A 72,089-nucleotide genomic window follows, 5' to 3' on the forward strand; every position below is an offset into this window, starting at 1 on the left:
TACTGATTCATCCATTCTGTTCTTTAAGAAGCTATTTGTCTTCTTTGAAACTTACTGTCAAAGGGCTCATAATTAGACATAGTACACAACTTGGACAATGATTGTAATAATGGTTCTAATAATGTGCATCATCTGCAAACAGCACATTTGTGTAACTCAATGACTCCTGCAATCATGCTGACTTGTGTAAACGCCAAAGATTTTTCTTTTGTAATGTCTTCAATAGATGCAAGAGGGTTGGTGCTTTGAAGAAATATAACCCATTTCAGGCGCTAATAGATGTCTGGATGTGTTGCTTTTCTAACAAGCTGTAAAACTGAGATCATCGCTTTTATTGCTTGGTGATATGAACAGTCCCACATCATTCATTACAAGCACATGGGGCTGGTACCAACTATTTGGTTAGTCTCCAACTGGGTCATTATAGCTTGCACATTTAACATTTCCTCATAGATTAATTAAAGTAGATTACCTCCATTAAACAGCTGGAAACGGTTGATGATCTCATGCCAAAAGTTGGTTGGTTAAGGGATGAAGTCTCAGTTGATACCCTAGATAGCTCAAGCTAAGAATTTCATTTAGAAATATGCCATTACTTAGCAAGGAATTTTAACAATCCTTTGTATTTCCTTGTTTTCATCCAATTGGAATGTTGATCCAGAGCACACAGTGACCAATAAGAATATCATGTCATTGTTTAAGCTCCTATTATACAAGAATATATATTTTCTTTTATGTACACTGAGAGCATATGCACCAAGACAAATTCCTTGTGTGTCCAATCACACTTGGCCAATAAAAATTCTATTCTATTCGATTCTATTCTATTCTATACAAGAATATAAATAGTTTTTACCATAAGGGGCGTGCATAAGAGCACCAGTGTGCCTACCGTTCCTGTCCTAATGTTCCCTTTGGTTGTATCCAATTCGTATGATTATTTCATGCTTATACTTATATATATTGTTGTGTTTGACAAATAAATAAATAAATAAATAAATAAATAAATAAATAAATAAATAAATAAATAAATAAATAAATAAATAAAATAATTCCCAGTATCATACAAGAGGGAAGCCAGAAAACAGGAGGAAAGGGCCATACTAACTATACTCTTAGTTCAAGGGGGGGGGGGAGAAGTAAGCATTATCATGTTGAAGTTACTATAGATTTACAAGGAAACTGCAGAAAGGATTTGAAGTCAGTTAGCAGCTATCAGTTGAAGTGAGTTACTATCTAATCCAGGCTCAAGGAGACTTATGACTCTCCAGATGTTGCTGAACTCTCCATAGCCTTAGCTAGAATGACCAAATGTGAGAGACACAACATCCAGAGGCCACAGATTCTGTATATATGTGATCTAAACCACTGCCATTGTCTCTGCCTGGGACAAAAAGCAGCAGAATGGAAATCCAATCTTTTTTTTTAATAAAATAAGAATATTCCTTGGAGGGGAAAAAAGAATTATTCCCCCCACTCAGTGTATCTCCCGTTACTTAAAGTATATCTGGAATTAAGCTAAAGGGAAATTGCTAAAAAGGAAAAGTTGCAGCTGGCAATTCTGTTGCTGAGTCTTTTCAAAATAATGATAGAATTACATATCTCATAGGACCACTGTTATTCCCATCATGATAAAAAACATCTACTTGTAAAAATTTGTTGGTTTAGCTACTATTGCTGCAAGAATAGCAGTAGGTGCATTTCACTGGAAAAACACTAATGTATTTCAGCATGTTGTCCGTCTGGGAGCAATATTTCAGGATACCTTGACATCATGCAATCTTTTTGTGACTCTAGTGTGGGAAACCAGAGGGTACATGAGTTTATCGAAAACAACTTTTGCCCCACCTAGAATGTGTGGCTTGCTTTTAAAAGGTTAACTTGAAATGTCTGCCTATACAGAATTTACTGTGGGTTTTTCTTACATAGCTCATTATTTCTTTCCCAGGCATCCAGGTGTCTGCCAATAAAATTCCATCTGCAAAGGACTCTGGTGGAAAAGAAGAAGATGGGAAAAAAAGATGGAAAGCTACAGGGCTGCTCTTCTCCAGCCTGATACTATCAAATGGATGGGGATTATCCTCTGCCCATTGGCTGAACAACCTAGAAATGATAATCTCAACATACTTGGAGAGAAAGGTTGAAGAACACTGATTTACTGGAGGTACAGCTGTCTGTGATATATATGCCATTTAGGGGAAGCTGAGAATCATTTCCCAGCCAGTTCTAGAAAGGAGAGTGTATAGATTTTCAGTTTTATCCTTTAGGGTGAATTTGACTTGACAAGTGAATGATCCAACACAGTCTTGTGTGCTTGCTGCAGTGAGTGTTATCTGTTCAAGCTAGTTCCTGGGATTATTTTTGTAGTAATGATGTGTGGTTTCTTATTTGGACTTCAGGAAAAGGATCTTTCAAAATATTACTGAATTACAATTCCCAGCCACTTCTACCATAGAGCATATTTATTTGTGTGTGTATGTGTTATTAAAGATTTTTATCAAGTTAAAAGATAAATACGAATCTGTCTGTCTGTCTGTCTGTCTGTCTATCCATCCATCTTTTATTTCTTTTACCACAGACCATATTGATAGGTCTCTGAATACTGAAATTTAGCGGCATCTAGATGGCTATTATACCACCACCATCCCGAGGTGGGTTTCAGCAGGTTCTGATCAGTTCTGGAAAACCAGTAGCGGAAATGTTGAGTAGTTTGGAGAACCGGTAGTAAAAATTCTGACTGGCCCCACCCCCATCTATTCTCTGCTTCCCAGGTCCCAGCTGATCGGGAGGAAATGGGGATTTTGCAGTAACCTTCCCCTGGATTGGGGAGGGAATGGAGATTTTACAGTATTCTTTCCTTGGAGTGGGGTGGGAATGGAGATTTTACAGTATCCTTCCCATGCCATGCCCACCAAGCCACGCCCATGAAGCCACACCCACCAAGCCATGCCACACCCACCAAGCCACACCCACAGAACCGGTAGTAAAAAAAATTTGAAACCCACCACCGCACCACCCCCATTGTTGTGTCTTGCCCACCCTCAGAGCAGCCGGGGCCTTCTTACCTGCTCCCGAACACTGAGGAATATATGCCTCCCGGTCCCAGTCCTGGCTCCATGCCCACAAAAACTGCAGAAGAAGGAGAATCTCCCTGCCCCAGCCCTGACTCCATGCCCAGGCAAACGGAGCAGCTAGACCCCTCCCCCTCCTCCACAGCATGTGAGCCTGAGGAGGGTTTATTACCAACAGCTGATTGGTGTGACTCTCGCATCAGAAGATTGGATAGGCGGAGGCAACAGAGGGAAGGGAGGGGCAGGCCTTAATGAGTGCTGAGTCATGGAGCCACACCCCATGGCCTATATAAAGGATCTACTTTCTGGCAGTCTCTGAGTCAGGCAAAAGTCGAACTTATCTTGCTGAAGTCACTTACTGGTCTCCTGCCTGCTCTGAGGACTTTGCTAGGACTTTGGGCAGAGCTGCAGAGGCAAGCCTGATTCGGATTTCCCTGACCCAGCTGTCAGCGGAGGAGTGGGACACGACACCCATACTTTTTCCATTTTCAGGAATATCACTGAAGAAATAAAGCAACAACCAAGCTAAATCTTTTAAAGGTAGACACTGAGGATTGTATGATGACTGAACATTCCTTCTTACAAAATTAGTTGTCAGAAAAAAGAATTAATTTTTTTATGCCTTCACCAGGCGTTTTAGTCTTTCACATGAGCTGCCACATGGGAGAAGAAAGAAGATACACAATAACAACAACAAACAACGAAGTGTGTGGGGGGACTGCTGAAAGCTCATAAAGTTAGCGTGGTATAGTGGATATAAAGTTAAATTACAGTCCTCAATGGTAACTGAGGAACTTTATGCCTCTCACTGCCTTTCAATCTAATCTACTTTATAGAATTGTTATGGGTGGAAATGGAGGAGGAATACAATTTATGTTACTTTGAGCTGTATGACAAACGATGTAAATGTAATAAATAAATGAATTAAAAGCATAAAAAGTTGGTATTTTATGGAATTCTGCTCATATTGACTTGTATCCTTTTTCATGACAACCAACTGACGTGGTTCTGACCACGTCATTGTCTCTAAGCAAAAGATAACTCATAGGTGTTAACTCTGAAATGGATCAGGCCTGTTGCAGCCACCTTTCCATTCCTAAGGTTGACACACAGTATGGGAGGGGAATGCAGACCAGACAAAACAACCTACTATCCCGTGGGAACAAAGATCATCCCAATAGGTGCTGGCCAGAGACTGGAAGAGGTTACCAAGGAGTCGCCAGAACACTTAATTGGACAGTCTGACCTGTGACAATGAGGGAGGGAGTTATCTATCCTTTAATTATACTGAAAATGCTGGAAATAGCCAGAGCTGGTTTCGTTTTCATTCGTGCCAAAATGATGTACTCAATAAAACAGTCCTTTTGAGAGAGTGAAAGTCTCGGAGTGCTGAGTTGGTTGGGTTCATTATTCGGAATCTTGACAATAGGATGCAACCAGTGACTATTTAATGGTCCAATCGATAAGACCATGTTTTACATATCAGAGCTGTCCTTAATCTGTTGCCATCAGGTCACTGCTACAACTCCCAAATTCTGGAATTGTAATTTTGCAGCTTATGATGACTTTTACAGCTGATCTAGTAAAATGCCCCACTGTACCAAGTCAGTATCATCACATTCCTTTCTGATGCAGTATCTTTTTATGTCGGATCATCAGATTGGATCAAAGCCTACTTAATTATTGTTCCAGGGAAAATATATCCTTGGCCTTTTCTCTTCAGAATTTACAATGACTCATCAGCCTTTCCTTACAAGAGTCCCATTTTTTCTGGGTCATAAATTTTCAAACACGAATCTATATTACTGAACAGAACAGTGCTCCTAACCCTTAGCGACAGATAGGAAGGAGAAAGCCAGCTCTGGGGGGAAGGGCGAGACTGATAATGCATTAACAGGAGAACGTATTTACTTACTCAGGTAGAACATGGCGGCTAAAAAACTGATACCTTGCTAACAGTTGTATTATGTTGCACTTGGGCAATGAACTGAAGTCTCTGAGACAAGTCAGTTAAGCAAATGTGATGCTACTGAGTGCTAAAACAACATTTCATCTGCTCAAGTAATTGCAGTCCAGCTAGGGAGAGGGATTGGAAGGATGTTGGGCTGCAAGCGATTAATACTTCACAGAATTCCAAGAGGTACAATATTAAAAGGAAGACAACTCTGAAATCTATCTGATACAAGAGGTGGGGGGGAGAGGAACAGAAACACAAATGAAAATCTAATGCCCTGTTTTCCTTTTGTTGGCTCCCCCATATAAGATTGCATGTATATTTGTATGTATGTATGTGTCTGTATATACATTCACACAAATTTACTGTATATACATTTCCCCCTTCCAGCAGGAAGGGACAGGAGGGGAGGAGAGGAAAAGACAAAAAAAAGTTTAGCTTTTTATTTACTTGGCTTCTTGGTCACACCAATTAATGAGACTCTGAGGGGCTAATAGTTTCTGATTACAGAAACAAGATTAAAATGCAGTAAATGGTATTAAAACAGTAGCCAAATAAGAACCAAGAACCAGCATTCTGCATTCACCACAGGAACAAGTAGTCACACACACATTTCCAAAGGTCCTACAAAATAGTGAGATGTTAATAGCCCTCCAAAATACAGTATTTACAAGGGTGGAACCTTCCTTAGTTCTGGGAACAAGCTGTTCCAGAGGAGAGGGGCCTCCATAAGAAGGCTCATAATAACGTTGAATCAGTATTAATTGAATTAATTAACTGGTTTAAATTGCCTGTAAAATGAGGTTTTGAAGTTTTGAAACAAATAATACCGAAATACTACAAAAATGCTATTCTCTTGTACACATGCATCCATACATATCTTGTTCTAGCAGAAACAGTAGAAAAGGAGTTGCATTGGAAAGGGAGGAAAGCGAAAGGATTGAAAAGAACCGGAAAGAAATGTGATGGGGGAGAAAAGGTTTCAGGACAGGAAAAAAATAGGAAAGTAACAGCATAGGAACAAAGGATAATAGCTAGTTCGCCTTTCCCACACTGAAAGTGTTGTAAAGCAAGAGAAGGGAAATATTGCTGGTGTTGCAATCAATATTGCAATCATAGTGCTAAAATCCATCAATAATCAGCAAACCATGTAAAATATAGTAGCAGACATTCCATACAGAAATATTACTTTTATATAAAATGTTATGTTTCTATTGCATTTCAGGCAAAACCAGAAGACCAGCTTGGATCGAAAAAAAGCAAGAAGGTTGGCACCAGGTAATAGATACATCCTAACAAAATATTTCCATAGAAGAAATGTCATCACTTGTGATTTCCAAGTACTGTATTTTTCAGAGTATAAGACGCGCCAGAATATAAGATGCAGCTTAGTTTTTGGGGAGGAAAATAGGGAAAAAAACTGGCTAGCGTCCTTAGTCTGGTCAGTTTCAGCACATTAGTTTGCTGGTTTTTATCCCCTGCTTGGGGATGAAAAACAGCTTCTAAAGCACAACTGATCTTTGGAATGAGAAGCAATGAGAAAAGCAGGCAAAGCACGGAGATCGCTGCCCTCACTAGCACCTCCTTAGGGCTGGGAAAAAACCTTCACAACTGAAAATAGGAGGGAGCAGGCAAAGCACTTCAGTCACTAGTGCCTCCTTAGGGCAAAAAAGAGCTTCGAAAAAGCTACATTTGGAGTATAAGACACACCCAAATTTTCAGCCTCTTTTAGGAGGGGAAAAATGTGTCTTATACTCCGAAAAATACGGTAGTCTTAGGCTAAGTTCTCTTCCAGCTTAACCCATAGCAGAACCATGACAACTGCCTACCACAAGGGATGACCTGTGGCAAAAAGTCTCCCAGAAAGATTTTAGAATCTAGACAGGCTTGTTTAGAAAGGAAGTTTCCTTCTTTCAAGTCAAGGCCACGTGTGGTCTTGGAGAGACATTACCAGCAGCTGCAGTGCAAAATATAGTGGGAGAGGTAAGGCAAAAGCTTAAATGTGATAGCACTTCCTTGACATTTACCATAAGGAATTAACCATAAGGAATTAAAGCGGAACTGATAACTATAAAGTTGTATCTTAAGTTTTTTTTTCTCCCTTGTGCCACATTAAAAATGACAATTTCGAGCAATTCCCAGAGATCTCTGGAGGGGCTGCCTCCAGGAACTGGAGCAGGTTCTGATAGGTTCTGGAGACCCGGTAGCGGAAATTTTGAGTAGTTCGGAGAACCGGCAAATACTACGTCTGGCTGGCCCCAGAGTGGAGTGGGAATGGGGATTCTGCAGTATCCTTCCCCTGCCACGTCCACCAAGCATGCCCACAGAACTGGTAGTAAAAAAAATGAATTTCACCACTGAACTGGAGTGTACAGGAATCACATATGGCTGATTTAGGTGCTCTGGTATTTGGAACAGTGTTTGGAGTAGAATGAAATGTGATGAATCAAAATTCAGAGAAGAAAAGGAGGAGACCACAAAGAAATTTTATGCGTGTTATACTGAATTCTGAAACACAGATACATGTAAAAAAAAATACTGTAAATGAAATCTGAGATGGAAAGCAGGAAGTAACTCTCTCTTTCCCATTAAGCTGATGACTTCTATCTTGATAAAGAGAAAAATTTAGATGATGGCTGAATACTTTCGGGAGATGTCTGGAAGTTAAGAAACAGATGTGTTGTTTTAAGTTTAAGGCTGATGTGATAGGTCATTCTCATCTTCCATTTCATGCTCCATCTCTTTCTCCTGAGTGGTCTAATAATAACCAAAGTTTCCACTCCAGAAAGCCTACCCATTTATCATTTTCTCTGTCACAATCTCCGTACAATTATTGTCAACCAGGGACTTGAAAATCGCTTGAAAAGTAAATCTAACGTAATACCAAAGTGCCAAAGCTTAAAGCACAGTGAGTAAGTGGACCAGATCACGGTGGATGTTCTAATACAGAACACACTCTGGATATTGCTGAATGAGATTGGTTCTCAAAGAAACAATTAATGTAATCAATTCCAGTTTGCATTTTCCCTTGTCTCCAAAATTGAGTCATTAATCTTTAGGTCTGCTCTGTTGTCATACAAAGAATTCAATTAAAAGAGTTCATAGGGATAAATAGATGGTTTGTTCCCTTCAAAGTGCAGGATAACAACAGAAAAGAAACTTGACTCTTCCTAAAAAACTAGTAGCCTAGAAATCATAAGGAGACAAGATGGTTTCCACATGTACATATTATTACCTACATTTTCTGCCCCTGTTGAAGCAAAAGAAATTGCCATTCTCTAGTGAGAGTATGTGAACTTCAGCTCCCAGAATCCTTAACTATACCATGTTGGCTGGGGAATTCTGGGATCCAGAAAGATTGGGGAAAGTTACTTAACATATATCAAGATTTGTGTTTTAACTGCATGGGGACATGTCCCAGCCTTCCTTAAAACCATTGGCGGAATTCAATTTTTTTTTACTACTGGTTCTGTGGGCGTGGCTTGGTGGGCGTAGTGTGGCTTGATGGGCATGGCTTGGTGGGCATGGCAGGGGAAGGATACTGCAAAATCTCCATTCCCACCCCACTCTGGGGCCAGCCAGAGGTGGTATTTGCCAGTTCTCCAAACTTCCCAAAATTTCTGCTACTAGTTCTCCAGAACCTGTCAGAACCTGCTGAATAGCACCCCTGCTTAAAAGCAAACATTTCCCTAGCACCAGAGAGTACATGTTTGTTCTGCCAGCTTTTCATTGGCCTGGTGGAATGGTGCCATCAACATCTTCAGCAGGGATCAGAGAGATCCAAGCAGTGTCACGGCATTGTAGTGCAACCCCCATCCATTTTCTCCATGGACGTGCCCCAAATGGGAAAGCTTGAAATGCAGTGTTGCAGCACAGGTAGTGTTTGACTTAAAACAGTTCATTTAGTGACTATTCCAAGTTACAACAGCACTGAAAAAACCTGTTGACCATTTTTCACACTTATGACCGTTGCAGCATCTCCATGGTAATGAGATTTATATTCGGATGCTTAATAACTGGTTCATATATATGATGGTGGCAATGTCCCAGGGCCTTGTGATCCTCTTTTGAGATCTTCTGACAGGTAAAATCAATAGGGAAGCCAGATTCATTTAACAAGAGTGTTACTAATGTAACTTAATATTCGCTTAATAAATGTGTCAAAAAAAGTCATATAAAATGGGACAAAATTCACTTAACAAATTTCTCATGTAAATTTTGGGCTCAATTATGGTTATAAGTTAAGGACTACCTGTATTGCTTTTGTCACCTGGGTACGTCACTGAGTAGCACATTATCAAGTTCTTTCTTGAGAAGTAAACGAGAAGGAAAAAGTGCAAGTTGTTCAATGTCAGCTTGTAAACTGCATGGGATTTAAACTTAGTTGCCTGTGCATTAATACCTCTCCGCTTCTACTACTAATACTACTACTGGCTCTCGTTCCAGTAGTATGCAAAGCAGGACTCCCTTAGCCTTTAGGGAGTTTTGCTCTTCTCTGTCTAATACTGTAAAGAGAGAACAATTAGTTATGCCCTCTAAAATATATATTTGATCTGTTGGCATAATTCCATAAGCTGGAGAATCCATTAAGGATTCTTTTTAACGTGGCTATTATACTTATGTAGTAACCATGTAACCAAAACCAAATCATTGCCTAGGGCCCAGTGAATTCAACTTTCAGGGATTGTTTTCTTTCTGGTTCTTTTGTTATTATTGTGATGTAATCAATCCCTAAAACATTTTTGTTTTAGGCTTAGTTCTGGTTTTGCATAGTCGGTTTTCAGCAAATGTGCTCAGGAAAGGGAGCTTGATTTCTAAATCATGTATTTAAGGCTTCTTTTCCTTTTTTTAAGGAAAATAGGAAAAGAAAAGCATAAGAACTGAACTTGGGTAGGGAAGAAAAAACATTTTAGCATGAGTTGCAAAGAGATTTAAATAATTGCACATTTATATTATCCAAATGACATGTTTCTTTCAACCCCCCTTAAACCAATGTGAGAACAGGAGGTTGGAAAGCACCTTCTAATCCCAACAAGTCATCACCCTGTTTGCTTTTGCCCAATATGCACAGTCTGCTGCAAAAAAAAAATCTGCTGTGTGAGCAAACATTAAGCAATGCTAGTGGTTGCAGCAGCTCAGCGGTTGCAGCAGCTCAGCTGCCCGCTCGTATTTTGGTACCACTGAATTTTTAGTGGTTGCAGCAGCTCAGCTGCCCGCTCGTATTTTGGTACCACTGAATTTTTAGTAAGTGGATGGGTAGAAAATAACTAATAACACATTGTTCTGAAATGAGAGGAAGGATGCCAGTTGTCTACAAAAGGGTTGAGTCATTAAACTTAGTCTAGGGACATATTTGTCTTGTTACTCTCTTTGGATATGTCTGCATTGTACCATTAAGGTGCTCCTTTTCTGTGCTTGTTCTGGCTGGACTTTGCACCTGTGTAAGAAACACAAGTTTGCCAACTGCTTACAACAGGAGTGTTAAATTTGATTTCATTGAGGGCTACATCAGGATTGTGTTTGACCTTGTGAGGCTATGGTTGGCATGGCCAGTTCAACATCACTCATGTCGGGGGTGCCTGTGGTAGCCCAAGTGCTCTGCTACCGAAAACAGGGTCCTGAGCTCGATTTTTGGCTGCGATGGTCTCCTGCAACCCTCTGTCAGCGAAAATGGAGCTTGTGAGAGCCTCACACGGCCCTCACGAGCTCTGTTTTTGTTGACAGAGGCACCGCTGGCTGGTCCTTTACTCTTTCCAGGGCCAGCCCCGTGGGCCAGATCTAAGCACCCTGTGGATCTAAGCACCCTGCGGATCTGGCCCCTAGGCCTTGAGTTTGACACCCCTGGCTTACAAGATATTTGGGAGAGATGTCAGGCTTACACTTCTCCTGTTGGACAATTCCCTGTGACTGTTGCTGTATCATTTTACCTTTCTGTTTTCATATTGTCTCAATTCCCTGTGACTGTCTCAATTCCTTGTGACTGTTGCTGTCATTTTATCTTTCTGTTTTCATATTGTCCCCATTTATCTGTACTTACTTTTGTTTATGTTTATACCTATACCTGCTATCTTGTACATGTTTGACAAATAAGCAAACAAATAAATTAAATAAATAAATATTCCTTCCCATGGCCAGGTTTTAATGGGCATATATGTGTGTGGCAAACACACCTAATATTCCTTCCTCATCCTATTGCCCCACAACAATAACCTTATGAGGTGAGTTGGGCTGAGAGAGAGTGACTGGGCCAGCTGTCAGGCCCAAGGCAAAACTAGAACTCATACCTTTTGGTTTCTATCCTGGTACCTTAACCACTAGACCAAATTGTGTATGCACACACACACACACACGAACACATACACACCCACCACGTATAAAGAATGGTTGCAGGAACTGGGTATGTGTAGCTTAATGAAAAGAAGGACTAGGGGAGACATGATAGCAGTGTTCCAATATCTCAGGGGCTGCCACAAAGAAGAGGGAGTCAAGCTATTCTTCTGTAGCACCTGAAGACAGGACAAGAAGCAATGGGTTGGAATTAATCAAGGAGAGAAGGAATCTAGAACCAATGAGAAATTTCCTGACAGAACAATTAATCAGTGGAACAATTTGCCTCCAGAAGTTGTAAATGCTCCAACACTGAAAGTTTTTAAGAAGAGATTGGACAACCATTTGTCTGAAATGTATCAAAAATCAGGTTCCATAAACAATTTATTATATAATTTATATTATGTACCATATAAAGAATGAGCTATAGGCTTCACTCAGGTTCTCCAAAAAAGGCGGGAAAATACTTAAAGCTCATTGGTTAAGCCATCTGGCAGCCATCTATAAAAGGGGACACTGTCAGACAAGCAAGTTGTTGGGTTGTACTGGTCTATTAATAAAGAGCTGTTGTTACTGAAAGAGCTGTGTCCGTCTCTTCCATCATTAAATCTAACAATTTACATTAAATGTTTGAATTGGTTGCTCTTTCCTTCTAAGCCTTCTTTACTCATTCGATGCAAGATCTTTGAATGTTCCTAAATGCAATAAGATTTAAACCTTTAGGAAAGTACAAGATGAAGCCTCTTCACAGCCAAGGATTCCCACTGAATGACTATTTTTCTGCCCAACATATATCCCAGGGCTGCTGTCTTGATGAAAGCATAGAAGGAAAGCAGTATACATTGACTTGAGTTTCTGGGTGGAAAATAAGTAAAAAAGTCTCTTCCAGGTGGATCCTTCACACCTGGGGACCACGGGGATACATTTATATAAAAGTTCAGAGCAGCAACATAGAAATAGTTTGATATTTTGTCTTCTTTCAGGCGGTTCATTGACTTACAAGTCTAGCTTTCAGTCATGGGACTTTCCACAATCTCCTTTCCAAGCACTAACACAGGGGTCTCCAACCTTGGCAACTTTAAGCCTGGAGGACTTCAACTCCCAGAATTCCCTAGTCAGCTTTGCGTTGAGTTGAAGTTCACCAGGATTAAAGTTGCCAAGGTTGGAGACCAACTGCACTAACAGATGCAAATCTCTTTAGCTGCTTGAGATCAGCCAAAGTTGGCTAACACAAGATGCAAGTTTAATAGACACCTACACAAATAAAATGCAGTGTTGGCATGCTTGATAATCCCTTCTTGGGACTGACAGATGCTGTAAGACAACTTCCAGTACAGAAGATGTATAATCATATCGGCATTTTCAGCCTGATAGTCCTGAAGGGATGTTAGTCAGAGCTGGAACCTGCTTGCTGCAAAGTCTCTTTCTTCCCTGCCTTGCCACACATGCTATGAACTTTCTTTTTACTTTGAATTCACTTTTGAAAGAAGTGCAGGTGGAATTTGTAGATCCATTTCTTACATTCTGAAACATCTGGAAAAGCAGGGCCATTCACCTAAGACTACCGTATTTTTCAGAGTATAAGATGCACTTTTTTCCCCAAAAAAAGAGGGTGAAAATCTGGGTGCGTTTTATACTCTGAATGTAGCCCTGCCCAGCTTCTCAAACGGAGGTTTCAGAGGCTGAAAAAAGCATCAGAAACGAATCTTCAGAAAAGAAGCCTCCAAACAGAGCTTCAGAGGCTTTTTTTTCTGAATCTGTTTCGGAGGCTTTCAGAGGCAGAAAATAAAGTTTTTTCTGGAATAGATTTTCAGAAGTTTCAGAGGCAGAAAAAAAAGCAAAAAAAAAAAAAAAAAAGCAAGGCACAGAACTCACAACCAAAAAACCTTGTTGCTAAATTTAACCTCTGGGAACAGCTGATTGGGAGTATTCTGGGAGGCCAATCCACCTGCCAATCAGCTTTTTTCGTATTCTCCTCCCCAAAAACTAAGGTGCGTCTTATACTCAGGTGTGCTTATACTCTGAAAAATATGGTATGTAATTCCCTTCACCTTAACTTTTCCTTTGATTTTTGTTGTTGTTGTTAGTTGCAAAGTCATGTCTGATCCATTGCAACCCCATGGACAATGTTCCTCCAGGCCTTCCTGTCCTCTACCATCCTCTGGAGTCCATTTAAGCTCACGCCGACTGCTTCAGTGACTCCAGCCAGCCACCTCATTCTCTGTTGTCCCCTTCTTCTTTTGCCCTCAATCTTTCTCAGCATTAGGCTCTTTTCCAGTGAGTCCTTCCTTCTCATTAGGTGGTCAAAGTATTTCAGTTTCCTCTTCAGGATCTGACCTTCTAAAGAGCAGTCAAAGTTGATCTCCTCTAGGACTGACCGGTTTGATCATCTTGCAGTCCAAGGGACTCGTAGGAGTCTTCTCAAACTGGGATTGGTGGCAAGGCAGGTAAAACAGGATACTTTTCTTTTTCTAATATATTTTTCAGTGTACATTCACACAGCCATGCAGTTAGGAATAGCCACATGGCTATGTTCCAGCAAAACCACATGTATACACTTGCAATAATCGGTCTTGTATGTTTGTTTATTTGTTAGAAAAAAAGCAACCTGAAATAACAAGCAAATGGGGGGCACTTGGTGGTGAATACAACAAATTTGTTGTAATCACTAATGGTTGCATTATTATTTTTTTTAAAGTCAGCAAAAACATGTATTCATTCGTGACATTGTTCTAAACAGACTGGGAGCAGCTGTATTGTGTAGCCTAGCCATTCTGGAATGAAAACATTCCAATGGGGACGTGTAACCTACTATCAGCCTAATTAGGCCAGCATTCCAAGCAATCATTTGGGGCATCCCTGGCATTGTTGGATTAGTGATGCAACATTGCCAGATGTGCTGGGCTGGGCTGGGCTAGACTGTACCTCTTGAATCATACAGCTTGACCCCTGCTGGGCTATTCAGAATTTCTGATTTAAAAACCCTTCGCAGAAACTGAACGGAGGCTGTCAGACAGACAAAAGGCTGTATAAAATAGTCTGCCCCTGTTTCCTTGACAACTACTTGGTAAACAAGGTCAAGAAAAAGTTGAGTCTGCTGCTGTAGATGAGAGCTCTTGAAACTTGCCTGAATACTTCAGCTACATCCTGGAATTTTATTTATTTAGAAGTATGCACATGTGACAGCTTGACATAAGGAAAGCAATCGTTCTGGATATGCTGAAATGGAGAAGAATAGTCTCTTGTGCCCTGTAGGATGGTGGAAATTACCATACCGATTCATTATAAAGGCTCTTTTTGAATACCGACACTCAAAACATCCAGCAACACTCATGAATAGATTGATTTATTAGCATCTAATTAGAACACAATGCTACGCTGGCTTTTATTGTCAGGTTAGCCCTTGTTCAAAGGCCTCGAGGGTGGGGAAAGAGTGTTCCAGCATCATTCGGTTTTATGTTTGAATTGTTTAGAAGTCTGGCTTGCCAGATAATAGAACAAGGAATCTACTGTGTCAGACATTTTTTTAAAAAAATAAACTAAAATAAAATAAATGACTCAAACACCTCCAGCCTGGTGAAAAAATAAATCTCACGGCAAAGAAATAACATGGTTCTAATAATTAGATGCTTTGTTTGGGTCTGTGATTGAGAATAGCAGGTTTTAAAGGAAAAAAAGAGAGATGAAGGTTGTATATGTTTAGGATGAAAACCTTCGTAGCGTAATTGCAACTCTACTGGTACAGAAAATGTGTGGCTAATGAGCACTGCGTGGCAGTGCGCATTGAGTATTTTCCCCCTCTAGACAATAGCAAATTGTGTAAAAAGCCAATAGAATGGAATAGATATAGCTCCGGGTTGAACTGTGGAGTCCTTCATGCTCTCTAAACTTGGTTCATTGCTTGGAGACGTTTGATAGGTAACATCAACAATGCTAGTGAATATGATGTTTGTTTTCTGTTTACATATAATAGGTTGCCCAGCTAGTGTTGATAGAATTGTAGTTTTCTCCTTGATTAGGTATTGTTTTCTGTTTGTGTGGTGTTAATACTTGCTTATATGGGTATAGGCTGCTGGAGAGGATATACACTTATTTTAACTTTTCTATATTCTGTTTAGCATTTTTATTGTCTCTTTTGAATGCTGTGTAAATGTGGTTTATTACTATGTGTCTATTGCTGGCTGATTTGTCTGAATGTCAGACTTCCAAGACTTGACTAGCCTTTTTGAATTTAGCTTGATCTAGGATGCTCACTGAACTGCAAGGCGATCAAACCGGTCAGTCCTAGAGGAGATCAACACTGACTGCTCTTTAGAAGGCCAGATCCTGAAGATGAAACTCAAAATACTTTGGCCACCTAATGAGAAGGAAGGACTCACTGGAGAAGAACCTAATGCTGGGAACGATTGAGGGCAAAAGAAGAAGGGGATGACAGAGAATGAGGTGGCTGGATGGAGTCACTGAAGCAGTAGGCGTGAGCTTAAATGGACTCCAGAGCAGGGGTCTCCAACCTTGGTCCCTTTAAGACTTGTGGACTTCAATTCCCAGAATTCCTTAGCCAGCTTTGCTGGCTGAGGTACTCTGGGAGTTGAAGTCCACAAGTCTTAAAGGGACCAAGGTTGGAGACCCTGCTCCAGAGGATAGTAGAGGACAGGAAAGCTTGGAGGAACAATGTTCATGGGGTCGCAATGGGTCGGACATGACTTCGCAACTAACGACAACAACAACAAGGATACTCACAGTTTTCTAGTTGAAACTAAGGTTGAGTCTGCCTCTGTGTTATGAGATTAAAGAATTTTTGTATCTTTTGACTGCTTGTTGGTGTTCATGGATATACTTCTTTCCCTGTATGTGATCTGGGTCATAGTTCAGCAGCTGCTAATCAGCAAAAAAAAATCCCACATTCTAATCACTAAATGTGCCAAGAATGTTCATATCTGTGACAATTTAAATTTAGTAAACTTTATATTTACACACATTCACTGTGTGCACAATTATTAGGCGTGTTGTATTTTGGAGGATAAATTTTATTACTGAACAACTACAGTGCTCTCGGTCAATCCAAAACATTAACAAACCTCAAACCTGAATATTTAAGAAACTAAAAGTGAGGTTTTGGCTTTCTTGGGAGAATATCTATGTGTGCACAATTATTGGGCAGCTATTAGTGTGCAGAATTATTATGCAACTAAATGAAAAATGAAAAGTTGCCCATCTCACTCATTTATTTCCATCCGTTAAAGTGAGAATAATAAACAAACAACTCAAAATTTACACTAAACATTTCTGACATTGAAAAAAAAATCAGTGATCGATATAGCTACCCTTCTTTTCAATAGTAGTCATAAGCCTTTCTTACCTTGGCCATGTCTCTGAGTATCGAAACCCTTGTATTTCTGGGAACTCCAGGTGGGTTGCAGTTCTGGAATATGATAGCCCTGGAGGATAATGGGTTCCTGGTAGCTTCATGTTTGATTTTTCTCAAATCTTTGGCAGTTAATGTGCATCTTTTTTTCTCAACGTGTGTCTTGAGACCCTGTTGACTACTTACAACAAAACATTTGATGGATCTGTGATCATATCCCAATATCTTATAATTTCAAGAGTGCTGCATCCCTCTGAAAGACTTTTTACCATTTTTGACTTTTCAGATTCAGTTAAATCTCTTTTTGGCCCATTTTGCGTGAGGAAAAGAAGCTGCCTAATAATTATGCACACCTTGATAAAGGTTATTGATCTCTTTAGGCTACACCCTCCCTTATTACACAATACACATCACCTGATAGGCTTGTATTCACTAAGTATTCAAGTTTATTCAGCTTGGAGATGGAAAATATGCATAAAAATTATGATATGGTGAAAATACTCACTTGCCTAATAATTGTGGACACAGTGTATACCTCTGAATGAAATTTGCCTGCTTTTGATTTCAATGATACACTCACCCACATATTTGCTATAAAAATTAGTGGGCGACTCAAGATTGAGGCGATAACAGTAAACAAGGAATGCAAACCAGAAGAGCCTGAAAAAAACTTCCCTGAGTTTTGGTTTTAGCAGGACCAAGCAGAAGATTAGTCCAAATCCAGTCCAAAGTTCTGAGATCCATGTCAAAGTTATCAGCTAGTCCAGAGGTCGTGGTGCCTATGTTTAGTCAGTCTCAGGTGATTCTTGGATTTGTATCTCCTGAGGCTGACATTCCACTGATTCTTCTGGAGCTTCTTCTTTAAAGTTAGAGTCCTGATCCATGATAGAAATAATATTAAATAGTTAAGACATATCTCCCCCATGTTCTACTGTGCTGTCTCATGGTGGGGTAGAGGTGTTCTAGGGAAGGATGAGTGAAGAAGTTCAAATCAAATCAAATCAAAGTTTTTTCCCCAAATCCCCAAAACTTTAACTTTGACTGTCTAGTGTAGACCTCACCCCATTCCTAAAGAGGTCTGTAAGAGGCATGCATAAGCGCACCAGCGTGCCTACCATATCTGTCCTAATGTTTTCTTTTATTTGTATCCTTTACATGTATTTATAATTATGTCTACACCTATATCTGTCATAAAATACATGCTTGATGAAATAAATAAAATAAAAATAAAAGAATGCCAGTAGTTTTTGCCAATGGTAGACATTCCCAGCAGGGTTACCCATGGTATAAACATTATTCCAATGTCTGGCTAAAGTAAGTAGGTACCTCTATTAGGCAGGAGTGCTGCGAAGGAGGGGGCAGAAAATCATGTTAGTGACAATGGCAAAAGCATCTGTTCATATTGCACAGGGAGAAAGCAACAGTAAACCACTCTCATATTTTACTAAGAAAACCATATGGACAGAGAATATAAAGTGACTAATGATATAGTGCTGGATGATGAACTGCTCAGATCAGATGGGCTCAATATGCTCCGAAGGAAAAGCTAAGGATATTTTGGAGTAGTAATGGTGTTTATGTCATGATTAAAATAAAGCCTCTAGTTGGAGATGTTGCTATGCAGGAAAAGAGCATCTGAAGCTGCAAATACAGAATTGCAGTGGGAACATAGAATGTAAGAAGTGTGGACATGAGGAACTTCAACATAATGAAAGATGCAATCAACTGCACATCGACAATTTATGCATCAGCTAATTGAGATGGGTTAAGATTGTTACTTTCAGACAGAAAGTAATCATATTGAACAGTGTTGTTTTTATAGTTGTGAAGAATAAAACGAGAATAGTACTTGGCTCCAACGCAATCAGTGATGAAATAATATCCATTAGACTTTGTGGACAACCCTTTAATATAATTATCCACATTTCTGCCCCAACCAATGATGCAGAAGAAGTTGATGAGTTTTACGATCTTTAGTTTTACAGTCTTATTATGAGCCACGGTGGTGCAGTGGTTAGAGGGCACTACTGCAGGCTACTTCTGCTGACTGCCAGCTGCCTGCAATTTGGCAATTGAAATTTCACCAGGCTCAAGGTTGACTCAGCCTTCCATCCTTACAAGGTGGGTAAAATGAGAACCTGAATTGTTGGGGGCAATATGCTGACTATGTAAAACTGCTTAGAGAGGGCTGTAAAGCACTGTGAAGTGGTATATAAGTCTATTCCTACTGCTATTAGTCTGAAATTTACAGAAAATGCAAGCAAGATATGCTGCTTGTGGTTGGAGATGATAAAATTGAAAATATTAAGAAGGAAAGTATAGTTGAAAATAGCCTAAGAAACCAAAATTAAGTTGAAGAATGATATACCAATTTCTGCTAATTTAACTATGTCTTCATTGCTTTAATAACCAAATAATACTTATATACATAGTCAAGACCTTCAGTACACTGAAATGAAATTGAATATATTATTAATAGAAGAAGACAGAATGGCTCAATTAAAACAGCAAAGATGTGGCCAGCGTCTGACTATGGATCAGATTATCACCCATTCATTTTGCAAACTCCAAGTTAACATAAACAGAAGAAGAAAGCCAATCAGTTTTTACAATGTGATATTGATCATATAGTCACAATTTTTAAGGAGAACACAATAACTCAATTTGAAGTCCTGAGCCTCATTGATCTGGAAACAAAGGAATTGTGGAATGAAAGCAAAGAAATTACAATAAATATCGTAATACGTAATACGATATTTATATCGATATATGATAAATATCGATAAATTAAGAGATGGACAAAGATCCAGAAAGAGAACAAAACAAAATGGATGTCAGAACAAATGGTGGAAATTGCCAAAAAGGCAAGAGAAGCAGCAGCATCTGTAAAGACTTTGAAGATTGAAACAGAGAACTTTTTATTTTATTTTTTATTTTTTATTTGCATTTATATCCCGCCCTTCTCCGAAGACTCAGGGCGGCTTACACTATGTCAAGCAATAGTCTTCATCCATTTGTATATTATATGCAAAGTCAACTTATTGCCCCCAACAATCTGGGTCCTCATTTTACCTACCTTATAAAGGATGGAAGGCTAAGTCAACCTTGGGCCTGGTGGGACTTGAACCTGCAGTAATTGCAAGCAGCTGCTGTTAATAACAGACTGCATTAGTCTGTTGAGCCACCAGAGGCCCCTAACTTGAAGTTAGTTCAGCACTCCACTTCATTACCAAAGTGGTAAGCTACATGAATTGAAGCAGTTAAATAAATCAGGCAAATAACAGAAGAATCAGTAATGATTCTAACCAAACTATCCCAGCAAATTTGGAAAATGACACAGATTGGAAGAAGTCAATCTCTCTGCAATAATGAAAGAAAGAAAATTTAACAGATTATGAGAAGTATCACACAGATAGTCCTTGACATGTGACTGAAATTTCGGTTGCTAAGCGATAAAGTTATTAAATTAGATCGCATGACTGGGTTTTTATAATAATTTTTATTGCAGCCATTAAATGAAACATGTGGTTATTAAGTGAATCTGGTTTTCCCAATTGACTTTGCTTGTGACAAATTTCAATTGCATGACAGCAAGTCACTGCAATTATTGTAATTGTGAATTGGTTGCCAAGTGCCCAAATTGAGATCCCATGACTCTGGGGTGGTACAAGATTTGTAATTTAGGAGGACAAACAATAAGCTATTTTTTCAAGGCCATTGTAACTTCAAAGTGTCATTAAATAAATGGTTGTCTGAATGTATAGAATTACCTGTACAATAATCTTAATTTCATCAACTAGCAAAATAATGCTTTGGATCATCTACCATAGAAAAGAGCTCCATATAAAAAGGGAGTTGGTGGAAATTGAAGATGGCTTTAGAAATGCCAACGACGAGGACTTCCGGGTGGCTCCCCTTCGTTAATGGCAGGCTATCTCAGACCGCCAGTTCCGTGTGATTCTGTAGAGCCGCTTAGACAGCGTTAATCTGCTATCAAGCGACTTGGAAATCTCTTCCCTCGGGCAAAGAGGGGGAGGTGAGCATTCGGGCTGAAGTAAAGCCCCCAAGAAAGCACCAGGAAGCTTGATGGGAACGCTCCTTCTATAGTCTGAAAAAAAGCTCCAGAATCCGGAACGCTTCTGCCAAATGGCAGAACAAAAGGCAGCGTCCATCTCCACGACTGAAATGGATTACATCATCAAATGCATTTGATTGTAACAAGATTTTAACTCCCTGATAGAGAATGTATTCGTAGTCAAGATTGGAGATGATGAAAGGAAATGGCGTTTTGTGTATTGCAAGTAAATGGCGTTTTGTATATTGGAAGTGAAAGTTAAGGAAATGCTTATTACAATTGCTGGCGCAGAACCTTTAAGAAGAATATAACAAGATATTTTTTAAAATGGAATTTTTATTTTTTATTTTTTATCCTTTTTTATCTTTTTATTACAGTGTTTAAGAAGAAAAGTTTATTGAATTTTTCTTTTTTCTTTTTCTTTTTTTTCTTTCCTTCTTCTTGGTATTACTTAGTTTAAAAATGGCTTTCAAGCAAAGAGATTTAACTACTTCTAAAATACTGGAAATTTCCTCACTTCAGATACAGAAATTGAAAGAAGATATTAAAGATGGCTTAAGGAATTTTTTACAGGAGCTTATGGAGGTTCATCTTTCAGAAATAGATCAAAAATTTGATGAAATGGAGAAAGAAATATTGGATTTTAAAGATATGGTGGAAGAACAGAGGAGGGAGATGAAAAAATTAAAGGAATCAATTAACCCATTATTGTTATCAAGTATTCAAACAGAGGATAGACTGGAAGAAATTAACCAAATTAACTTAGATTTGCAAAAGAAAATAGATGAAGTTCAAATTAATTTGAATTTAGAAAATAAAATAGACGATATTCAGGTTAAGGTAGATAGGGCAGATGAAGAAAGGGTTATATTACAATATAAATTAATGGGTGAGAGGATTAAAAGAATGTAAGGAAGAAAATTTGAAAGAGATTTTTATTCAGGCCTTTGCTCAGATAGATGGAGTGGAACCAGAAGATGTTAAAGTTAATATTGAAAAAAATTTATCGTGTTAATTCTTGGTTGGCATGGCAGAAGTGTTTACCGAGAGATGTGGTTATTTATTTTACAAATAAGAAGATTAGGTATGGAATTTTGCAAGCATTTTATAAAAATAAATTTCAAATACTAGGACAAGATATAATAATGATGAAGGAAATTCTTCTAAAATGTTAAGAAAGAGAAAAGAATTTGCCTTTTTAGTGGATGAGCTTAAGAAACATCAGATATATTTCAGATGGGAGATTCCAGCTGGCTTAACAGTGAATTATAAAGGAAGAAAGTATTTTCTTAATACAGTTTTTAAAGCACAAGATTTCTACACTAATGTATTAAAGATTGGGAACCCTTTATCGATAGATGTTAAGTTGAATGGTGAATAGATGGTGGAAAATGTGTAAGATAGACGATAAGGGGAGTGATAATGTTTAATTTTATTATATATGATTATGGTTAATTTTTGTAAATGATTTATTTTGGATATAAATGTGTAATTTTAGGGGTATTATTTGATATATTTGAGGTATAAAGGAATAGGAAGATGGAATATTGTTTAATTTTGGAGGATAGATAGTAAAATTTAATTTGGATTAAATATTGTATTTGAGAGATGGATGTAATGTTGTTATATGGTTAACTAGAATTTAATTGTTATAACTGATATATTTTGGAAAAGTTATAGGTGTAATTTTAATAATGCTATTTGATATAAGTAAGGTAAAGTGAAGATTTTAATTATTACAATTGACATATTGTGGAGATAATATAGGATTAACAATAATATTTGTAATCTGATTTGATGTATATAAATGATACTAAAGATATGAAAAGATGGATTATTGTTTATCTTTGGAGGTTGGACAGTAAAATTTAAGAAATTAAGTTGGAAATATGAACTATTCTTGAGAGACTGCTTAAGAAAGAAAGACATTTCAGAAGAATCCTTGGTGAATATTGGAAGATGGAACGTTGTTTTGGTACTGATTGATGAAGGTTGGATATTAAAAACTATGTACTTTAATGAAGAACAAATACGAACTCAATTGGAAATTTCTGAGATCGGGGAGTCGAGGTTTTAAGGAGTGACTATGGATTATGATTTGTGTTATATTTTAATTTTTGACTGTTAGTTTTATACCCTGTATTCGGTTCTGGGAAATCCTGGTGGTGGGGGGGAAGGGGGGGGGAGGGGGAAGGGGGATGAGGTAGAAAATGGATTGATGGTTAATGTACAGATATGATTGAAGATGTATAATCAATGTAGGATCGGAGCTACCTGGCTACCATTTCAGAATGATGGGAAGGAAGGAAGTAGAAGAGAGAAGGAGGTAGGAAAGAGAAGAGGAGGAAGAGGAAAGGAAGGAAGAGGGATAGAAGAGGGAGAAGAAAGGAGTAGGGAGGAAGGAGGAGAGATTGTAGATAAGAGAAGGGGAGGAGGGTCATGGAAAGTAGAAGAAGGTAGAGAAGGGAAGAGAGTTAAAGGAAGGGGGTGGTGACCGGGCAGGTCCGATTAATTGCATATGATGGTACATTAAATATGTTATTGGATATGAATGTTAAAATAAAACTTTAAAAAAAAAATGCCAACGACAAAAAAACCTTATTGCTGATGCATAATTGAAAGCCTTCCTTAGGGTAAAGAATATCCTAAGGAAATTAATATCTACTTCATTGAGAAAGGCCTTTGATTATGCTGACCTTGTCACATTGTAGAATATATTTAACAATGGGAAATTCAGAATACAGGTAATAGCAATAACACTTCACCGTGTTTTACAGCCCTCTCTAAGCCATTTACAGAGTCAGCATTTTGCCCCCAACAATCTGGGTCCTCATTTTACCAACCTCGGAAGGCTGAGTCAACCTTCAGCCAGTCAGGATCAAACTGCTGGCAGTAAGCAGAATTAGCCTGCAGTACTGCATTCTAACCACTGCACCACCATGGCTCTTATCCTCAACTTACATCCACAATTGAGACCAACATTTATGTTGCTAAGTGAAAGATTTAAGTGAGTTTTGTCTTATTTTACAATTTTTCTTGCCACTGTTGTTAAATGAATCATTGTAATTGTTGTTAGTACCACGTTTTCCCGAAAATAAGACCCTGTCTTATATTTTTTTGAACCTCAAAATAAGCGTTTGGCCTTATTTTCAGGGAGGTCTTATTATTTTGGGGCGCCTGGAGCGAGATGGGAATCCTCTTGCTGTCTTACCTGATTTTCAGCTTTGTCTTCCCAATCTTAACCATAGGAAATGACGGGGACCGGCTGCGCATGCATTTAAATATTTTAGGGGGAGGTCTTATTTTCAGGAAAACATGGTAGTATGGTGGTTAAGTGAATCTGGCTTCCGCATTGACTTTGCTTGTCAGAAGGTCGCAAAAGGTGACCACATGCCCCCCCCAGGACACTGCAACCTTCATAAGTATGAACCAGTTGCCAAGCATCCAAATTTTGTTCACGTGACCTTGGGGATGCTGCAACGGTTGTAAGTGTGAAAAACGGTCGTAAGTCACTCTTTTCAGTGCCGTTGTAACTTTGAATGGTCCCTAGATGAACTGTTGTAAGTCGAGGACTATCTGTATCTCATTGTCCTCATGCAAAATCTATACACAGGTCAGGAAGCCACAGTACTGACAGAGCATGGCAAACATGTCAGTACTCTGTCAGTACTGTCCAGGCCAGTAAAAGGAGTGAAATAAGGCTGCATATTTCCTCCTTGTTTATTCAACTTACATGTGTAATATATATATATTGATGGAAGCTGGACTGGAAGAAAATGAGCATGATTTTGAAACTGGAGCAAGAAACATCAATAACCCATGCTATGCTCATGACATTATTCTGACAGCTGAAAATGCAAATGATATGGAAGCTCTAGTAATGAAAGCCAAGGAGTACAGTGGGAAAAAATAGGACTAATATTAAATATAAAGAATCCAAATTTATGACAAGTATAGCAACCAGTCTTAGAACTGACACTGACTGAAGGTATTAATGCAGTGGGTAGCTACTACCTTTTAGAATCAGCTGTCAAATCTAAAGGAATCAGCATAAAAGAAATAATGCTACTCTACAGAGCACCCCTTGGTAGAATGACAGTGAAAGTTTTGCAAGAGATATCCAGATACGGGATCTATCTAAACCTTCAAAGATCAGAATTGTGCATGCAATGGTTATTCTCTGTTTAGAAGTGAAAATTTGGGCTTTGATAGGCTAGAAAGAATATACTGACATTTTTGATCTTGGGTATTGGAGAATACACCTGAGAATACCATGGATAACTAAGAAAATAAACAAATGGATCTTTGAACAAATCAACTCAGAATTCTCACTCAAGGCACAAATAACCAGATTCAAATGGTTACACTTTGGACACATGATGCAAAGACCCAGGTCCCTTTAGAACTTCATAACACCAGGAAAAAGAAAAGAGGTAAGAGAAGAAGAGGATGAGCAATACCATGGTTGATGGATCCAATTACAGTGGCTATGGGTGCATCATTGGAAGCCTTTGGGGACAGAATGTGATTAAGCAAATATTGGAATGTGCAGAAATGAATAGATTAACACTTGCAACTAAAGGAAAGGAAGAATCTGATTATTATAATATATGGGATTTATTTTATCAATGGTTAGAGAATAAGTATGAAAGTTATGTATAATAAAGATGAATAAGTTAAGAAGAGATATGTTACAATAATAGATATGTTAAGTATTAAGTATTAGTATTAAAATAAGAGTAGATATAAACAATGAATATGGTGGTAAGCTTTAACAGTTATGACACAAGAAAGATGTATTCAGACGACACACTGTTTAATGAATGATGGAATGTTTGTATTAAAAGAAAATTTCTATATAAATCCATCCCACAGACGAAACATAACCACCATCCAGAAGCCAGATCATGCTGGCACCACTGGCTGCTGAGCCCCCCCCCTCCAATCACCACACAAAGCAAGCTGACACACGCCAGGAACACATGACAAGACCTCGGACTTGGAGCCAAACCAAAACCCAGGATGCTGCATCACAACCATCTGCTCAAGACATCACATCACAGAACTCCAGAGGCCACAACACCAAAGCTCAGGAACAAAAGACTAGGACCACACACACACAGGATGCTACGAAACAGCCGACCAATTTGCAAACACCCACTCCATCTACCAATCAAGATGCAACCACACAGCCAACCAACCCGCTCACAGCAACACTCCCCACCTCCCCACCAGTATTTATAGAGAGACGGCATCTCCGACCACGCTTTGCTCACAGAAGCACGAAGCCGAAAGCACCAGCCTGAAGATGATGAGTGAGACCTCGTTGAAACATCGCCAAGATACTCTTAACCTTACACGGGAAAAGACCCAAATATGCCAAGACCTACATATATATATATGAAATATACATATATATAGACAGGTCAACATGGAGAAAATCTAAATGATTCCTGGCATGCACCAACTTAGAGGCACATAAGCAACCAACCAAACCAATACAAGAGGCATTGTTTCCCATGCTTTACAAATCACGAAACCTGGGCTCACACAATGCATTAAGCTAGAATGAATCAAATGATAGTATGGCTTAGAGCAGGGGTGTCCATCTCATGTTGTCACAGCAGCATCACGTGATGTATCGGGACTTTTTTCCCCTTTGCTAAACCGGGCATAGGCATGGCCAGTACATGAAGCATCAGGCCCATGGGCTGGGAGTTTGACAGCCTTGGCTTAGAGCAGTGGTTCTCAACCTGTGGTCTGCGGACCTCAGGAGGGCATGATGTCTTCACAGGGAGCTTGCAAAAGCTTGAAGAAATGTTATGATTTAAATCTTGAATTACGTCTTGGTGGTCCATGGCCAACAAAAGGTAGTTAAAGAGAGTAGGTGGTGAAGAAAAGGTTGAGAGCTACTGGTTTACAGCAATGTGGTGAACCTAATCTCAAACTGTTAGCTATATGCTAGGAGTCATGTGAATGATTGGAGTGTAGAGCCTAAGGAATTTCTACAAGCAAGATCTGTTCACTGACATAGACCTATAATCTGAACCTGTTACACTTGGAATCTATCATTTAAGAAGCTTAAAGGGCTAACCGAAAAACAAAATCTTGCCATTTTATCATGGTAGAACATGATTATGTGAGAAGTAAAATACAGGAATGGGACAACTTGCCACAACCAACTTGCTGCAGCCAACACAGCCAACTCGCCATGGGACAACTCACCCGGGACAATTTAACAATTCTATTTAATTAGTTAAAATAAATAAAAATTATTTTAATTTTTGCCATTCATTCATTCTGTCCCTCCTTTTGCATCCTTTCTTTAATGATTCTATTCTACCATTTCTTTGATATTAGTGTAACTCTTGTCCCACACTGAGCTGTCCTGTGGCGAGATGGTGGTGGCAAGTTGTCTTGCAATGAGTTGGCCATGGCAAGTTGACTGTGGCGAGTTGTCATAGACCCGTAAAATAACATTTGCACCATTAACTTGCTCTAAGTATTTGACTTTTTAACCCTTTGGAGTCCCTTCATCTATAAAATCAGACCTGCATCTGGAACACCTTTCTCTAATAAATTAGGTATGTTTGCAAATGCCACAACCTTTTATTAACAGTCTGCAGGTTATGCATTTGTCTATTTCTCAAGAGAAAAGTGGCATCTTGCATGTTCCATTATCTCATTGCTTTAAATAACCAATCTCCTTATGGATTTGCACTTTACATGTACAGAAAAATTATCTTTTTCCTGTTCCAAAGGTAACCTCAGTATCACAACCATTCTGAGCCCCGTGAGGTGAATGAATTTTTAAAAAACAGGGAAGGAAAATGCACATATCTGCTCTAAAAACTCAGTGATGAATTGTACAGAGATATGAACATAGGGGTACGTATGAAAATAGCATAAAAGAATCAGAAGTCATTGTATCTTAAATGCAATGCAAAATATTCATTTTTTGAAATAGAGAATTTTATCAATTGAAGGGGCCATTTAAGCAGATGAAATATGAAGGGAAAAAAGTCCTAATTCGGGGGAGAAACTTGTGGAATATAAGACACGCTTTCTTAACTATTATCTTCATTCCTTTAATAATGTGTTCCAGACACACATATTGATAATTGACATAAATGCTTTTAGCAGAGACTTTTGAAAGCCTTTTCAAACTATTGAATGGACATTCAAACAGAAAGAATTACAGTTGTGAATTTGCAGAGCCTAGCATCTCTAGTTAGGATCTGGAAAATGCCTGCCTCAAACACTCCAGTGCCAGTATTAACAGGACTGGAGTAGATGGACTTAACTAAAAGGTAGCTTTACTTCAATATAACCCAAGGAAGGACAACCTGAAGCCCATAGGATATCAGCAATTCCCAGCATCACATTTACAGTTCTCAGAACCTCCAAAGGGAGCATGCTGAACATTTTGAAAAGTTTTTTTAGGCAACATTTTCCACTCCCTTCCAAAAGTTCCACAAAAAGTATCTAAACATCTTTCTTTCTTTCTTTCTTTCTTTCCTTCTTTCTTTCTTTCTTTTGCTTTTTTTCCTTCCTTCCTTCCTTCCTTCCTTCCTTCCTTCCTTCCTTCCTTCCTTCCTTCCTTCCTTTCTTCCTCTCTCCCTCCTTTCTTATCTGCCTGTCCATCTCTACATCTTCTGTCATATGTATACCAAATGCCTGGTTGTGTTGACACACTCCTGTGTGTCTACATATGCATTAGTCTTGATTTATATTTTAGCTCTCTTTAGGGCCTCCTGCTTCCTATAAAGTGTCTCAGGAGTCCACATACGGGAAAGCTCAGCAGTCTACAGAAATGCTGAAAAAGTTATGAGGTACACACAGTGCTTGAAACAGACAGCTTGCAGGAGCTACCTTAAGCCTCTAGTGTAGATTTAGTTGCATGGGGATTCACCTACTGTCCATATGCCATCACATTACTGGAAGCTAGCAAGATTTTAATGAAGCTCAGCAGGCACTCCTAGTACCTCACCCAGGAAAAAGTCTGCAGTAAGGGTGGTGCCAGATGTGAGCTCTGCCGGCTGTTATTAATGTGTTTCTAGAGAGTTCTTGAGAAAAACAGGTGGTTGAAAACTTCCTGAAGATTCAGGTTGCTGCCACCCTGTGCTTAAATCAAAAGGTAAAGATGCTCTCAAGTCATGCACAGCTACTAAGGACTGTATTAGGGATGGTGTAGTTTGTCACTGCTTTCTTTTGGGGTGTTTTCCAGATTCCTAGTTTAACCAACAGTTGAAATAGCTTCACCTTCTTTCTTGTTTTTAGGAGTCTGTCCCACTATTAAGCCTCATAAACCTCTGAAGATGGTCTCCAAAAAATTGAACTGTGAGGAAAAAAAATTCCTCACAGTTTATTCCTTTTTTTACTTACTCTTTTCATATATCCAAATTATGTTTATACTTTTACCTGTTATCTTATATGTGAACGACAAATAAATAAATAAAATAAATAAGGTATAGGATTTCATGATTTTGTATTACAGGTGCAACTTACAGCAGTTCATTTTGTGACCGTTTAAAGTTATAATGGCACGGAATAAAGTGATTTATGACTATTTTCACAGTTACAACTTTTGCTGCATCTGTGTGATCATATGATTGAAATTCAGATACTTGGCAACTGGTTCATATTTATGACGGTTGCCATGCCCCAGAGTCATGTGATCACCTTTTGAAATCTTCTGACAAGCAAAGTCGATGGGGAAGCCAGATTCACTTAACAATCGGGTTACTAACTTAATAACTTCCACGATTCACTTAACAACTGTGGCAAGAAATGTTGTAAAATGGGGCAAAACTCATTTTAAAAATGTCTCACTTAGCAACATAAATTTTGGGCTCAATTGTAGTCAAGTACCATCTGTACTAATTCTAATATTTGGTTATTCTTTTGTAGCTTTTAAATGTTAACATTTATATCATACTATATGATGCAGTATAGTGTACTTTATAAAACCCTAATTATAGTTTTTAACATGCTATTCTTAGTGGCATCATAATGTTAAAGCTTTGTGCTATTTGTCTATTAATTACAGGCCAGACAGTTCATGACTGCAAATGTTATGATTATAATATGATTTTTGTGCTTGTAATGACCAAAATAAATATTTGAACTAAAGTGAATTAATAAACATCAATCATTCAGTGTCTAAATATATTAAAATGACTTTAGCTACTTGGTCAAAGCCAAGATAATGTTGTGGTTAAGGTATTATCAGAGAGCCAGGTTCTCCTCCTCTTTCAATCACAGAGGCTCACTGGGTGACTCTGGAATTGTTAATCTGTCCCAGCCCAACTTCCCTTCCAAGCTTGTTGCACTTAAACTTCTAAAGGCAGGATAGAAATCTAACAAAAATGTAAACAGGTCCTCTACAGAAGGGGTCTCCAAACTTGGCAACTTTAAGCCTGGTGGACTTCAAGTTCCAGAATTCAAAGCTGGCTGGGGAATTCTGGGAGTTGAAGTCCGCCAGGCTTAAAGTTGCCAAGGTTGGAGACCCCTGCTCCACAGAACGTCATTGCACCAAGCTGGGTCTTCCTCCAAGCACTATTCTTGCATTCCATTGCTGGTTATTTTCCAATATGTTGTGATCCCAGATATTGGAAAGATATGATCGCATTTATTCAATGTACCAATTTAGTCAGTGAACATCAATGTATTTATTTGTGTTTCCCTGCCTCGCTGCACACCCTACATTGTGCCTGTCAAGTCCTAAAGGGATAAATCCAACAGAGCAAATGACAAGTAACTGAGACTAAAGCAGCAGTTGCCACTGTGAAAGCAGTCTTCCCCTGAGCTCAGTCTTTAAAAAAAAAAAACCCCAGAACAAACACATATCCAAATAATGAGTGACAACTAACTGTTCCAAGTTTACAGCAATACTGGCAAATACCATTACAGCATAATTTTCTGAATGATCTGAATAATTTTGTATATGCTGCTTTGTCCTTCCATGAATTATATGGATTGGGCCAAGAGCTTGTCAACACTCAAAAGGATTTTAAACTCATTTGGCTTTGTGCATTGGTGCTGTGGTTGAGCATACCTGTACGTCCCTTTACATCATACTGTGAAGTTCCTGACTCATGTTTCATAAGTGGCCTATAAATACATCTTTCCTTTTTCCAAGTGGCTTTGTAACCCTTTCTCCTTTGCAAAATCTGAAGAACTGAATATAACTCTGTAATTTTTAGGCGGGGCTAGGTGAATCATAACATAATAACAGAGTTGGAAGGGACCTTGGAGGTCTTCTAGTCGAACCCCCTGCCCAGGCAGGAAACCCTACACCATTTCAGACAAATGGCTATCCAATCAAAAGTTGGTGTTAAGATTGCCGGGAGAAATATCAACAACCTCAGATATGCAGATGATACCACTCTAATGACAGCATGTGAAGAGGAACTAAAGAGCCTCTTGATGTGGGTGAAGAAGGATAGTGCAAAAGTGGGCTTGAAACTCAACATTAAGAAAACTAAGATCATGGCATCCGGCCCTGTCAATTCCAGGCAAATAGATGGGGAAGAAATGGAGGTAGTGGCAGATTTTATTTTCCTGGGTTCCAAGATCACCACAGATGGGGATAGCAGCCAAGAAATTAAAAGAGGCTTGATCCTGGGGAGGATCTCCATACTTACTACTATTGACCTCACCCCATTCCTAAGAGGACTATAAGGGGCGTGCATAAGAGCACAAAAGTGCCTACCGTTCCTGTCCTATTGTTCCTTTCATTATATCAAATTAACATAGCTGTTGCATACTTTTACATACATACATACATATATATATATCTTTTATGGTGTTGTTTTTTATTTATGTCGATGTTTGTGTATACTGTTGTGACAAATGAAATTAAAAAAAACAACAACTATGGCAGATCTAGACAGCATACCAAAAAGCAGAGACATCACCCTGCCAACAAAAGTGTGTATAGTCAAGGCTATGGTTTTCCGAGTTGCAATGTATGGCTATGAAAGTTGGACTGTAAGAAAGGCTAAGTGCCAAAGAATTGAGGCCTTTGAACTATGGTGCTGGAGAAGATTCCTGCGAGTCCCTTGGACTGGAGGCGAGCAAACTGGTCAGTCCTAGGGGAGATCAGCCCTGACTGCTCTTTAGAAGGCCAGATCCTGAAGATGAAACTCAAATATTTTGGCCACCTAATGAGAAGGAAGGACTCACTGGAGAAGAGCCTAATGCTGGGAAAGATTGAGGGCAAAAGAAGAAGGGGATGACAGAGAATGAGGTGGCTGGATGGAGTCACTGAAGCAGTCAGCGTGAGTTTCAATGGACTCCAAAGGGTGGTAGAGGATAGGAAAGCCTGAAGGATGGGGTCAGACACAACTTCACAACTAACAACAATCTTTTTTGCTTTGATTTTAATAGACAAGATGCAACAAAAGCAGGTTGAAAATGCTGTCATGCATCACACACTCTAGTCTGGAGCAAGAAATAGTGGGTGACAGCAATCCTATTTATGTAAATAAAAGGAGAAAAGAAGGCCTCTGACTGACTCTTTGCTGGGAGTATTGGGGGGAGGGAAACAGACAAGGCCATTTTTGCCCACACGGAGGCTCAAGGAGCCCAGGGAGGGCAAACACCCCCCCCCCGTGGTGCAGGAGGCTGACTAGGCCACGCCCACCATGGTCACATCCACCCAGCAATCAAGAAGAGAACCCCTTGCTAAAATTTTTAAAGCCCAACTCTGGGCTAATCAGCCTAGGAGAACTTTATAGGTAAAGGGAAAGGTTCCCCTCACACATACATGCTAGTCATTACCAACTCTAGGGGGCGGTGTTCATCTCCGTTTCAAAGCCGAAGACACAATGCTGTCCGAAGACGTCTCCGTGGTCATGTGGCCAACATGACTCAACGCCAAAGGCGCACGGAGCGCTGTTACCTTCCCACCAAAGGTGGTCCCTATTTTTTCTACTTGCATTTTTACGTGCTTTCGAAACTGCTAGTTTGGCAGAAGCTGGGACAAGTAACGGGAGCTCACCCCATTACACGGCAGCACTAGGGATTCGAACCACTGAGCTGCCCACCTTTCGATCAACAAGCTCAACGTCCTAGCCCCTGAGCTACATTTACTAAATGTAAATTTACTACATTTACATTTACTAAATGTAAAGAGAGGATTCATTGGAAAAGACTCTGATGTTGGGAAAGATTGAAGACAAAAGGAGGAGGGGACAGCATAGGATAAGATGGTTAGAGAGGGTCAATAATGCAATGAACATACATTTTGCAAACTCTGGGAGAGAGGGGAGAACAGGGGGCCTGGCATGGTATGGTTCCATGAGGACATGAAGAGCTAGACATGATTTAGTGACTGAACAACAATAAAAACTTTATATTGAGAGGTGGGCAGAAATATTTTCTGATCATTTCCTTTTCAATCTGCTTTTCTTATTAAATCTGCTGAAAAAGCATTGGTTTTAGTAGTTTTTACAAGGAGAAGAGAATTGCAGAATTTCAGGAGAAATATTCTTGCACTTATTTAGTTACAAGGTCATCAGTAGGTATGTGTGAGTGCCCTTCTTTCATTGTAGAACCACATAGGTAACATCCCTAACTCTTCACCCATCAGTTCTGTCTCAAGGGAAGATTTCTTCCCTGCAGAAATTCGGGGGGGGGGGGACACAGCCTTTTTTTAAAATTACAAATTGAATAGAGAATTCCTAATATGTGCCCACTCTTAAGTATGACCTTGTGATAGGTGTAAGTGCAAGGACTGATCTTCACTTTTTTTCACTGACGTTGCAACTTCAAACAGTTGTTAAACAAATGGTTGTAAGTCCAGCGATACCTATAATTAACATGCCCATGATTACTGCAAAAAGTTTTGGATTTACTGAATGGGTGCCCTACTTTAAGTTTCAGTAACTTTTGCTCACTTCAGGAGAGGCTTTCTTCTCATCTCACTTCAGCTGGTGTGAAATTAGTAATGTTCCCAATTCCTTTTACTTCTCAAATGGGAGATTGCAAAAAAAGAGAGAGAGAGAGAGATACTTGTCACTGGATCCTGAAGCTGGTTTTAATAAATTCAGTTTCTGAAACAAGCTATGTTCTTCTGCCTTTGTAGTTCATTCAGATCGCAATGTGCTTTCAGTCAAGATCAAAACCATTTTACAGCATTAAGGCCTTTTAGAAAGCTGCTCTGGTCTCTCATTTGAACTCTGGAGGAGCCTGTTCCTTGTTGCTACTTACCATGATTTAAGTATTGTCTTTGTAGCTGCTGCTTTTAATGGTTCTGTTTTGAAGTTAACTGCACTGTCTGGGTGTTGGAGACCTGGCCATCTCCCTTATGGGAAATGAACTGCCTTTGTCTTGATGTGCTAAATCTGATGTCGTGGAATAAACAGATGAAAATACACTATGCTGTAAGCCGAAACATTGCAACCATCTGCATAAACTGAATCTGGTATAATTATTTAACACTGTGGCTGATATGTGCCTGCTTTATTCAAACATCAGAGGAAGAAATTTACCCTTGCTAGGGTGGGGAATCGTACCCTAGCATTGTTGTTATTTTTGCTCATTAATTACTGAAATGTTTCATAATTAACATTTTAAATCATCTTTTTTTGTCTAAACAGCCTCCAGGGTGCTACATAAGAGTTTTCGGTAAAAGAACGAATAAAATATGAAAACAAAAAGAACAACAGTAAAGCCCACATTAAGAAATTAAAACAATAAGTAACTGAAAATCATTAACAGGCCAAATTAGAAAGCACTGGATCCTTTTTGATAGAGAGGCAGGGTCTGTGCATTTGGTAGGATTTGCCATTCATGTGAAATACAAAAGGATTTATCTCCATGACAGAGATCTTTTGCTTCAAATCCAGCTATCCAGCTGTCTCTTGACCTGCATATGAAATCTTTTAAAGGCTTAATGATTGGGATTTGTACATATCTTACTAGGACAATATGCATCCTTCACTCATTCAATTGTGTGGCATAAAACAGCCAATGAGAGATTAAATCTTTTCTTTTTTTTTTAGAACTTTCATGCTTCTTCCAACCCAATACTTTCAAAAGAAATACATTTGGTCGCTCGTCCCTAAGTGATACAATACCATGTTAAACCCATTTTTTAGATTCTATGGGTATAATCATAATTTTTTTAGAAAAAAAAACACAATTTCCAAAATAAGCAAATAGTGTTTCTTATTCAATCCCACTCTACAAGAATAAAACTCCCAAGGTTTGTCTCTGCTTGTCTTTTAAACCTCTTCAATCATTACCATACCTGAAAAAAATAGAATGGCTGTGCTTGAACAAATAGTTACCTGTGATTAACTAAACCACAGTTTACAAACTGAACGATGCACAACACATGAAGCTAAAATGTGGGTAATTTATGATCATTGTGTTGTATAGCATAGGGCTCTCAAGTGTAGTCCTGCCCTCCAGCTACCAGTTCTTGGAATGAAGTATTTGTGTGACCTGAAAAATGCCAGATTGGGAGTGGAAATTATTCCCCCTCAGTCAGTTCTAGGAATCTTATGCTGGCTTGGGGTAAAACTCCCCAAACTCTGAGCACTGGATCGCCTACTCAAAAGTATTGCTCTGTTTTTGGAATTACAAGTGAATTATTATAGGGCCGGTTTAGCTCACGCTGGTAAAGCCTGTTATTAAGAACACAGTAGCCTGCAATTACTGCAGGTTCGAGCCCGGCCCAAGGTTGACTCAGCCTTCCATCCTTTATAAGGTAGGTAAAATGAGGACCCAGATTGTTGGGGGGGCAATAAGTTGACTTTGTAAAAAAATATACAAATAGAATGAGACTATTGCCTTATACACTGTAAGCCGCCCTGAGTCTTCGGAGAAGGGCGGGGTATAAATGTAAACAAAAAAAAATAAAAAAATTATTATGAATTTATGAAATTCATTATGAATTTCACCTATAAACTTCTATTTGGAGTTGCTGCCACCTAGAGGGACTGTAAGACTGGGTTCATAGAAGATCCCTTTGGTCCAATTCACTCTTGGCTCAGCAAAATTAGGACAAGTAACTGGAGGAATTCCACACCTTATTTCCCCATAATCAACAGATGTGCACAGTTCTAGCCTCAGAACATCACTCCTCTGAGTTAGGAATTAGGTCATTGCAACAGAATTTTACAAACAGCCTTTGACAATTTGTTTAACTTTATTTAGAAGTGGTTTACCATTGCCTTGTTCCTAAGGCTGAGAGAGAATGACTGGTCCAAAGTCACTCAGTTGGCTTTATGCCTAAGGCAGAAACTAGAATTCACAGTCTCCTAATTTCTAACCTGAAATCTTGACCAGTACACCACATTGCTGTCTTTGATGATCTAAGCTGCAAAAATCCAGATAAATACTAGATGTCAAAAAAGAGAGATCTTCTAATTTAAGGCCATCCAACAGCTGTACTTAATAGTACACTAGTTATTGTTTTAGATGCAGCAAAACCTACCTTTTTCTTTTATTATTTTTTTAATATTTCTTTTCAACTACATTTTGGTAGCTTTAAATTTTATATAAAATTCTTTTCCAATAACAATTATATTTTTTTAAAAAAACACAAATGTATGTGCCTAGAACAACTCAAAGTGAAGGAATCTATGCTTCTTCTATAAGATTCTGCAGCTTGTATTGCCCCATGGCCAATGGCGCTCTGAATAAGAGTCGGAAGGGACCTCAGAGGTCATTTAGTCCAACCCCCTGCTTAAGCAGGGGACTCTATAAGATTCCAGACAAATGGCTGTCCAAAGAAATGGCTGTCTGAGAATGGCTGTCTGAGAAAAGGGAAAGATATAAATTATATCAATATAATATAGGACACCTTGCTTTATATTAATATAGATGCCATTCTTAAGGAACTACAGTTGGGAGCACCATTTGGATAAGCAAAGAGTCTTTAGAAGGCAGCCTATAGTTTTCCTCTCCACTTTGACCCACCAGCAAGCTGGAGTTGTGGTTGGTAGCCTGCAAGAAATATGGGTTTTAATGAGTCAGGATTCTTATTTCTTCATTTGCCTGGTCATGTCTGTCTGCCAGACTTTGCTCAGTGATCCTCAGTAAATTTTAATAGAGAGGAAGCTTTAATCACGTCACAGTGAATGATGAGCAGACACAATTAAAGTGTATTAAGAGAAGGTGAGGGAGATATCAGCTCAGCTGATTTGACATTGTTTTCATTTGAAATAAATGCCTCCCTTTTAAATGATTAGTGAATAGCCAACTAATTAAGTGACAGGTTGAATCTTATAGCATCTCGAATAAAGTTCTGCTTTTCAAAAATGAGGTTGGATGCATGTTGCCATAAAAGAAAAGCTAGTAGTTTGCTACAGAAATGCTACTAAGAGTATTTCCATGCTGAAGCTGTTTCTACTGAGTGCTGTTCTCTCAACCCTCCAAGTTTGTTCAAACTTCAGTGGTGCAATCATTAAAATGCTGTCTTAGGAGTGGGGAGACTCAGGTTCAAGTCCACTCTTTTGACTCTGGGCCAGTCCTTATTTCCATTCTTCCTCCAGGGTAACTATTGTGGGATCAAATTAAGAATAGGCCCATGTAAGCCACCATGAGCTCTTGGAGTAAAGACGGAGAAAAATACATAACTTACCTGGCCTTTATCTTTGCTAGCCTTGGACCATAAACCAGTGAGCAGTCCCTCCAGCTAACCAATAGGAGACTGTACAAAAATTAAAATACTGTAAATCACAATATTTGAGAAGCTACCACAAAGAAAAAGGGAGTCAAACTATTTTCCAAAACACCTGAAGGCAGGACGAGAAGCAACGGATAAAAACTAATCAAGGAGAGAAGAAACCTAGAACTGAAAAGAAACTTCCTGACAGAACAATTATCCAGTGGAACAGCTTGCCTCCAGAAGTTGTGAATCAGTGGTGAAATCCAGTTTTTTTTACTATCAGGGCATGGCTTGGTGGGCATGGTCTGGCTTGGTGGGCATGGCAGGGGAAGGGTACTGCAAAATCTCCATTCCCACCCCACTTCAGGGGAAGAATGCTGCAAAATCCGCATTCCCTCCACATTCCTGGGGGAAGGATATTGCAAAATCTCCATTCCCAGCCCACTCTGGGGCCAGCCAGAGGTGGTATTTGCCAGTTCTCCGAACTGCTCAAAATTTCCGCTACCGGTTCTCCAGAACCTGGCAGAACCTGCTGGATTTCACCTCTGTTGTGAATGCTCCAACACTGGATGTTTTAAGAAGAGACTGGGCAGCCATTTGTTTGAAATGTTATAGAGCAGTGCAAGGGTGTCAAACTCACATCATCACAGAGTTGTCACATGATGTATCATGATTTTTCACCCCTTCGCTAAACCAGACATGGGCATGGCCAGCGCATGACGCATCTGGCCCAGGGCCACGAGTGTGACACCCCTGGAGCAGTGGGTTGAATTAGAAGACCTCCAGGCTCCCTTCCAACTCTGTTATTTTGTTATTGCTGGTACTTCCAGCCCAGTCACCAATCCTAAAGTAAAAAAATCCCCTCATTCCATATACAAAGGAAAGAGAATGTAGTATTAATGTAGAAACCCAGGGGAAAACCTGATCGTTCTAAACACGCCATCTGAATTATGTACCTTTTCATTAGGGGCAGCTTGGTCTGGGATCTTCTGAAGATGCCCATATTAAATTGCAATTAATTAGTTAATTGAGCAATCAGGTGGATTCATACCTCCTTGGGGAATCCCCTATTATTACAGATAAATGAAAGGAGCTTTGGCTGCCATTCAAGTAATGGAGCTGGAAATGAACATGAAAGTTTACAGTTCTAAATTATTACCCAACAGGGTCGGCCTTTAGAAGGGGATATTTGGCGACATCCATGAACAATTTATTTGCCTTTGTTACAGACTCTTTCCTTATTTTATTCAAGCATGCATAGACCATATTTGCCCCTCCTCTCCCTGGCAAGGAGAAGAAAAAAAAGGATGATAGGTTATGTTAGATGTTTTATATTAATTCAGCTTAATGCAAATATTTCCAAAGTAACTCTAAAATTTTCAGTGTGTGGCATGAAGTGATGGCTTTAGAGAAGATTTTTAAAAATAAATAAATAAATAAAGTGGTACAAAGGAGGACAAATCTTGTTTTCCATCACATATGAACCAGGACTCATGACTTCAAGAGTGAATATCTTTTTGGTGGAGAGTAACTGCATAAAAAAAGGATATAAAAGGTTTGGCACTTTTAAGTTCAACGGTGATGAAATAGTCATCACCTGCCTTTCTGTGAGATTTTTTAAAAGTTACTAACATTATGGCTGAAAAATCAGATCATTTTACCTGGCTTAGCAGTGATATGTATTCAGGCAAGAAATTATTTCAAAGATGTCAAGAAAAATCATGGTGATCATAACTCAGACTTTGTGGCTAGTAATGGTTTAGTAGACTTAGGTAGTGTTTTGATTATAATAATGAGGAACTGAGTGGTGAGATTGCTACTACTGATACTACAACAGACATTTATCCTGTAGTGTTAAGGAAAAACCCTACTGATGATACGGGCACAGCAAATCTTTCATGTCAGCAAGATAGGAAGAAAAGTTGTTCTGAAAGAAAATGCAAAGCAGAACATGCATTTCCAGAAAAGGCTATACTAAATTTTAAGACCACAAGGGGTAGGCAGAAATTTTTGCTGATGGCTCATACACTAAGAGGTGCCAGGTTGCAAACTCCTGCTTCCTAATGCTGCCCTTCCCAGGTGTAGTTATTCCAGCCGAAAGGTCTGGGTCACAGTAGCGCTTTTGGAATAACACTGCAGACAGATATAGAAAGTCTGCTCAAGATTTGGCTTGTCATTGATAATGCCCCTGGCCATCTTGCACATTTAGTAGATTATCATCCAAATGTCAAAGTAAGATTTCACTGCCCCTGGTTTAATTAAGATGGAATTAATGTCAAATATCAGGGTGTGTGAAAATGGATGATGATGTGGTTTTCATACATTACCCATAAGTGGTAAGATCAAGAAGTAAGGGATCTTCCCTACATTTCTTTTTGGTGTTGTCTCCTTCTTTGTCTCCTGTGAAATTCTTAGATAACAGTTCCCATAATTCTTAGGATTCCAAGATAATTCCAACCCAGCATGTCTAACTAAGGCATTGATACAAGGAGTGGAAGAATCATTTAATGTAGTTAGAATAAATAGCAATAGCACTTAGACTTATGTACTATTTCTCAGTGCTTTACAGCTCTCTCTAAACAGTTTATATTGCCCCCAATAATCTGGGTCCTCATTTTACCGACCTCAGAAGGATGGGAAGCTGAGTCAACTTTAAGCCGATCAGGATCGAACTATTGGCAGTCTGCAGAATTAGCCTGCTATACCATTACAACTCTTATATACAAATATAAAATAGACAGATAATATAATACAGATATACAAATAGATCCTCTTGCCAAAGTAGACATTATTTTAGGGCTTTGTGTAATAACATGCAAAGATGATGTTCAGATAAAAACTTCATCTACAAGCTAAGTACAGTTGTTGTGAGTGGTTAGAAATGAATTTCTAAGTGTTCTGCAGGATTACTTGCAAAATATATGTGGCAAATATAAATACATCATGATTATGTAACATTTCTCATCAAAGGAATAAAGAAATATTTCCTCCACTGTGTGAGATGTTAATTTTACAATTCTGAAATAATAGAAACTGACATGCAAAGATAAAAGTATCTTTGTATTGGAGGAGTTACTGGTTAATAAAAATTAATGTATTACAAATACATTATGCTGTAGTTGTGTAACCACACAGTTGTCCTCCATACTGTATAACCTTCAGGTTGGGACTTAACCACTTGCAAAGAGAATTCTGAATTATTTTCAGTTTCCTGCTAATGAAAAGTCAGTTTTAAATTTACATAGCACTGAGTCCTTTAATATCAGCAAAAAAGAAAGAAAACTTTTCTTGTAAAGGAAGATGGAACTAATGTTGGGGAAGGAAAAAGCAAAACAGTAAAGGAGAACTGGCAGGAGAGATCAGACAACCATTTCTCAGTCTTAACAACATTAATATGCTTGGACTCAACTCCCAGAATTCCCTGCCAGCATGCTGGCTGGAGAATTTTGGGATTTGAAGTCCAGGCATCTTAAAGTTGCCAAAGTTAAAAAATGCCAGATTAAACAGTTCTGAGAAAGAGGAAAGAATGAGAAAATCAGAATGAACCACCCTGATTTCACTTAGTATAAAGATAAGATGAAACAAAAAGAAATTGAACATACTTTCCAGATTCTGTTATTCTACCTTACAACAATAAAGAGCATTCTTAGGAACTTACTTTACCATTCCACATTCTTGACCTGACCTGATAGATACAGTTACTAAGAAGTACTGGGATTCTGATTTTGGATATGTCATGCTGGAGCTACTGAAAAATTTGCAGGAAACAAGCAGAAGATCCAGCAGATATTATCACACAGTTGCTTGAAGAATGGATTAGGATATTTGATTCCTGCCAATAAAGTGGGCATAGTAAGAATGTTCCCGATGTACCCTTGTTGACTTCTAATTAGAATGGGCATGTAGTTGTTTTACCTTCATTGCCCTTAATATAGATGCAGGAAAACTGCAGGTACTATTAGCATGCACTAACAGGGCTTGTGGAAGATGAACAAACACCAGTATGGAATGAAACCTCTTTAAACAGAATGAACCAAAAGTTGGAGCTACACCAGGGGTGAAATCCAGCAGGTTCTGACAGGTTCTGGAGAGCCGGTAGTGGAAATTTTGAGTAGTTCAGAGAATCGGCAAACACCATGTCTGGCTGGCCCCAGAGTGGGGTGGGAATAGAGATTTTGTAATATCCTTCCCCCAGAAGTGGGGTAGGAATGGAGATTTTGCACTATCCTTCCCCTGCCACACATACCAAGCCACACCATGCCCACCAAGCCATGCCCACAGAACCGGTAGTAAAAAAAATTGGATTTCACCACTGAGCTACACCATAGATCAACACGACCCAGGTGGCCAGAAAGGCACAACAAAGACTCCACTTCCTTAGAGTCTTGTGAAAAAAATAGAATGGAATAACAACTGATGACCACCTTTTACCGGTCGACAATAAAAAGCGCCCTCATTCATTGCATTATGGTGTGGTAGGTCAGCTTGACAGCCGTGGATAGAAAGATATTACAGAGGGTGGTGAGCACAGCACAAAACATCATGGGCTGTTCCCTGATACCACTAGATGACATCGCTAGGGCTCGTTGCCTTAGAAGAGTGAGGAAAATCCTCAGGGACAACTCACACCCTGGGCAACGCTTCTTTATTCTCCTGCCGTCGTGAAGGAGATATAGAAGCATAGGCAGCCACACAAATAGGCTGAAGAACAGTTTTTATCCGTGGACTGTCAGGCTTCTGAATGGAAAATAACCAGTGGTGGGATTCAGCCAGTTCGCACCACTTCGGGAGAACTGGTTGTTAATTTTCTGAGCAGTTTGGCAAACTGGTTGTTGGAAGAAATCATTAGGGCAGAGAACTGGTTGTTAAATTACTTGAATACCACCACTGAAAATAACTTTACAACATAGTCCGATTGACTTGAAGGGCTGGCGCAATGTGCAATAAGATCACATGGTGCAGTAGGATTGTGTGTTTCTTAGTAGGACTCACTGGGTTAGGGATTTTTTTTTCTTTTACTGCCTTTCGCTGTGAGTTGTATTGGGTTGGGGGGAGGGCACGAAGGGAGGCTCAGCCAATCATCTTGTACACATGTTGTATTACGACAACAATAAAGGTTTGAACCATAGGATTTTGAGAAAGCTAAAGTCTTGTAAAGCCAGATAGAAAATGTTATGTTTTACCTTTTATCATGATTTTATTAATTCAGAAAGAACCATTTCTCTGGAATACATCATGGTTTCCTTGTTTGCTATATTGATTCTTAGGGAAGTTATATTGGAGCAGAGCAGCTAAATGCAAAAGAGAACAGAGGTCTTGCAGCTTTGGTTGCAGGGAAGAGGTTTCCACCAGCTGCATTTGTCATGCAAATTGTAGCTGTTGAAACGCCAGCTTCCGTGAGACTATACAAGGTGCCTAAAACTTGTCCACCCCATCTCTTGCTGTGGTTCAAGGGCCGCTGCTCCATTTCTCTCACTCTGAGAGGGGAAGAGGCAGGAGGAAGCCTCTGCAGACAGACACAGACTTGAGGGATTTCCATTTGAAGCTGAGGCAAGAACAGCTGCCACCGAGTCAAAGGAGAATGCATTCCAGCTACATTTTCCCCCCCAGCTTTCATCAACTTCAAGCGGCTTCTACCCCATCTAGTTCTTTTGTCCCCTTCAAGTTTGGGCAAGCTGATGCCATCTGGGACTTCCCACGGAGCTGGTTTAGAAATTGTTTCCTTCTCCTCCCAGCTGCAAGCTGGCCTTTCTTCTTCAGAGTTTCCTCAGAAAAGAAAAGTAAAAAAAAAAAATCCTTTGAGGTGTTGCTTTATGACAGGAGAACTTACAAATGCTATCATTTAACTTGGGGAAGTGCTGGCGGTCTTATCAGGCAATAAGAATTCAGTCCCATCCCAGATCAAAATCAAACATACTTCCTTCTAGTCTATGGGCATCTTTGGGGAATAAGGAAGAAATTGCAGCTATTTAATGGTCAAGAGCAGTGGTGGGCTCCTTTACAACCTGTGGACTTCAAATCCCAGCATGGCTAGCTCTGGAATTCTGGGAGTTGAAGTCTACAGATGGTAAAAAGGGGCCATAGTTGCCCACCCTTGGCCAAGAGGGTGGCTATTGAAGTTGGGCCATGATCAGCATATGATATATCATGGCTTCTGGGCGTTTGCTGAGAATCACAGTTTTTTTTCAAAACAAGCAATTATATTCTAGTTTCAGCCTTATTTGGTTGTGAAACTGAAAATAGAACAGATACACTATCTTGACGCTTTTTGTTCATTTTATTTTTTAATGCTTTTTAATTAAGGACAAGAAAAAAGAGCAAAACATAAAAGTGATCGTGATAATGATCCATACATTATCAGAAAAAAGAAGAAAAAACAATACATAAAAAGTGCCATAACAAAAAAATGAAAAAAGGAATGCAACAAAAATTGATTATTGTTATAATAACAAATATTATGGGGGGTTGTGCGTGTTTATTGCTTCAGTTTACTTGATTTTTTTTTTAAAACTCCTGAATTCAGTTAACTTGAGAAAGGCTCCCGATATCTTACTCTTGAATTACAAGCGTGACAAATGAATCTTGGATAGCAAGTGCATTAGAAATAATATGTCAAGACGTTTCATAAACACTTTCTCGATCTTCTTTTCATTCCCACCATATTTGCTCATGAGCCAGTTTTGGTGCAGAGGTGAAGGCACCTGGCTAGAAACCAGGAGGCTATGAATTCTAGTCCTGCCTGAGTCACAAAGCCAACTGGTGACTTTGGGCCGGACATTCTCTCTCAACTTTGAAGAGGAAGGCAAGAGCAAAAAAGTTCTGAAAATCTTGCTATGAAAACTACAGTGATTTGTTCAGGAGTGAACAATGATAGGAAGGTGCACACCAGTGGTAAAATTCAATTTTTTTACTACCAGTTCTGTGGGCGTGGCTTGGTGGGAGTGGTGTGGCTTGGTGGGCATGACGGGGAAGGATATTGCAAAATCTCCATTCCCTCCCCACTCTGGGGCCAGCCAGAGGTAGTATTTGCCGGTTCTCCAAATTACTTAAAATTTCCACTACCAGTTCTCCAGAATCTGTCAGAACCTGCTGAATTTCATCCCTGGGGCACACATATACACACTTATGATTGACACACCCCTTTTTGCTTTGACTTACATGTCTATATCTGCTCCAGCTAGTAGGAATAGATATTTGTGAAATATTCTTTTTCAAAAACTCTGTTTTTCTCAAAACCATGGTAGCACTTAACATCATGCAATAGATTCTGGGGGGACATTGAGGTACAGATATGATGAGACCTAGGACAGCCCAGCAGTAGGTAAAAGCCTTTGGTATCTCATTTGCAATAGCACTTATATACCGCTTCACAGTGCTTTACAGCCCTCTTTAAGTAGTTTACAGAGTCAACATATTGTCTCCCAACAATCTGGGTCCTCATTTTACTGACCTCGGAAGGATGGAAGGCTGAGTCAACCTTGAGCCAGTGAGAATCGAACTCCTAGAGTGAGCAGTGAGTTAGCTTGTGGTACTGCATTCTAACTACTGTGCCATCATGGCTCTTGTGACATTAGATGGTGAATGGGTGAAAAGACCTGGTCTTGCTCAGATGAAAATTGTTAGTCAATATATATGAGAAAGGGGAATGAAACAAACTGATTTTCCTAAAGGAATGTCTGTGAAGCAAAATTTTCTGCCAGTCTGGCTGCTTTGTACACAAAAAGGGCCATTAAGTGAACTCATTATACAAATACCCACTCAGAATTTTTCAAAAGGAAGGCGGAATTTTTGATGAAGTGGAAAATCAACATTGTTTGATAAGAGACAAACTATCTGTCATTTCCCCAAAGATAAATACTGCTGGTGTTTGTTCTTTTCCACAGAAAAACAGCCTTTTGACTTGGTATATCTGATAGATGACCATATAATTTGTTTTAAGAGATAATTATGTTTCAGTATGCAACCTTTATTTGATTACTTCATATATTTTAAATGCAGTGGTTTTGCAGGAACCCGTCTACATTTTCAAAATTGTGTTTATCCAATGAAAGTCTACAAGAACATTCAAATGTCTTCTTTCTGAAATTACAGTTTGATCTCTTGATCACGGAGAGAAAAGATCTTTTTATTTGCAGCACATTGGTGATTAATTGATCGCATCTTTCTGTGTTTTCAGTTGGTATTCCATTACTCATTTTGTCAAGTCCAAACAAAGAAAATAAAAACTGTATATCTTTGTAGGTGCACAGTGCTTTTAAAGATAGGCATGTAAAGACCTGGAATTCTGCTTGCCTTCCCCCATCTCATATTAGTTTGGGACCCATTTGTTATTGTCATTTAGTTTTCTTATTAGTGGGAGATTGAATTGAACCATTCACTTGTGTTTGAAAAGATCTTCAAAGGCTGACATCTGCTCTGAACTTTGGACTTAGAAGTATTTTTACAGAGCTTAACATCATGATGTGCTCCAGTGGATTATCTGCATCCAACACAAGGTTAGCAGTTCTAGCAATGAAGCAGTCTCAAAAGATTTCTAAGGGGTCCATCTAGAACTAGATTTTTGTTGTTTTCTCTTAAGCAGCACAAAACTGGAGCTCTGTAAAAAATCTAAAGCTTTGTGACTCAGTTATACATGCTGCATTTCTAAAACAAAGCACACTTGGTATTAGATGCATTTAGCTTATTAAAAGAAAAGCCTGGGGAAATTAAATAAATAATTGCCCTAGAATGTGACATGATGCAAATTATGTGGCACATTCTTTATATTCCTCATAAAATGATTTCTAGACTTTTGAAAGTTTTAATGTCAATACTTTGGGGGGCAACTCTCTTAAAAGACAGTGGCCCAGTTCATACAACATGCTACAATAAGTGGGAGGAGGCTGTAGTGTGAACATCTTACCCCAGTGGTATCAAACTCACATTGTCACGATGGTGTCACGTGATATATCAGGACTTTTTTCCCCTTTGCTAAACCGGGCGTGGCTGACACGTGACGCATCCGGCCCATGGGCCGGGAGTTGACAACCCTGCCCTACCCCAATAAACTAGTCCACCATGAATCAAAATGAGTGATGTTTAGCTAAACTGTCCCTGAGTTTGTTTCAGGTTTACCCAATTCCTTTGGTTAATTTTATCTTGCAAATGACTTAGCAAAAAGTTAAATGTTCCTTCCTGGTTCTGAGATATAGAGAAAAATCCAAGAGATATTCTGAGGGGCAAAAAAAAAGGCCAGATGATAGAAAAGAGTGAATTGGGTAAGTCACCCCAGCTGTGTGTTGTATCTAAAGACAGATGGGATTTATGTGGGGAAAGGATGACTGGGTCAGCCATGTTGTATGTACATGGCCTGAGGGAGACAGGTGTTGTGTCTCGCCTGCTCCCCCTGCCGCAGCCGGGCCCCTCTTATCTCCTGCCGGACGCTGATAGTTCGGAAGAATGTCCTGGCATGCCTCCAGACTCCAGCCCTGGCACCATGCCCAGGCAAACGGAGCAACTAAACCCCTCCCCCACAGCATGTGAGCCTGAAGAATGTGAAGCCAGTCATGAGCTCAGATTACCAACAGCTGGAGGCTGGAGAGATCCTCGCTTCCGGAGAATTGAGGGGCGACATCAGCAAAAGGAAGGGAGGGGCAGGCCTGGATAAGTGCTGAGTCATGGAGCCACACCCCATGGCCTATATAAAGGATCTGCTTCTGGCATTCTCTGAGTCAGGCAAAGTCTAACTTGGATTGCTGAAGTCACTTCCTGGTTTCCTGCCTGCCTTGAGAACTCTGATAGGACTTTGGCAGAGCTGCAGAGGCACGCTTGATACGGACTTCCCCGACCCGGCCGTCAGCGGAGGAGTGGGACACGACAACAGGCTTATTGGATGTCAGAAATTGAGGATGGAAGATAGGGATGGCAAATTCCAACCCCATCTTTCCTCCTATGCCTTAGCTTCCATTGAAGGACAGAGCCCTAGTTGCCATCCTTCTTGACCTGCATACCATTATTGGGAGTTTGTAGAAGCAAGTCTGCGTGTGCTGTGTCTTGACATCTATCTCCAATTGATTTGAGTTTTAATTTAAGTGGGCATTTTCTCCACCACACTGATCAGTGGCTATTTCCTTCTATGGCTGTTCTGACTTGGGCTGCAGGAGAGATTGGCTGCCTGACTTCCCAAAAGTCATGTGCACATGTAATGCCTGAGGGGCACTTCACCAAGTGTTGTTCAGGCATTATTAAGTGGACTTCTTACGGTACATACATGGATCTAAGATCTGGTGGCCTTCTAGAAAAACATTTCTAACATGTCTGTTAGTCTTTTAAAAGAGTAGTAAAGATCTTTTAAAAACAGAATTTGCACCCTCTGCCTGGAAGGTCAATTTAAATTGGACACTGCTATCTGTGCACAGCTACGTTGTCCCAAACAATAAGGGGAGTTTCACAGTGTCACCTTTTTAACTTTTTTTCATGGGAGACGGGGGCCCATTGTGCTTAATCTATGGGAACCTTCTAATACTATGGTCTGTAGCTACTCTCTGCCTTCACTGTCACTCTCTTGTAACATTTATCAATTTGGGATTTTTGAGAGTTGTGCTACTTGACGAGAGGTTTTTTTCCCCGTTTCTCCTTTTAGCTTGAAGAACAAATCACAAGTGCAGCCAAGTGAAGTAAGGTGGAAGGAAGTGTCCCCAGTCCCCCTCGCAACCCCTTTTCTGCCTGTGACCTGTCATTTGGGCCATTTCTGATCATGGATGTTTCAATCTTCTGAGTCAATGGAAGACTGCATCCAAAAATAGGCTAATAAATTGATGTGGGCAGAAGAAGGCTACCAGGCGAAGCAGAAGGGAGCTTAGATGATGCATCAAGGAGGGAGCTTTCTTGTTGTGCTTGCAAGTTCCCTCCCACTTTATCTCCCACCAGGGGTGAAATCCAGCAGGTTCTGACACGTTCTGGAGAACCGGTAGTGGAAATTTTGAGTAGTTCAGAGAACCAGCAAATACAACCTTTGGCTGGCCCCAGAGTAGGGTGAAAATGGAGATTTTGCAATATCCTTCCCCCAGGAGTGGGGTAGGAGTGGAGATTTTGCAGTATCCTTCTACTGCCACACCCACCAAGCCATGCCCACCAAGCCACACCACACTCACCAAGCCACACCCACAGAAGTGGTAGTAAAAAAAATTGAATTTCACCGCTGTCTCCCACCCTTCCTCTGCCCCAGTAATCTATCTGCTAGACTAGTTTCCCAATCTTCAAGAAAACTGGTGGACCCATGTTCAGCAACATCTTGGGTGGCAAGTTGTGCAGCAGCCTACCCACACATGCAACTGGTTAGTCAGGCAAATTGAAAGATAGCTAAAATTCAATCTGGGGCACCTGGTCAAGCTCTCCCACCAAGTGTAAAGAAGATGGGTTAGTGATGTTTTTTTGGCTGGTTGGTGAAACTAGATGGGAAATAAATAAAGTCATAGGAATCCACTGATCTCTGTCTTTCCATTGTTCCGCAGAAATGCTGGGAGGGCAGGATAAATCATGAGCCTTGTCTCTGAGGCGGATCAGAGTTTAGCTGTTAGGGCACTGCTAATTATGGTAGTTTACATTTCCGCCAGCTTGAGAATCAGATGAAATGCATGCTAATTTGGCTCATAAATTAGCATACATACTGTAGTAGAAGATGATTATTTTTTTTCTTCAAATACGATACGTTCCGAGCTATTTTCTTGAGGGTAGCAGCAAATTATGACTTTTCTGTCTCTTTTCTAGCAGCTTGTGGTTTTCTGAATATTTACAGCCCAAATCTGTTAGCTCTTATGATACAATATGTTTCTGGCAATGATTTTACCCTATTAACAGTTTTCTTTTTCCAAAATTCTCCAGTAAAAATGTACTGCTTTGATAAGACAGTCAGCAGTTTGGCTGTACTACTCAATGCTTCCTCACTCTTTTGCCAAAGAATCCCCTACCCCTTTCTCCCAGACTTAAGAAAAAAAAAATAATAGATCAAGACAGATGTTTTTTTCCATTTGAAACAAAAAATACAAAATTTGCCAGTTTTATGAAAATAATAAAAATTTACCCTGTGCGGAAATATTCTAAATCTGGATATACAAATAAAAGAAAGGAGCTTATTCGACAAAAGAAGGAAAATGAGAAGAAAGTTAATTGTCATTACCCGTTTGAGTGGGATCCTTAGAACAAAGCAGTGGTGGAATTCAATTTTTTTTTTACTACCGGTGCTGTGGGCATGGCTTGGTGGGCGTGGTGTGGCTTGGTGGGCATGACTTGGTGGGCATGGCAGAGGAAGGATACTGCAAAATTCCCATTCCCTCCCCACTCCTGGGGAAAGGATATTGCAAAATCTCCATTCCCATCCCACTCTGTGGCCAGCTAGAGGTGGTATTTCTAGTTCTCCAAACTATTCAAACTTCCTGCTACCAGTTCTCCAGAACCTGTCAGAACCTGCTGAATAGCAGCACACCTGGCACAAAGGCATATTTCAATACACAGAGAATGATCTGAGAATGCATCTTAGCATCCTGCTTAGGTGTTAAGTAGACTTTTTCTTCTGATTCTTATAGTTCCATAGAAAGTGGAAATAAGTGAATGTTAGAAAGTTAGAATGTTAGTAACTTTCTTGTGCCAGTCAAGCAAAACACTCTAAGCATGATATCAGATGTTTCACCAGCAAATCAGCAAACTTCCTGGTGGCAAGGCAGGTTTTTTTCCCAATGATCCTTCAGCTGAATGATAAAGGTGCTGACCAGTTTTCACAGATAAAATATATGAATAGAGATTTATGTCTGAGATACATGCTGGAAAAGAAAATGTGATTTATTCAAGCTTAAAGCTATAAAATTAAGTAGGGATTTGTTATAGGGAGCAAAATATCTTGGCTTGCCTTACCCAAGTTTTTACATTACCAAATATTGTACACAAATCTATATCTAATTTGTCTGTGTGGGGGCAAACTCTTGTGTAATTATTCTCTCTATAGGTATGCCATTCCACAGTGAATGATCTCTATAAGGAAAAAAAATCAGAACTATATTCTGATTATAAAAGTTCATGTCATCCTGTATTTGTCTATTTCTGAGATGCCTCAGGTCTCTCTGAAGTAAGAATAGCAAAGCCATGTGAATTGCAAAAAAGCCACAAATTAATGTAAGTCCTCAGTGGTCCTGAAATCCATGTAGCAAAATAGCCTGAGGAATCTCAGGGAGACCAGAATGTCAAGCAGGGTACAAAAGCATATATTTTTTTACCTGCCCTAAAATAAAATAAAAAATGTATTAACATTCAGGGGATGAACAACCCATAATCTATAGAAGTTCTATTTTGCATGTATACATTTACTCTGTATTACACATAGAATTATATGGAATATTACTCCATCTGTACCTTCAGAACATGCCAAACATGCTTGTTTTGTATTAGTAGGAATTTGAAGTTAAAAAAAAAAGTTATGTTACAATTTCAGGAGGACAATATGAACTGTATCCTTGGAACATCCTTGATTTCTGAGGTATTATGTTTATCCAAAAATAAGAGAAGTTTGTCTTCTAATAATTTACCTTTAAAATGGGAAGGTAATTTTAAATTCATGGAAGATTCCCTCCCCCCCAATTTGTGTTGGGAAGGACCACCTTAAATTCTTCCTTTTGCCTAAATATAGTATTCCCCATATTGTTTTTAATAAAGTTTCAGAGTTGGCAGGAATGACTCTAAATTCAAGGGGCAGGATTTTGGGGTGGCTCCTTTTACAACTTGCCATCTAACCTGCACATCAGACTCAATTAGTTTAGCCATCCATTTTCAAAAAGCTTTCAGTCAAAGAGTTTCCAGCAAGGAGAAGAATATAAACAGATGGCAGAAGTTTGTGCTTCTCTGAACTGATCTGACTTGAAATTTAGGAGTCTTCTTAGATTCATGGCTCCTTCTTGAGCAGCCGGTGGGGTCTGTAGGCAGGAAGGCGTTTATCCAGTTGAATCTTGTATGACAATTGTTGTGGGCTTTTGTGGAAGAGAAAGCTTTCTGCACAGCCATGCATGCCATGGTCACTTTGTATCTGAATTATTGCAATTCGCTCCTGAGGACATCTTTCTATTCTATTCTAAATCTGCACTACTATTAATCTTCTCATCGTTCCCACCACCCACCTCCTTCCAATTATGACTGTATGACTGTAACTTTGTTGCTTGTATCCTTACGATTTATATTGATATTGTTTCCTGATTGCTTATTTGTACCCTATGACTATCATTAAGTGTTGTATGTTAAGATTCTTGATGAACGTATCTTTTCTTTTATGTACACTGAGAGCGTATGCACCAAGACAAATTCCTTGTGTGTCCAATCACACTTGGCCAATAAAAAATTCTATTCTATTCTATTCTATTCTATTCTATTCTTGCATTGCATAGCTGGTTCAGGTTCAGTATGCCATGCCTGAGTAATTATTGGTGCCCCAGTTTTCACTCAAGTGACACTATTGCCATGGGAGCTCCACTGGCTGCCAATTAATTTCTATAAACAATGCAAGATGCTGATTGTCATCTTTAAAAGGTTCAAGACCCAGATAGCAATAGCAATAGCACTTAGACTTATATACCACTTCACAGTGCTTTCCAGCCCTCTCTAAGCGGTTTACAGAGTTAGCTTATTGCCCCCAACAATCTGGGTCCTCATTTTACCCACCTCGGAAGGATGGATGGCTGAATCAACCTTGAGACTGGTGAGATTCAATCTGCCAAACTGCTGGCAGCCGGTGATCAGCAGAAATAGCGTGTTAGAGTACTGCACTCTAACCACTGCGCCACTGCAGCTCATTTATCATCAAGATCATGTTTTCCAGATTGAATCTGCCCATCCAACAATATAAGGGGTAAAGAGCTTCCTAAGGGTCCTTTTATCAGAGGAATGTTATCTACAGCAGAGGTCCCCAAGCTCTGGTCCATGGACTGGCACTGGGCCACAGCATGCTAGAAACCAGGCCACGCAAACAAGCAAAACCTCATCCGCAGAATGCAGGCAGCATGTGAACACCCCATGAGGCCACAGAAAAATCTTTCTACCTGGAACCCACCCCTGGTGCCCAAAAGCAGTGGTGGGATTCAAGTAATTTAACCACCAGTTCTCTGCCCTAATGATTTCTTCCAACAATCAGTTTGCCAAACTGCTCAGAAAGTTAACAACCGGTTCTCCCGAAGTGGTGCAAACTGGCTGAATCCCACCACTGCCCAAAAGGTTGGGGACTGCTGATCTACAGGACCATATTAAGCCTTCACAGGGCTGCCCACCCCACCCTCTGACTTTAAGACCATCTTCTCCTTAGCTTTCTTTTGAATATTTGTAAAAACATAGCTGTTTAATAGAGCATATGAAGACAAATAAATACAGTTCTAATCAAGATGGTGCCTCTGGCTGTGACCGTCAATGTTACATGGTTTGGTTTTATTTTTAATCCTATGGTGTTGGTTCTGAAAGTCGTTTGGTGCTTTTTGAACTCAAACAGCATAAACCCCCAAAGCGATTAAATAAATTAGTACAAATGCTTCTTGAGATTCTGTTTTTAAACCAAATTTAGATTTCTGTTAAATATACCTCTAATCATACAGTATTACTTCTAAAAACAAAGATTGCTTAATGTGTTTAACTATAGTATAGTTTAAAAGTTTCATTTATAAATTAAAGTATATTTCTGTATTTTGCACCAGTTTGTGCTTGGAATTAATCTGAGAGTCTGATTACTTGGATTTCAGCTTTTTCAAGAAAGCTGAAATATACAATTTTACTGGTGGATGGGGAAAAAAGGAAAACTTCCTTTTCATTTTTGAGATAAAATATGAGACTGGGTAGTGGTTCACTTTTAACCATTTGGTCATGCTGCTATTCTGGCAAATAATGGAAAAGGCCATCTGTTGAAAGGAAACATGGAACATTCTAACTGCTGAATTGATTTAAAAGACTGTTCAGCAGCGTTAAATTAACAACAGCTAAAAAGCCGTCTTCTCTTCTTCAGACACTCTCAGAATCTTATGATGAGTTGGAAACATAATTTGGTGGGAAACATGGAAGTCCAATCCAGAAACAAGATAGATAAGACTACTTTAAAATCCAATCCAGAAATATAATGAATAAGAATCTTAATTGTCTCCTAAGCCAGGATTAGATGCCCTTAAGCCACCTTTTGTGTTCCCTACTTCAGAATGTCCTTTGCTTGCTGAAAACCAAAGGTATAATTTTCTAATAGTTGGAGGCAAGGGATAGATACAGACATACCGACCCGTGCGCTCTCACAGAGAGGGACTCCTCAGGGTGCCGTCAGCTAGGCAGTGTCGTCTGGCGACACCCAGGGGAAGGGCCTTCTCTGCGGGGGCTCCCGCCCTCTGGAACGAGCTCCCCCCAGGACTTCGCCAACTCTCGGACCTTAGAACCTTCCGTCGTGAACTTAAAACACACTTATTCAGGTGCGCAGGACTGGATTAGATTTTTTAGTTTTTTAAATTTTAAATTTTAAATTTTGTACTGATTTTAATTGGTTTTGTTATTTTTAGTTAAATTGGCCGGTTAAATATTTCATTTTAAAATTATTTTAAATTTATTGTCTATCTATGTATTTTAATAAGGCTGTACACCGCCCTGAGTCCTTCGGGAGAAGGGCGGTCTAGAAATTTAATTAATAAATAAAAATAAATAAATAAATAAATACAGATGGAAACCTTGTTTCCCCACAAAATGTTAAATATCCATCCCATCTTGGGAATCTCCATGTGTTAGATCCTGGATCTTGAATGTTTCATCCTATAAGTGAGCAACTCTTTTTTCTTGCTTACTAGTGTTGAAGGAATCTGTTGGGCGTCTGCCGTTCATCTAATTAGTGTTACAGCTGAAACATTGGTGAATCATTATAGAATTTTCACCTGTCATTAGAGAGAGTTGGGTTTTATTTGGGGCCAGTGCAAATCAAAATTTAAAGTCAGTGAGGTATGGCTAAGTTATTGGACAGGTTTAGGGTTATAACCCTAAATAATAATAAATTATTATTTATTTAATAAATTATTTAGTGGGTTCGGAGGTTATGGGGGGGGAATGTGTTCCTTTTTGTGAGGGTGGTTCCATTTGCACGGTAAGTGGGAGGGGCAGATATGGCGGAAGGGGGGGATCGTATCGGTCTAGGGGGTCACGCGTTCGATGTCTGCAAGCGATCGCGTGCCCCGATCCCTCTGACTTTTCCCGTTCCCCGGATGGTCAAGACCCTCAGAGCCTGGGCCTTCGTCTGATGTTATGCAACGCATGGTCCGTGGCCAATAAGGCCCCCCTAATACACGATCTTATCCAGGGGCGCCATGGATCTTATAGGCGTTGGAGACCTGGTTGGGCACTGAAGGGGCGTGCCCTGGTCGAAATGTGCCCACCGGTTTCCGGCATTCCATCAGCCGAGGGCCCAGGGTAGGGGTGGGGGGGTGGCGGTTGCTATTAAAGAGAGTCTAGAGCCGAGGGGGACCACTGTACCTCAGATTGCCGGGTGTGAATCCTCTTTGTGAGATGGGGTCATAGGTGTCAGATGGGCTTGCTGGTCACGTACCTGGCTCCTTGCTGCGTGACAGCTGCCCTGCCTGAGCTCCTGGAGGTGCTTGCCGGGGTGGCAGTGGAGACCCCCAAACTTTTAGTCATGGGGGACTTTAACTTGCCATCTGCCGGCTCGTCATCGACAGTGGCTCGGGAGTTCATGGCTTCCATGACGGCCTTGGACCTGACTCAAGTAGTTGATGGCCCCACTCACATCGGGGGTGGCACTCTGGATCTTATTTTTATCTCTGGTCAGTGGTTGAAGGATCTGGATTTGAGAGATGTAGTCATAGAACCTTTGTCATGGTCAGACCACTCTCTCCTCCGCCTGGACTTTCTGACCGCCACTCAACACCGCAGGGAGACGGAACCACAACGTTGGTTCCGCCCCAGGCGCCTGATGGACCCGGAGAGGTTCCGGACGGAGCTTGGGCCACTTCCTGAGGGTCTGGCTCACGGCACGGCAGAGGAACTAGCCGCAGCCTGGCAACGGGCTGCGACTGGGGCTTTAGACCGTGTCGTGCCTCTGCGGCCTCTGACCCGCGCAGATCCCAACCGCCCTTGGTTCTCCGAGGAGCTGAGGGGATGAAACGCCGGAGAAGACGCCTAGAGAGCTCCTGGAGGTCTAGCCGCTTAGAAGCTGATCGGACACTAGTGAGGTCCTATACTAGACCTACCTAGTGGCACTGAGGGAAGCGAGGCGTTGCTACGCCTCCTCCCTCATTGCGCCGGCAGATAACCGCCCAGCCGCCTTTTTCGGGTGACCCGCCTCCTTCACCAGGGGAGCGGGATGACCCGTTGCAGGGGCGTGCTGAGGAGTTTAACGGTTATCTATACGATAAAATCGTTCAGCCCGAGACGGTCTAGACCAAAATTGCGGCGATTCAGATGAGGCGCCTGAGGGTGGTCTTGGTGACATTTGTTGGGATGAGTTTGACCCTGTGGCTCCGAGGACATGGACAGGTTGTTGGGTAGGCTGAATGCCACCACGTGTTTACTGGACCCGTGCCCTCCTGGCTGGTGCTGGCCACTCAGGAGGTGACACGAGGCTGGCTCCAGGCGATTACGAGTGCCTCCTTGTTGGAGGGAGTCTTCCGCCGCCTTGAAAGAGGCGGTGGTGAGGCCCTCCTCAAGAAGCCTCCTGACCCGCTGTCTTAGGTAATAATCGTCCGGTCTCCAACCTTCGCTTCGCGGCGGAGGTTGTAGAGAGTATGGTGGCATATCAGTTTCCTCTGCACCTGGATGGAACTGTCTATCTAGGCCCGCTCCCGTCCGGTTTCCGGGCCGGTTACAGCACGGGGACGGCTTTAGTCGCGTTGGTGGATGATCTCTGGGGGGCCAGGGATAGGGGTTGTTCCTCTGCCCTGGTCCTATTAGACCTCTCAGCGGCTTTCGATACCATCGACCATGGTATCCTGCTGCGCCGGTTGGAGGGATTGGGAGTGGAGGCACCGTTTATTGGTGGTTCTCCTCCTATCTCTCCGACCGGTCGCAGACGGTGTTGACGGGGGCAGAGGTCGGCCCCGAGGCGCATCACTTGTGGGATGCCGCAGGGGTCGATTCTCTCGCCCCCTCTGTTCAACAACTATATGAAGGCGCTGGGTGAGATCATCAGTGGCTTCGTGTGAGGTACCAGCTGTACGCTGATGACACCCAGTTGTAGCCCACACCGGCCACCCCAATGAAGCTATCAAGTGCTGTCCCGTGTTTGGAGGCCGACGGGTCTGGATGGGGAGAAACAGGCTCAAGCTCAATCCTCCAAGACTGAGTGGCTGTGGATGCCGGCATCCCGGTACAGTCAGCTGAGTCCTCGGCTGACTGTTGGGGCGAGTCATTGGCCCCGGCGGAGAGGGTGCGCAATCTGGGCGCTTCTCCTGGATGAACGGCTGTCTTTGAAGACCATTTGACGGCCGCCTCCAGGAGAGCTTTTCACCAGGTTCGCCGCCAGTTGCGCCTTTCTAGACCGGGATGCCTTATGCACGGTCACCACGCCTCGTGACGCCTCGCCTGGATTACTGCAATGCTCTCACATGGGGCTCCCTTGAGGGGCATCCGGAGGCTCAGTTAGTTGGTCCAGAACGCGCTGCGTGAGGATAGAGGGAGCCTCGGGCTCCTGTTACACCTATCCTGCGCAGACTGCACTGGCTACCTGTGGCCTTCCGGTGCGCTTCAAGGTGTTGGTGACAATCTTTAAAGCGCTCCATGGCATAGAGCCAGGCTATTTACGGGACCGCCTACTGCTACCAAATACCTCTCACCGACCCGTGCGCTCTCACAGAGAGGGACTCCTCAGGGTGCCGTCAGCTAGGCAGTGTCGTCTGGCGACACCCAGGGGAAGGGGCTTCTCTGCGGGGGCTCCCGCCCTCTGGGACGAGCTCCCCCCCGGGCTTCGCCAACTAACGGACCTTAGAACCTTCCGTCGTGAACTTAAAACACACTTATTCAGGTGCGCAGGACTGGATTAGATTTTTTAGTTTTTTAAATTTTAAATTTTAAATTTTGTACTGATTTTAATTGGTTTTGTTATTTTTAGTTAAATTGGCCGGTTAAATATTTCATTTTAAAATTATTTTAAATTTATTGTCTATCTATGTATTTTAATAAGGCTGTACACCGCCCTGAGTCCTTCGGGAGAAGGGCGGTCTAGAAATTTAATTAATAAATAAAAATAAATAAATAAATAAATACAGATGGAAACCTTGTTTCCCCACAAAATGTTAAATATCCATCCCATCTTGGGAATCTCCATGTGTTAGATCCTGGATCTTGAATGTTTCATCCTATAAGTGAGCAACTCTTTTTTCTTGCTTACTAGTGTTGAAGGAATCTGTTGGGCGTCTGCCGTTCATCTAATTAGTGTTACAGCTGAAACATTGGTGAATCATTATAGAATTTTCACCTGTCATTAGAGAGAGTTGGGTTTTATTTGGGGCCAGTGCAAATCAAAATTTAAAGTCAGTGAGGTATGGCTAAGTTATTGGACAGGTTTAGGGTTATAACCCTAAATAATAATAAATTATTATTTATTTAATAAATTATTTAGTGGGTTCGGAGGTTATGGGGGGGGAATGTGTTCCTTTTTGTGAGGGTGGTTCCATTTGCACGGTAAGTGGGAGGGGCAGATATGGCGGAAGGGGGATCGTGTCGGTCTAGGGGTCACGCGTTCGATGTCTGCAAGCGATCGCGTGCCCGATCCTCTGACTTTCCTGTTCCCGGATGGTCAAGACCCTCAGAGCCTGGGCCTTCGCCTGATGTTATGCAACGCATGGTCCGTGGCCAATAAGGCCCCTAATACACGATCTTATCCAGGGGCGCCATGGATCTTATAGGCGCACGGAGACCTGGTTGGGCACTGAAGGGGGCGTGCCCCTGGTCGAAATGTGCCCACCGGGTTTCCGTGCATTCCATCAGCCGAGGGCCCAGGGTAGGGGTGGGGGGGTGGCAGTTGCTATTAAAGAGAGTCTAGAGCCGAGGGAGACCACTGTACCTCAGATTGCCGGGTGTGAATCCTCTTGTGAGATGGGGTCATAGGTGTCAGATGGGCTTGCTGGTCACGTACCTGGCTCCTTGCTGCGTGACAGCTGCCCTGCCTGAGCTCCTGGAGGTGCTTGCCGGGTGGCAGTGGAGACCCCCAGACTTTTAGTCATGGGGGACTTTAACTTGCCATCTGCCGGCTCGTCATCGACAGTGGCTCGGGAGTTCATGGCTTCCATGACGGCCTTGGACCTGACTCAAGTAGTTGATGGCCCCACTCACATCGGGGGTGGCACTCTGGATCTTATTTTTATCTCTGGTCAGTGGTTGAAGGATCTGGATTTGAGAGATGTAGTCATAGAACCTTTGTCATGGTCAGATCACTCTCCTTCGCCTGGACTTTCTGACCGCCACTCAACACCGCAGGGAGACGGAACCACAACGTTGGTTCCGTCCCAGGCGCCTGATGGACCCGGAGAGGTTCCGGACGGAGCTTGGGCCACTTCCTGAGGGTCTGGCTCACGGCACGGCAGAGGAACTAGCCGCAGCCTGGCAACGGGCTGCGACTGGGGCTTTAGACCGTGTCGTGCCTCTGCGGCCTCTGACCCGGCGCAGATCCCAACCGGCCCCTTGGTTCTCCGAGGAGCTGAGGGGGATGAAACGCCGGAGAAGACGCCTAGAGAGCTCCTGGAGGTCTAGCCGTTTAGAAGCTGATCGGACACTAGTTAGGTCCTATACTAGGACCTACCTAGTGGCACTGAGGGAAGCGAGGCGTGGCTACGCCTCCTCCCTCATTGCGTCGGCAGATAACCGCCCAGCCGCCCTTTTTCGGGTGACCCGTTCCCTCCTTCACCAGGGGGAGGGGGGTGACCCGCTGGAGGGAGGGGCTGGGGGGGTTAACGGGTATCTATACGATAAAATCGCTCAGCTCGAGACGGTCTAGACCAAAATTGCGGCGATTCAGATGAGGCGTCTGAGGGTGGTCTTGGTGACATTTGTTGGGATGAGTTTGACCCTGTGGCTCCCGAGGACATGGACAGGTTGTTGGGTAGGCTGAATGCCACCACGTGTTTACTGGACCCGTGCCCCTCCTGGCTGGTGCTGGCCACTCAGGAGGTGACACGAGGCTGGCTCCAGGCGATTACGAGTGCCTCCTTGTTGGAGGGAGTCTTCCGCCGCCTTGAAAGAGGCGGTGGTGAGGCCCTCCTCAAGAAGCCTCCTGGACCCGCTGTCTTAGGTAATTATCGTCCGTCTCCAACCCGCTCGCGAAGGTTGTAGAGAGTATGGTGGCATATCAGTTTCCTCTGCACCTGGATGAAACTGTCTATCTAGACCTGCTCCAGTCCGGTTTCCGCCCGGTTACAGCACGGAGACGGCTTTGGTCGCGTTGGTGGATGATCTCTGGAGGGCCAGAGATAGGGGTTGTTCCTCTGCCCTGGTCCTATTAGACCTCTCAGCGGCTTTCGATACCATCGACCATGGTATCTTGCTGCGCCGGTTGGGGGGATTGGGAGTGGGAGGCACCGTTTATCGGTGGTTCTCCTCCTATCTCTCCGACCGGTCGCAGACGGTGTTGACAGGGGGGCAGAGGTCGGCCCCGAGGCGCCTCACTTGTGGGGTGCCGCAGGGGTCGATTCTCTCGCCCCTTCTGTTCAACATCTATATGAAGCCGCTGGGTGAGATCATCAGTGGCTTCGGTGTGAGGTACCAGCTGTACGCTGATGACACCCAGCTGTACTTTTCCACACCGGCCACCCCAATGAAGCTATCAAGTGCTGTCCCGGTGTTTGGAGGCCGACGGGTCTGGATGGGGAGAAACAGGCTCAAGCTCAATCCTCCAAGACTGAGTGGCTGTGGATGCCGGCATCCCGGTACAGTCAGCTGAGTCCTCGGCTGACTGTTGGGGCGAGTCATTGGCCCGATGGAGAGGGTGCGCAATCTGGGCGTTCTCCTGGATGAACGGCTGTCTTTGAAGACCATTTGACGGCCGCCTCCAGGAGAGCTTTCACCAGGTTCGCCTGGTGCGCCAGTTGCGCCTTTCTAGACCGGGATGCCTTATGCACGGTCACCACGCCTCGTGACGCCTCGCCTGGATTACTGCAATGCTCTCACATGGGGCTCCCCTTGAGGGGCATCCGGAGGCTTCAGTTGGTCCAGAACGCTGCGCTGGTGATAGAGGGAGCCTCGGGCTCCCGTGTTACACCTATCCTGCGCAGACTGCACTGGCTACCTGTGGCCTTCCGGGTGCGCTTCAAGGTGTTGGTGACAATCTTTAAAGCGCTCCATGGCATAGGGCCGGGCTATTTACGGGACCGCCTACTGCTTCCAAATACCTCTCACCGACCCGTGCGCTCCCACAGAGAGGGACTCCTCAGGGTGCCGGCAGCTTGGGCGTGCCGTCTGGCGACACCCAGGGGAAGGGCCTTCTCTGTGGGGGCTCCCACCCTCTGGAACGAACTCCCCCCAGGACTTCGTCAACTTCCGGACCTCCGAACCTTTCGTCGCGAGCTTAAAACGCACTTATTCATCTGCGCGGGACTGGATTAGATTTTAAAGTTATTGGTTTTAAGGGGTTTTTTTATTATTTATATTGTTTTTAAATTAGGCAATAGAATAAGTTTTTTAATTGTTGTTTTTTAATTTGTATTTATATGTATTTTAACTGCCTGTGAACCGCCCTGAGTCCTTAGGGAGATAGGGCGGTATATAAATTTGAAAAATAAAAAAATAAAAAAATAAAAAAAATAAATAACAGAATCAGGTTCTTGCTTGATCACTGATTTGATCTCAAGGTTGGATGAAAAAGGGAGGGAAGGAAGGAAAGAAGGAAGGAAGGAAGGAAGGAAGGAAGGAAGGAAGGAAGGAAGGAAGGAAGGAAGGAAGGAAGGAGGGAGATTATCATCATCTAAAGTAGGGGTCTCCAACATTGGTCCCTTTAAGACTTGTGGACTTCAACTCCCAGAGAGTTGAGAGCAGAGCTGGCTGAAGAACTCTGGGAGTTGAAGTCCACAAGTCTTAAAGGGACCAAGGTTGGAGACCCCTGATCTAAAGGAATGATGGGCACACTTCTTCTTGAGCAAAATTATTTTAGATTATTCTTCTGAACACCACTGTTAAAATATAATGCTTTTTTTTAGCTTCAGGAGAACAGCTGTTTGATGCTTGCAGTTGCACAGTTTTAGTAGAAGTTCTCTTTTTGTGTTTCACTATAAAGATAAATATGTCCACGTAAAGAAATCATTACATTGGCCCTGAAGAATTTGTCTCTGAGAGGAGATGGCAGTCTGTATAACTCTATTTTTATTTATTTATTTTTATTTATTTATTTTGTCACAACAATATACATAAGCATCACACAAAAAGATTATATAGTATATAAACATATATATGAAGAAATATAAGGAGGTATAAGCATATATATATATAAGAAGAAAAAAGAAAATCAATAGGACAGGAACGGTAGGCACGTTTGTGCGCTTATGCACGCCCCTTATGGTCCTCTTAGGAATGGGGTGAGGTCAATAGTAGAAAATTTTTGGTTAAAGCTTTTGGGATTATGGGAAGAGACCACAGAGTCAGGTAAAGTGTTCCAAGCACTGATGATTCTGTTACAGAAGTCATATTTTCTGCAATCTAGATTAAAGCGGTTAACATTAAGTTTAAATCTATTGGTTGCTCTTGTATTATTGCAATTAAAGCTGAAGTAGTCTTTAATAGGAAGGACATTACAATAGATGATTCTATGAGTTAAACTTAGGTTTTGTCGAAGGCGACGGAGTTCTAAGTTTTCTAAGCCTAGGATTTCAAGTCTGGTGGGATAAGGTATTTTGTTGTTTTCAGAGAAGTGGAGAACTCTTCTTGTAAAATATTTCTGGACAAATTCAATTTTATTGATGTCAGAAATGTGGTGAGGGTTCCAGACAGGTTCCAGACAACTCTGATGTGTCATATCTGGAAGAAACAGACTCTCTTAAGCAACAAATTATGACAAGGTGGGAAGCAGCTAAGCAATCTCAAAACCAGCCATTTTATGCTCAGAACATGAGTAAAGTTATATATCTACCCTTGGCCTTAAAGTGTGACTTTTCGTGGCACCTAAATACTGAGATTGTTCAGGCTACCAACTTATAGCATCAGTCAACCATAGATTTGCTGTTAAAATAGTTCATATCATAACCATAATGGCAGGTTGCTAACCTTGACCTAACCCTATAAGATCTCTTCAGTAAGGCACACACTAAAAAGGGCAGAGCGAACCCATTTATTTTGAATGAGCTCTCTCACAAGCTTGCTGCCATTTGTTCTGAATATTAATGTTTTCCATTAATCCCACCCGTGGGCCTTTCTGTAAACGAAAGAAAAACAATACACCGACCTTCAAATTTATGCCATCCAAAAGCTAGATTCATTTGAGCCTAAATCCTCCCAGGTTTTTTTTATTGTTCTCAGTGAAACCTCCAGTGGCATTCTTCATAAAGATCAGGATAATAGGATTAGAGGTATGATCAGACTCCTGGGTGGAGGTAATATGTGGTGATTTCAGAAGTCTAGCAAGGAGGATAATTACATTTATATGGATTAGTACAGTCCATGAACTTGTGCCCACCCCACTCCCAAACCAGATGTACCAAAGTTCCCCCTTCCCTTCCTTTTCTCCCTTTCTACTTTTTCTGAAACTTGTAATAATTGTGCAGGCTTTTCCGGAATAATTCTTTTATTTCTCTCAGATAAATCAACTAAATTCTTCCATGTCTGTAGTTAGTTCTAGTTCTAGTCAATCATTTCCTGTTTGCTTATCACTTGGATCCTTATCAGAGAGAAAACTGGCCACTAAATGTGATGGAGAACCTTCTCCACAAACCTTGAACCATCTCTGAGGGATTATCCCTCAGAACTGAGAGCCAGCTCCCTGGCGCTATCTCTGTTTTTGATTCACACACTGTACTAAATTATGCTTGAATGTGCTTTTCTAGTTGGGGGGGGCTTCAGAGCTTGTGAATTATTGTCTTTTTATATACTTTATATACTTTTATATATTTAACAAATCATGGTTGTTTAAGGTAAAGGTTCCCCTCATACATATGTACTAGTCATTCCCAACTCTAGGGGATGGTGCTCATCTCCGTTTCAAAGCCAAAGAGCCAGCGCTGTCTGAAGACGTCTCCGTGGTCATGTGTCCGGCATAATTAAATGCCAAAGGCACACAGAACACTGTTACCTTCCCACCAAAGGTGGTCCCTATTTTTCTACCTGCATTTTTTACATTTTTTACGTGCTTTCGAACTGCTAGGTTGGCAGAAGCTGGGACACGTAACGGGAGCTCAGCTCACCCTATTACACGGCACTAGGGATTTGAACCGCTGAACTACCGACCTTTTGATCGACAAGCTCAGCATCCTAGTCACTGAGCCACCGCATCCCTTTTGTTTAAATCAAGGCTTAATGTGAATCCATGATGAAGGTAAAACTAGGATTAGGTTTATAGATTATTATATTTTAATCTGCTCATTTTAAGGAACACTAGTGTGGAAGAAGGGAAAGCAAGCTAAGTAATGTCTGTGGCAGGTTGGGGCAATGACTTTTAGCATTTCCCCTGCTGGGATTCCTCCTTAGGAGCTGAGCTGCCTTGACTCTGCTGTATGCAATGGAAGGAAAATTCCCATTTCCTTCCGATATACCATCTAACTCAACTCTCAGCTGTACTATTTCTTTGCTTAAATGACAGTCATGCAAAGCCAAATCATCAAATCTCCTTTACTTGGAGTAATATCCTATTTTTTTGTAAAAAAATGCCATGTTTGTGGAATGCTTGCCAAAAGCAGAGCTCCCTCCCTTTGTTTTATGAACAATGGTGTTTGCTTATCCCGTGTTGTCAATATTGATATAGTTACCGTGAAGTCTAAAAGCTAACCCTAAAGAGAGGATCTTCAAATGTGCTGAGGTTTTTTTTAGTCTTGAAGATGTTCACTGGAGCCTTGCTGCGACTTTCACTCCTGCTGTGCAAATCTCTTTGCCTATTTAAGTTCTTGCAAGCCGTGCTTCTGACTGTTCTGATGAGAAAGACCCCAAGCCATTCATCTCCTCTTAGCTTGGAACTAATGTTGCTAAAGGGAAACTAAATTGCATTTTTCCACTACTCCCTCATTTAAAGCTCCATGAGCCTTTCCTAAGCTCCGTATTCTGATCTTGAGCTTCAAAACTGCCAGAAAGCAAGACAGCAAAACAAAAATCAAGCCTGCTATTATTTTCAAATTTAATTTATGATTTAAAAGATACACCTGTATGGTTATAAAATAGGTATACTGGACGGAAAGAAAGAGAAACCCCTGAAATGTTTGAAATGGCACAAAGCTTGATTAAAAAAACAAAGGCCAATGCAAAAATGTTGGAACTGGAAAAGGCACTGGAAAAGTATTAATTGCACTGGACTAATTCAAGATATGATTGAAGGGAACTTCCAAGAAAATAAGTAAGAGAAAAGCATGGTAAAATATGCCACACCAATAAAAGGTTTGCACATCACTGAGAACAATGAACCACAGAGATATTTGTAGTGCTTGGGCAGTTAAATTATTTTGCACTGTGTTGGTCTTATGAAAGAGTGTTTGCTTTAGACATCATTTCTAAAGAGCACTGCACGCCAGAACAACTAGACACAAGAACATTTTCTTCCTGAATGCCATCACTCTGCTAAACAAATAATTCCCTCAACACTGTCAAACTATTTACTAAATCTGCACTACTATTAATCTTCTCATAGTTCCCATCACCCATCTCCTTCCACTTACGACTGTATGACTATAACTTTGTTGCTTGTATCCTTATGATTTATATTGATATTGTTTCCTGATTGCTTATTTGTACCCTATGACTATCATCAAGTGTTGTACCTTATGATTCTTGATGAACGTATCTTTTCTTTTATGTACACTGAGAGCATATGCACCAAGACAAATTCCTTGTGTGTCCAATCACACTTGGCCAATAAAAAAATTCTATTCTATTCTATTCTATTCTATCCTATCCTAACCTACCCTACCCTATCCTATTCAAAAGAGGTACTGTTTGTGTGTGTGTGTGTGTGTAATCTTGGACATCTGATGATGTGGTAGGCAAGAGGAGTGTGTGAATGTTCTGATATTTATGATATAATTGGTGTATCTCTCCAGTGATCTGACATCTCTCTGATTCTTCTTTTTGCTTTAATCCAGTCCTGAGAGAATATATTATGATGAAATAACTTCATGGTGCCTTTTCAGAAGTGATGTTTTCTCACCACTAAGCAGAAATCCTCCTTTGAGAAAGAGTTGTACACTCTTCTCCTGGAGAAAAATCCCTCAATTTTTCTGCCCATGAATTTGGTAGAGTTTAAAGGCCATCTATATCCAGCTCAAGTTATTTGATCATTAATCATTTGGCTGATGTGACACAATTCAACATCTCCACTGCATTTGTGGTTACAAAAATTAATTGCAGAGGAACAACAACAGAAGAAGGCTCAGCCTGAGCCTCAGCACCCCAAAGACATTTGTAAGATTGGACTGGATTTATTTATTTTATTTAGCATATGGCAAATACATGGACTTATACTAGTTCAAAAGTTAATGTCCAGTCCATCCAGCCATTCAAGGACAGGGGGGGTCTATGTTGAAAAAAATCAGACATTGGGATGATGTAAGCTTTTGGACACAATGTGGTGGACTAGATGTTGGACAGCCTCACCTAGCAGGGCTTTCCAACAGAACCATGGTTACTGCAAAGTCTGTTTGGCATTCAGATCAGAAGTATAATGTGTATATGTGTGTGTGTGTGTTTGTGTGTGTTAAATTCCCCTGATTCAATTCTTGTGTGTGTGTTAAAATTAACACAAACTAGTATAAAATAATGAAAAGAAAGAAAGGAGAAAGAAAAAAGTGCAAAAAGAAAAGATTAAAAAAAAGAAATAGCTTCCAATTTCCTTTGCAACAAATATAATTGCAAACTTATCTCTTACTCTGTGATTACAAAAGAACTTTTCTTCTATTTTTTTTCTAATCATCAAAAGCACAAGTCATTAGTGCAGTTTTTTTTCTGCTTCATGGAAAACATCTATAAGGGGTTCACAATCAGCCATAAATGTTAAGTGTTGTCTTTTCTCTAATCAAAGATGTCAATTTAGCCATCTCTTCAAGTTCCGTCATCTTCACCAACCATCCTTCTATTGTGGAGAGTGTTGAACCTTTCCACTTCTGAACATATAATAATCTCACTGCAATTGTCATATGTAAAAACTAAGTTCCATGGCTCTTTTCTAGCAATCTGTCCATTAATCAAAAAAAAAAGTTCCTTGTTTCATTTTTTTTCATCTGTTCAAATTCCCCTGCTTCAATTCTTGTTAATGGGACAGTCGCATTAGTTGCATGAGAGTGACCAGGAAAGATATTGTTAGGGATATTGAAAAGTTTTATCTCCCTCTTTTCGGGAATAAGTGGGGATACAGCAACAGAAGAGAAAAAGAGTTAATTTGCATTTTTTTACAGTGGCTGCAATTTTAATTTTTTTAATTTAATTTAATTAATTAATTAATTTAATTTAATTTAATTTTTAAATAGTGTTTTTTATTTTTTTATTTTTATTACTGTTAGTAGCATTATTCTCGTTTTTATCTGCTGTAAGCAGTCTAGTGAAGAGGTAGTTAACTAAAGATGGTCCACAAAGACATGTTAACTAAAGATGGTCCACATATTTCTTAGAGATGAAAAACAATCTGCAAAAATTCTGAAAACTAAATGGTAGCAACAATGATTATAAATCTTGCACTGTTAGAATTCTACTTCACTGTGTATTTCTCATGGTCTTATTCATGTGATCTAAAATCTGTAATTTAGTATATTTCTCCAGTGTTTCTACAAAAGGAAAGTAACTGTTTTAAATGAATAGCATTAATCACAAACATTTTGGAGTTCAAAAGCTATCATCAGCTACTTAATAACCTGTGAATTATCTAAAGCTCGTGATTTCTTACTCCTCTAAATAAACAAACATTTTGCTTCTATACCAACAGTGTGTCCTACTACATCTTGTAATGCAGCAAATATTGCACATGAAAATATGATTGCACTTTGGAAGACACTCTGACTGCAGACTCCCTGCAGGAGCTAGTCAGTTACAACTAAATGACCTGAGGAGTGCTCTGTTCTTCCATGCGAAGCAATAGACTGGTAACCAAAAATGAAGATAGAAAGTAGTCGGCAGATGGAAAATACAGCAGGAAGTCAACTGCCGGCAGCCAGCAAGTAGGGAACACAATGGGAGGGTGCAGCCACCTGCCAAACTAATTGATGCAAGTGACACTTGCTAGTGAGTTGCACAATTATTTACACTTGGTCTGGGATCCACATCAAAGAGGGTTGTGCCTTTATAGTTATCAAAAGTGATGATATAATACACCCAAGAGACTAAATCTGTTCCTACTGTAATTCACTTTGCCACAATCTTAGCAGCGGCACAAAGTCTCATTAGAAACTGTTGCTATATTATTACTATTGTTATTAGTTTGTGTGTTAATATTTACTATTAATAGTAATATTTACTATTTGGGTTTTTATTACTTGTAAATGGTATACTCTGACAATGCACTGTTTTTCAAAAATGTTAATAAATAAAAAAATTATATATATGTATATAAAAAAAGAAACTTTTGCTTTCTTGTGGATGAGGATTTTAAGTCATTTCTGTTTGCTGAGGAACTGAAAGAGGACTGATGTCCTGTGGTAAAAGAAAGGTTGGGGCATGCAGAAAAAAAATATTTCCGGAATATTGAGAACTACCGGTTATAGGTCACATTGTATGTGTCCAGGGCTTCAAAGCAGGAACTTCTCCAGTGGTTCCAGGAGATGTCAAAACTGTCTGAATTTGATGCTCTCTGAAGTTTTATTCATCCCTTTTTTTGGTCTGGCTTCCAGTCTGTGTTCTCTGGTGTTCATCCTTTTCACACATTTCATGCTCTGTAAATCTTTTATAATGTAAAGAAATACTGGTTTAGCTTCTCAGCACAAATGAAGGTTGTTCTGAAGTTTAATGTAATTGCCTGGGATTTTTTTATTTTATTTAATAAGATGGGATGGATGTCTTTCAAACAAATTATGCCTAAAGCAGGATATAATAGATGATGAATAAAACCAGGAATACATAAAATCCCATCCCACGGCAGAGGTTAGTTACTTTATAAAAATATTCATTTTAAGACCTTCCATCTAACCATACTTTGTTTATTCAGCAGCTGGTCCAATAAATTCAGCATAACATGCTGTGAGCGTTTCAGGAAGACAGTATCGGGGTCCTGTCAGATTGCTGGGACTTCCTATTTATTCCTTTCCCCCTGAATTTTGTATCTGTTGAGGTGTCTTTAGGGAAGCCATAAATCTAAGGCATTTGAAGTTCTGTGGCTACTTCCCAAACAGGACTGTAATGGTAGCATCCAAGGCAGTGTGATACCTCCCAGTCCCTCTGAGTCACCTACTGTGAGTAAATAATGACCAAAGGAAGAAAGCAGAATAACATATGGCCAAACTAATGTGCCAGTGGATGAGAATTCTGTGCAGGCTGCCCCAGGGCTATAAAATGTGGTGCGATTGGCTGACCAGCTGTTGGATTTATGGCCAAAGGAAACTGGATTGCTATTATTTTTAGCATGATAATGTCTTGTGTGAATTAAAATATGAGCCAACGCATATTGATTTTGTCCAAACAGGAAAGCTTTGAAGAATGAGACATTGTTGCTTCCTACTCCCAGGGTTCTTTGCAAATTACTTCATTTAGTCCACCCAATCATCTATCTGAAACTCCAGGATCTGTACATTTTGGCTGGCCACTGTTTGTTTGTTTTTTGCATATATATTTTTTTTAATACACATAAAAAAGAATCATTTTGAACAGGATATCAGTCAGGTACATCCATAAACATATTTCAAATTTTACCCCCCATTGTATTGTATCAATGTATTTCCTTCTTCCTCTTAAAATTTATTATTTGCACATATCTAGTAAAAAAAAAATCTGATTCAGCTCCCCATTCTGAAATTCATTTCAATCTAGTCTAGTCCCCATGTTTTAAACCCTTTTTACCCTATCCGGCTTTATTCCAAATATAACCATACATTCTCTATTAGCTTCTTAAGTTTAACAGGACTGAACAGTTTCTTTATTACTTTTAAATCAGAGGTCAGACCAAAAAAGAAAAACCCTTTCTTAAGGCTGCCCTGCAATCGCATTGACATTTCCATTTTGCTTAGGAATAGTCCTGAAATCACAAAGATTATTCCCTCTTATCATTTTGCTCTGCCTCTAAATAACATATGCTAAAAAGTCATATAATCAATTCTCAATCAGAAATATAAAAATGTAAAGGGATAGATATCTTATTTCTCCAGATAATTACCCTCATTGTATTCAACTATTCTCTTGGAAGTTTTATCACAAATCATTTTAAATTACATTGCATATTCTTGAAAGAGAAAAGAAAAAAAAATAAGAAAGATTTCACAACATAAATTCCTTAACACTCATTTTCCTCTTTCCCCCCTTTTTTCTATAATCCTTTCCTCCTTTCCCCAAGAAATCATTAATAATTATTCTATAATTGTCATTTCTGCTTAATTCTTTGATGTATTTGAATCTGAGGTCATCCCTCATGGTCCTTTCTTAAAGCTGTCTTTTGATCACACCAACGTATCCATCTTCTTGGGAATAGTCCTGAAATCACAAAGACCATTTGATTCTTGCATTTCTTCCTCCACCTCTAAGTTTGAGGTCCTGGCTGGCCATTGTTGACAGTCTTAACCAATACTGACTCTTGGCCCATCAGGTCAGACTTAGCAAACTGATATTCAGAGTGTCTCTGAGCATAAACCCTTGGAACAACTATGAACTCAAGTGAACCTCTGATAGGGAATCAAGTTCTTTTCTTGATATTTATGTATTATTTACATTTATCAGTATTACTTATGGGGAGCCCTATGTTAAGTATTTTTGTGACATAGGCTAGTCTTACATCTATGAAAGAGAAAAGGAGGTGTTGATGTTGGCTTCATACTTGGAATTTTCCTTCAATGGTAAGTTTAGCAAAGATCCCTTTATAGTGTATATGCCATATGATGTCACCCAGGGGTGAAATCTAAAAATTTTCCCTACCGGTTCTGTGGGTGTGGCTTAATTGGTGGGTGTGGCTTGGTGGTCAGATGACTGGGTGGGCGTGGCCAATAACAATAAATAATAAAAATAATAAACAAAGTATACCAAAAACCAACTTTCACACTTTACACACACGCAACACAACACAACACAACTGACTCACACACAATGTAAAAGCAGCTGCACTTCACACTTCACACAGCCACAAAAAGCTCAAAAACCAACTTTCACACTTTACACACACACAACACAACTCACACACGCACACACACACACATACACACACAAAATACCACATACAGCTTTCTGAGATTTTGTGTGTTTGTATAATTAGAGTGAAACACTACAGAAACACACCAAATCTCAGAAGCTGCACAAATATTTTATTTTTATTTTATTTTATTTTATTTTATTTTATTTTATTTTATTTTGGACTTCAATTCTCAGAGTTCCTCAGCCAGGAAAGCCAGCCAGCATTAATCACTCAGTGATGAAATAAATTAGCTAAATTTAGATTAGTTCTGTCTGGTGCTGAAAGTGAAACTGGGGCTTTCCGGCTAGGAAAAAAGCCATGAGGTCGATCAGTAATCAGGTAAGTGTCTTAGACTCTTTTAAAAGGAGTTTTTCTACATGTTTTCTACAGAAAACATGTTTTTTTAAGGTTCTGCTGATGAGGAACTCAGGTAAGATCCCCAGAGTAGCCTTTAATATTTTTTTTTAAGTTTAAAGGCTCTACCAATCTCAGCTGAGGGGCGGGATCCTCAAAGGCTTTTTTTTACTTTTAAAGGAATGTTTCGGCTGAAGCAAAACCTTCTTTTAAAAGTAAAAAAAAAACTTCTGCTGATGGTGTGGCTCAGCAGAAGCGGGGGGGGGCTACGGATTTTTGCTACCGGTCCTCCGAACCAGCAGCTGCCATCGCTACCAGATCGCGCAAGCTGGTCCAAACCGGGCACATTTCACCTGTGATGTCACCCCTCAATTTATTTATCAATAGAAATAACACCTAGTCCAGAGGTATTTTGAGTCTTTCTGAATAGCTCCTTCCTGGTGAAATTGTCCTTGATTTTATTTTTATCTTAATAAAATTAAGTAAGGCCATCTCACTTTTTTTTTCCTATTTCAGTAGTAAAAAAGATAGGAAAGATAGATAGATACGGTTTTATGGAAATTGTTAGTTTAAACTACTATGTAAAACTAAAAAGTTGTTGTTTGATATTATTACCCTAGTTTACTGCATCAAATCAGAAGGCAATGCCTTTTCTTTCTTTTTTCTCCTTCTTTTCCACACTTTTCCCTTCCCCTTCCCTATTTCTCCTTCTTTTTGCTTTTGTATTCTTTGTATGTTATATCATAAATTAATAAAATTGTTATAAACAACAACACAAAAATTAAGAGGCCATCTCACCAGAGGGATGCAGTTCAGAGTAAGTAACCATTAATCATTGAGTAATGGAACCTGAACTCAACTTGCCTTT

This window comes from Ahaetulla prasina, chromosome 1 (genome assembly GCF_028640845.1).
Source record: "Ahaetulla prasina isolate Xishuangbanna chromosome 1, ASM2864084v1, whole genome shotgun sequence".
NCBI classification, from domain to species: Eukaryota; Metazoa; Chordata; class Lepidosauria; order Squamata; family Colubridae; genus Ahaetulla; species Ahaetulla prasina.